Here is a 72,089-nt window from a genome sequence, read left to right on the forward strand (position 1 = left end):
CAGACATTAAATGGTGCCATTAAAATTTTATATTTCAATACAGGGCTTATACTGTTAAGTACTCTGAAAGAAGGACTCTAATAGGGAACTGAAGATGAATGCAATTAGCAATGTGAGCAGTGCATTTGTGACGTTACTTGGCAGCTGACCAAGGATACCAGCAATGCTTGACTTCTCTGCTCACAGCTACTCCTCTTTCAGGCTATCCCCAGGGAGAAATACACACAGGAAACAACGGCCCAGGGTGAGTAGGACACTATCCTCTCAGCAGTGCACAGACCCAGCACAAATGAGGCTCTTCCTCCAAGTCTCTCAAATCCTTACTTACCACAGTGGACACAAAGGTGGCCAGATTGCCTGACAACAGTCGTGACTGGAAAGGAGACGAGATAACTAGTCCATCTAAGGTTACAGGTCCTGACTCAGTCTAAAAGTTGACAAGTTTGGAGGACTCCAGAACAGCAGAGAGAGGGAAGCTGTGCCTACCTATGTGAATTATTTGTTACGTGCTATCTCAAAAGACATTTGTGACCCAATTATAGCTATGGAAGGTTCCATTCAGATTAATACAAAGGAGAGGATATAGCCATTTGTTTTTATTACATGCATGATAATGAGGTTGAGAAGGAATCCAGCATTTAATGATGGGAGAGATGTATTACCAAGATGACAATGGAGAAGCAGGGGGTTGGGTTTTGAATATATAAATGACCTTCACATATTACATGGATTTTCCCTAATAAGCTCGCTCTAAGTTGAAAATACGGTAAGCCAAAGATGCATTTATTACATCAAGCTTCCTGAATAGCATATCTTAACAACAGTGGGATGCAAAGTGTTGTGCATTTACTCTCAATGATGGCATGCATATCTAGAAATTGCAATTGGCCCCCATTATCTAAATTCCTAAGACAGTATCATATTACATATAGCTAGTCCAGAAAAAGATCAGAACTTAAAATCTAAAGTATGTTCTTTTTTTTTTTTTTTTAAATTTTTATGTTTTGCCTTTGCGCCATTTTAAAGTGGAGAAACTTCAGGTCAAACTCAGTAACATGATGTGCAGGAACTATTAGTATAAAGTTTAAAGGGCTGTTGGACATGGACTGAGTGGGATGCCATACACATGGCTGGATTTATATAGATGAGGAATGAGGGATGGAGGTATAGGATGTGTATGTCAATTTAATAGTGATGCCAAGAAAGAGCAGAGGGCTAGTCAACTGAATCTGCAAGAGAATCCATTGAGTCATTGTTAGCAAGATAATTCAAGAAGGGACTATATGGAAATAGGAATTGGGGGGTGGGGTGTATGAGAGGAAGGGACAATAATTTTAAGAAAATCCCAATTATTCAGAAACCACATTAGATAGGTCATGAGGGTGATTGACTCCTATGGGACTTTAAGAATGACTTTTGAGAGAGCAATTTCGGGACTGAGAAGGAATGTTGATTAAAAACAAACAAACAAACAAAAAACCAAAAAAACAAAGGATCACTTATGAAGTACATCTATCTCAAATTAGGCAGAGAAGTGGATACTTTACAGATTGTATTATTTGAATGGTAGGGGAATCAAAATGATGGAGAGATAATGAATTCAGTACCACATAGTAATGGTGAGTTCTTTCTCATTTGTTTGCTAATTGCTTGAGAAATTTATCATTGGTCACTTCCAACCAGAAAGTAAGGTTCAGTGGAAAGGGGCCCATGCTCAAAAGGAAATACTTCTAGAATGTGGCTTTCATGAGACCTTGTGTCTGGTTTCTGGATATATCAATGGTCAAAACAGTGCCTCCACACTACAAGTGATCAATTGATATATCTGAAATAAATGAATTAATGGATATATAATGGGTCTTAGTAAGTAATGGGTGTTCGGTCACATTCTTTTTCTAATTAAATGGTGATTATTTTGGTTATATCAGACCACTAAATTCAAAAAGGGTCAAGTAAATATAAAGATTGAGAGATAGTGGTGACACATACATGAAGAGTATTCTTTATGAATAATTAGTGTATTAAAGTAACTAATAATGATAAAATAAATATAATAATATTATTATTAATGCAGTGGCATTTGGAGTTTTGTTATATTCCTAGTGCAGTTCTGAGAAGTCCTTACATTTTAACTTATTTAATATTTGCAATGGCTGTGAAATCTGTCCCATTGCATTCTGATTTCAGAAGGAAAAGACTGAGGTACATCAAAGGTGCTAGTACAGAAAAAGTGGTTCAGATGAATCAGAACTGGGGATTAATTGTAATTCTTGTGATGACACAGTGTTGTGGTAGTTTCAATGTAATTGGCTCCTGTAAACTCATAGGGATTAACACTATTAGGAGGTGTGGCCTTGTTGAAGTATCTGTGGACTTGTTGGAAAATGTATGTCACTATGGGGGCTGGTTTTGAGGTTTCCCAAGCTCAAGCTACACCTAGTTCAGTTCACTACCTGTTGCCTGTGGATCAAGATGTAGGACTCTCAGCTCCTTCTCCAGGACCATGTCTGCCTGCACACCACCATGTCCTGACATGATAATATACTGAACTTCTGAACTGTAAGCCAGCCCCAATTAAATGTTTTCCTTTATAAGAGTTGCTGTGGTGGTCATGGTGTCTCTTCACAGCATTAGAAACCCCAACTAAGACAAGTGTCAATTGCTAGTATTATTTTGGGGACTCAGGGGGTTGCTAACCAATAACTTATAGGTAGCTCACTCCAGATCTGCTATTTTCTATAGCATAAAGAAAAATCATTGGCCAAGATGACATGTCTATAACCTTAGCACTTTGGAGACCGAGGCAAGGACATTACTTTGAGTTTGAGCCCAGCCTGAGCAACATAGAGAGTTTCAGGCCAGTTGGAACTAAAGAGTGAGACATTATCAAGAAAGAAAGAAAGAAAGAAAGAAAGAAGAGAGAAAGAAAGAAAGGAAGGAAGGAAGGAAGGAAGGAAGGAAGGAAGGAAGGAAGGAAGGAAGAGGGAAAGAAAGAAAGAGGGAAAAACATTTAGAGAACAATATGACCTTGGACAAAATAACCATCCTGTGTGGATATGTGCTTATTGGCAATGTAGACCAGTAAGTCTCCAAGAAAGAGGCATACAGAGGCAAGAGGTGGGGGAAGTTTGCTTTCTTTCAGGTACCTGCTATTGACTGCTTCTGTGTGTGAGATATGGATTTCTTCTAGATGACATTCCTGCATTATTATGACATTATATAATAGCCCTCTAAACAGAATGCTAATAAAACACCAATGCATCGCATGATCTTTGTTTCAGAGATTTTTATTGTATATCCTGCTAAGAGTGAACTTTGTTTGAACTGCAGTAAGGAAAGTATTTGGACATTTTCCTTTCTGGGTATATATATTTTTTCCTGTTGTTTCAGGTTTTTTTTTTTTTTGTTTTTTTATACAGCACATAAGAGTAAATTTTTCTCACTGCAACTTGGAGTACCACATAAACCTAAGGAGAAATAGTCTCATGGCTGGGGATGATGTGAAAACTCGGGTGCCTTCCATGGGTGATGAGCACACAGGCTTGGCTGACCTGAGAAATACTAAACACCCTCAGTTTTTAGAGGGTAAATATCTGTTTGTTATTTCTGTTAAAGTGAACATTTACAGTTGGTTTTTTCCTTATCTAACAAATTTGCAAACAAATAACAAACATATGTTCTAAATCAAGATGCTGATGGTTTTGTGCCTTAGTCTATATTAAGAAAGAAAATTTACTTAGTAAACACTAAAAGCCAGAAATAGTACTTTTTATATTTACTTTGCTTTTTCTTTCTAATGAGGTATAACTTAAGAAAATAGAAATGAGTATTAGAGAGTAAAAAGCTTGTACAATAAATCAAATTAATGTCACCTTTGTCAAAAGTACCTTATAAAATCTCATTATTCATTCTTTATTTTGATGCAGTGAATGCAAACAGTGTGGGTTGTGTACAGTGTCTTTGAACATTGTGTGACAACTTTGCACTTCCTGGTGACTTACATATACATATGTGTGTGTGTGTGTGTGTGTGTGTGTGTGTGTGTGTGCGCGCGCGCGCGCGCATGTGCATGGTCATTCTTTCCTTCAAATACTACAAAATGCAGTATTTTTCCCCATTAGATAATATGGATAAATTTAAATACCACCTGGGCTACAGTAAGGCATATTTTCCATGTTATTTCTTATTAAATGAATATGTGGTTCTCTTATCCATAAATCTTTCATATAAGTTTGCTTATGTATGTCAAATAACTTAAAGGTATATACAAATAGTATTTCTTGCTCTTTGCAATTTTTTAGGATGTCAGATTCTGTGAGAGTCCTGGTGTAATAATGTCCCTGACTTTTCCAGTATTTATCACAAATGTAAATGAACAGTCTGTGGTCTAACCTGTTTTCAAGGTTGATATGATGATCATGTTGCTATGGTAATGGTGGAGCATACAGGTTCATGAGATGGTATTAGGAAGACGGCAGCTTGAAACTTAATCAGCACGCCGTGACTTCTTCCCCATATTTCAATATCACTTTGGCAAATTGAATTCCAGGCAGTTGTCAGTCCAATGTATTCCCCGTGGTTTCTCCTTTGCAAAATTGCCTCTTTATTCTATGCACTGATGATCATGGGGTAATTGAAATGTGAAGCTGTTTGTCATGCTATTTATACAACCCTGTCTGGTAGCCAGCAATCTTTGTGTGGTGTGCACTGCAGGTAACAATTAGATCTAGAAACCTTTTCTTGGTTGAACAAGTGAATGATTGTTTTCCCAAAATACTCATGATTTTGCGGGTACTTTATGTGATACCTTGTTTGTGGGGGAAGTTCAGCCAAGGTTTAATCACAGTCGGTTTTGCTGGCGCAATGGGGTTTGCATTCTCTGCTCACAAGGCCTGTGAGACAGCCCGAGTGCGGAGTGTGGAAAGGGCTTCACTCCTCAGGGAAGGTGCCCCTGGCTCTCCAGCAATGTGCTCTCCAGCTGAGCCAGAAACTGGACTCTCTGGCTTCTGGTGGCCCCAAACATTTGCAACAATAGATGTGAAAACACAGTTCTGTGTGGAACAGAAAGCAGTGATTGGGGCATGGGGCAAGGCCTGGGTGAGGAATAATGCTTTCCCTGTAGGTTGCTTTGTATGTAGAGGATTTAAGCCCCTTTTCTGTCTCCAAGTGAACTGATCAATTATGAAGCCTCCCTGTATCCCTTTTTGGGTTGTTTTGAGGGTCACTACATGTTTTTTTTTCCTCCTGAAAGTCAACTGTAAGGGAACATAAACCGAGCTTTATTTGAAGCCCAGCAGGTAGAAATGTCCCCCTCCCTCCACCTCCCTGCAAACATTCACTGAAATGAAAGGGAGCACTGCCCACCCCACTCCTATTGAATGGAATGATTGCACTCAGTGTGTTTCTCCCACTGAACTAGCTGAACTAGTGGCATGAGATTCGGATGGAGGATCTCCTGTTTTTATAAGGTACAATTATGAAATCACTGGAGAAGCGCTGATCTTCAGAGCTCCAGGAGGGATGCAGTCTGCTCCTCCACCCTGGACCCTTCAGTACTTGTTTCTGCTGCATTCTGCCCCTTTCCTAGCAGCCACTGCAATGACCTGCTCTCCATTAAGTCCTCCCCATGGTGGGCTTTCTTTCCCTCTGCCTTCCACACTCTCTCCTGGGTCTTCCTGTTGTGATATTCAGACATTGCCATTGTCTAGGGGTACTTTATACAGTGCCTGGAGGTCAATCTGTGGCAAATCTTTTTGATGGCATCATGGGATACCAGCTACTTTATGGCTGCTGGAGAGACTGTAATGGAATAAATGGCGCAACAAGACTTGTGTCTCTACCACATTGCATAGTTGATGCAAATGTGAAAGAGACTTTGTATCATAGTGTGAGGTGTCAGGGTTCAGTTTCAACTGACAGAGAAAGGTGTAAAGCTAGCTGTGGCTTTCTGGGCAGCATGGGTGCAGTGTGATCTTGACCTGTCTATCACAGATGGCTGTATATGTTCACAGAAGAGCTAATGACACAGCTGAAATTAAATGGACGTTAGTGGACTGGCAATAGCTGATGATACCACGAGTAGCTCTTTAGCTTGACTAAGATTTATTATTTATTTCCTGCAGGGCTTCATTAGCATGTCCCTGCTCCATCCCTTTCAGGGATACTTTAGTTGAAATGCCCGTGAAGCATATTCCAAGGGCAGAGCTATAACTAGTGCAGAGAGTATGGGAATTTAGAGGCTACCCAAATTCAAAATAATGTTTTAAGAAGATTGCTACATTTACATGTTTACAGCAGATGCACTCCTTCAGCTTCCAGGAACAACTGATCTTAATACCTACTTAGCAAGAATGATTGGTTAAAACAGGAGGCTACCAGATGGCTCAGCATGGTTAATAACGCCCATCTGAGAGCTGCATTGTGAATTACAAAGTTGAGGGCAAAATTTAAGGCTCCAGGTGGCAAAATTAAAACAAAAGATGGTGTAATTTTTTATTTAAGAAGAAAAAGAATGAATGCCAAATTGCAAGGTGGAACTACTCTTTTGTTATATGTGGAGAGTTTCTAAGTTGAACAGAATTTGCTGTAACTTAATATACTGTTAATACGCTTGACTTGTTTAAAAAAAATATGGCCTGAGCTGGGCTGTGGTGGTGCACACTTTTAATCACAACACTCAGGAGGCAGAGGTAGCCAGATCTCTGTGAGTTCGAGTCCAGCCTGGTCTGCAGCCAAGGCTACAAGCAAAAACCCTGTCTCAAAAAACCAAACCAACCAATCAACCAACCAACCAACCAACCAACCAACCAGTGGCCTGGGTCATAGGCGAGCTTTTCTTTTTCCTTTTTGGTGGAGGATGAGCTGTTAGGACCTAAACTATAAACTGGAGCACTAGAAAGGCTGTAAGGTTATCTTGGGCATGGGAGGGGCTCCATTTTTGATGATCCCAGGTAATTTTAGATATCAGAAAAAGACAATGTTTAATGTAAATGTGAGGATTCCCCAGTTCAGGAATTTTCTAGGTTGCAGTCTGAGGAGAGTTCAGGATTTCCTTCTTTGTTAATCCTCAAGACACCTGGGAGCCTGCAAAGGCCACTTATTAGAATTCTTAGAGTTCACTCTGGCATTCTTCCTCTTTCAGAGCTGACTAGACACGGAGCCAGCTGATCAACTGACCCTCTTCTCCACCTGCACCCTTGACTTTCTGACTTGAACCAGGCCTATCTGCTGTGGATGATTGATTGATAAATAAAAGGCTGATTGGACCAGTAGCCAGGCAAGAAGTATAGGCAGGACAAAAGAGAGAGGAGAATGCTGGAAACAGGAAGGCTGAGTCAGGAGACGCTGCCAGCCACCACCATGAGAAGCAGATGTTAAGATACCAGTAAGCCATGAGCCACATGACAACTTATATATTAATAGAAATGGGTTAATTTAAGATATAAAAACAGTTAGCAAGAAGCCTGCCACGGCCATACAGTTTATAAGTAATATAAGCTTCTGAGTGATTATTTTATAAGTGGGCTGCGGGACTGAGGGGACTTGGCAGAAACTGGAGAGAAACTCTCCAGCTACACCTATCACCATATTTCTCAGAGTTGTTCTCAGGTTGCCTGTGGGGTTTTAGGAAAATGTTGCCAGGCTGCAGCAGCCTGTGGCTTTTAATTTATTTTTACATGGGCCCACATCACCTTTTTTTTCCTGAGTTCTTGCTCATGCAACCTCCAAGGAACTTGGCTTTCTAAAGTTTAGAAGGCCTTTTCGGGAGTCCCCAAACAGCTGTGCACAAATAAATCCAACACAATCTGTGTGCAGGATACAGGACTTTTGAGTTTCCATTGTAGTCACTACTAAGAACACTCACATCTTCAAGGGTTCTGGTCATGGGTGGTTCCAGAGCTCTAGTCACCAGAATGTCAGTGGTGAGAACACTCTGTTCTTTCCAGCTCTATGATGCATTTGATCATTAAGCCCAAATTGAGACATTAACTACAACTTTTGAGCAACTGTAAAGGTTTTTGTGACTGTTCCATTGGGCAGGGCTTCTTAGTCTCCATCCAGGTTCTCATGAAATTTAACTCTTGGTCATGGACCTCACATTACAGGTCTCAGGTCTTCAGTGTCCCATCTGTCTCCTGAAACAGATTGATGTCTCTTGGTGTAATGTGCCTTGTTCCTCAAACAATTGTACTTTGTTTTCAAAAATTCTCTTCTTTGCCAACTTAGTATTTTCTTTTTTTGTTTATGTTTTATGCAATTAAAAGCATTGCAGGACCAGTTTTCCTTTTTTTTTTTTTTTAAATTAAAGTTCTTTTTGGTTTTAAGTTTTGAATTCTATCTTCCTTATTAGAGACACAGACATTTTACAGCAACATTTAAGTCATAGCTTGATCTCTTGGCTCTGGGCTTTCTCATCTGTGAATGATGTCTGAAAGAATAGTGAGATCTCTGTCCCCACATGTAGGAAGAGCTGAGTATTCACTCCCTCTGATGTTTGATGCTTGGCTTTCCAATCCTCTGTACCTAGGATATGAGTGACATATGCATTACCTGGGTCTAAAGCTCTCATACTCCTTTGTGTCTCTTTGAACCCCAAGAAGGAAGAAATGACTGTTGCTGTGGCTGGTTTTAAGACAGGCTAAGCCCTTGTTATGTATGTACATGTGTTAATTTCCTAGGCTGTCAAGTACTGCTAACTTGATGGTATATTGCAACCGAGACATATTATCTTTATAGTCCTGGGAAACTACAAGTCTAAAATTAAAGCATTAGCAGGAAGGCACTCCCTCTTAGACTCTGCTCGGAACTCTTTGTTGTCTTTTTCCAGTTTCTGGTGATGGTCAGTAGCATTCCTCCTGTCTTGCTTTCTGAGACCACATAGCCTTCTTCCTGCTTTACCTGGGTCTTATCAAGGTTCTTGTCATTAGTGAATTCAGGCCTGTGTTACCAAATATGTATAATTTTAACTAATTACATTTGCTGTAAGCTATTTCCTTTCTCTCTTTCGTCCTTTATTGTTTTATTTTTTATTTTGAGACAGGGTTTCTCTGTGTAGCTCTGGCAGTCCTGGAACTCAATCCGTAGACCAAGCTGGCCTGGAACTCAGAGATCTGCCTGCCTCTGCCTCCCGAGTGCTGGGATTAAAGGTGTGCACCACCACTGCCCAGTGTAAGCTATTTTCAAACAATTTCATATTCTAAAGTCCCGAGGCTCAGAACTTCAGTATAGGTTATCGGGGCCATAACACAACGTAACAGTGAGTGAGTGAGAGGGCCAGGAGGGCTCAAGAAAGCATGACCCCCAGAAGAGGACTGGGGCACCAATGGCTGTGCTGTTCTTGGCAGGATTTGGCTAGCATTGTTGTTAGGCCAGGGGGACAGAGGTATTGTATAAGTTGTTAATGAAGTCACAGAAGCTTCTACCTTAAAGGCCCGGGTTGCACTGAGTGGAAATAAATAAGAGAACTTTAAAGGACTTCCTTCACAACCTATACAGTGTTTATTTCTGTCACGTCCTCAAGTGCACCCTCCTCTTCTGAGTGTCTAGCATCCCTGCAGAGTGAAAAGCAGAGGATAGCATCCACAGAGAATTAGGCAAAGGGCAGGGAGTGTTATGTAACACGTGGGGGTGGGGGTAGCTAGGGAATGAGGTGAGCAGAATTCAGCTCAGCTCTCTGCTTCTGGCAATGGGAGGGAGCCTTGGAGGGACTGAGAGCAGGGGTGAGCCAGGAAGCAAATTGCTTTTCTACTAACATTTTCTTCTCCACAAGCTCATCTCAGTGAAGATGTGTCTCTTGCATTTATAAATCATAAGGACTCTGAGCTTGCAGATCTATTCTGTGAATGCTGGGTTTGTCTTTTTCTCATGGTGAACTTTGGGACAGACCCCAAAGGTATTCTATAGTTAACATGAAGAAATAAGGGGTCTGGTTTTTGCTCCTCATTGATTTGTTAGAGACATCATTTTATGTAAAAGATTCCAGAATTAAAGTTGGAGTAATAGTACATGTTTATGCTACATTGTTATTTTTAGATAAATCTTTGAAGTGTTAAAAATGCACATAGAAAAAATGAAAGCATATATATATATATATATATATATATATATATATAGTGTGTGTGTGTGTGTGTGTGTGTGTGTGTATGTATGTATGTGTGCTTGAATATAACAATCTTTCATTCACCCTGGCTGCACATGTTCATTCTTATTTTGTCTCAATTGGTAATTCAGGAAGCTTCTTGTGAGTTTAAGTCTTGCCTTTACTCATGAAGTTGCCATACCCCAGTACTGGTCAGTGTGATTGGGGTGATGCTGTCCTTCAGGAATAAAATGATAACAATTTGACAATCCAGATCAAGAGCATAAAGAAGTGATCAGGTTTAGGAGCAGAAGCTGAGCTATGTGGAGGAACCACGGGCTTGGATCTGATCACCAGGCAGGCTGCATGTTTCTCAACACTTTGGATAAAAGATGCCAGTGTTGAAACTGGAATGGGAGAATCATCTGGGATATGAAGTTTATTTTCTTATCAGAAAGAAGGGAAGAATTGTCCTGAAAGGTTATCCTTGTTGATGGGAACATATATAGTCCAGGATACAGATAGTCCTTAAAATGTCACCCATGTGCCTCAGTCCTCCCAAGAACACTAACGCTGGAGGAGGGTCAGATCTGCTTCAGAAATCCTGAACCACACAATTATCCCTCTCAGCTCTATAATCCAGTTTTTTAAATTGTAAAACTTCCTGAGGGTTTTTGCTCTTGTAGTGTGAACTCCAATGCAAAGGTGTTCTGGAAGGTTATTGCAGCCTGGTCTGTGAGAAGCCATCAGGTGAGGGGGGAGAGAATACAAGTAGATGTTATAAAATATGCTGTGTGCTGCTAATGATCAACTTCTGCTTTCAGTGTTCCTGAATGTTCAAGGGAAGAAAGAACGCTCACAGGAAAGGAATTTATTGTAAAATAATAATTGCCCAGTCTATGACACAGCACAGTGGGGTTATAATGAGCATGTGAAAGTGCGCTATCTAACCAACCCTGAGAGTTACTGTAACAGTTTGATCCAGCTTTCACAGAAGAAATGCTGAACAGCCAGATCATTTTGCCCAAAGGATTGGGCTGCAATTGTTTGGAAAGTTTCTTGGGAGAAATGCAATTAGTGACAAGATTTAATAAAGCTAAAACAACCGAATGCAATCAGACGAGCCTCTGTTCTTTTCTGCGCTTTCTGTATAATGTAAGAAAATAGCAAGGAAACGATTACATTACTAAATGAATTAAACAAAGCTCCAAAACATAAATTAGAATTTAACTACACCATTAAAAGCTAATTTAATTTGCAAGCCATCATTACTAGATAATAAAGACCCATTGCAAAATGTACAATACCTCGTGATCATAGAAAAAAAAAACAAGCAATAAATCTCATTGAGCAGATGAGTTTCCGTTACATTAGCAGATGAAAGTGCTGAATGAGTGTTTAGCATGGAGTGGAAACTAGCTGGTAATATAACAATTGGTTTGCTTTATTTTTGTTGTTGTTGTTGCCATAAATGGTTTTATAGTTAGAGGAAGGCGCCAGAGGAAGCCAGTGGGGCATGTAAGGCTTCTCATTGCAGTACAACCTGCTTCTAAGCCAGGGCAAAGAAAGGCATGGAAATATTTTTTGTCAAAAGCCAGCTCTCCATTTAAGTGTAAACAATGTTTTGTTTTATGCAATTGTGAATCTGATGGCAAATCCAGCCTTTTCCCTGTTGTGTTTCTTATTCAATTGTGCTGGAAATAACAAGGCATGCGTTAAAAAAAAAAAAATCCAAGATGTGAATGAAAACTTTTAGTTCCGGGGTATCTTAAAGTTTAATAAGAAAATATTATTAACCATTTCAATATCTTATTAGAATAAGATGTGAATGAGTTTCAGAAAATTTACGGTATTAGGAATGAGCTTTAAATGTATGATTCCCAACAAAATAGCTAATAATAAGCGTTTTCCCTTTTCCTGACCAATCACTGTTGGATGAGCAAAGAGTGAGCGTGGGCTGCCAGCAGATGGCAGTATAATCCCGCTTTTTTTCTTCTGGCCCAGTGAACACAGGCGTCTGAAACTGCAGGCTTCCTCCCCACCTCCCCCCAGTATTAATGTAAGGCAGAGCTGAAAACTAATATATCTCCCTGGTTATGCCGTTCTTCTCATGACAGGCAGCAGCTCCACAAAGTGATGGGGCTTCAGCTTATCAGCACCGTCATTCTCCCATACAGATGTCTGCTAACAGCAGAGGAATTCTTACAAGAGTGCTTTTTTATTAAGTCGCTTGCTGATGTGACACAGTTGAACACGCTCATTTCTGTTTTACACTTTGTCATGAAATTTTAATGTCTGAAAGAGTTAACACTGTTTAAAGTGTCCTTTCATCTGTGCACTGTTCCCGAATTCCCACTGGAATTTGTGTGCACACGTGTTTGTGTTTGTGTACATGCAGACGCCAGAGGACAACCTTGGGTGGTGTTCCTCAGGCTGCCTTAGCCATTTTTGAGACAGGATCTCTCACTGGCCTGGAATTTACTAAGTACATTAGGCTAGTTGGCCAGCAAGCCCCCTGATCTTGTTTATGCCCCACCAGTGCTGGGTTTACAAGCGGCTACCACAGCATGGGTCTAGAAATCAAATTCAGGCAAGCCCTTTATTGGCTGAACCATCTCCTAAGCCTCCTGGTAGATCTGTTCTCTTAAGAGCCAGATAATAATACCTTCCACTTTACCTTGAGATTTTCTGTTTATACATTTGGTGTCTCAGTAGACTGCTAGCTCTGTAAAGGATGCATTGCATTTTATCAGGTTACCTGATAATAGATCCAGGCTACCTTTGCAGCTCCTCTTTTGTAGCTTTTAGATTTATTTATTTTTAGATGTGTGTGTGTGTGTGTGTGTGTGTGTGTGTGTGTGTGTGTGTACTGTGTAAATTTATGTGTACCAAAAGCATGCAGGTGCCTGTGGGGAACTGATGCCCCAGTATTGAAGGTATTTGTGAGCCACCTGGTGTGGGTGCTGGGAACCAAACCTCATTCGGTCCTCTGAAATAGCAGTGAGCACCTGTAACTGCTGAGCCACCTCTCAAGCCCCCACAGCCACTCTTAAGGTTTTGCTGAACTAACTTATCTCAAGGTTTGTGGAAGAATACTTTAGCATATGGCTCCATTTTACAGAGCAGCCAAGTGGTACATTTGAAAAGAATCTTGGAATTATTACCTTAGAAAATAAAGTCAAGAATTTTTAGCTTTAATTTTGCTGAGCATGTAAATCATAAACTTCACTGACTTGTAATTAATAGAGAATAATCTGCTGAGAGTTGCATTGCTCCCATTGGGGCCACTTTCTAACATAGCAACTTTCGTACAGTTCATTACCGAGAATGAAAAATTTCAAATCTAATGAAATAGCAGGAAAGACAGTATGTCAATGTGAAGGTGAAATGAACCTTTAAATGCAGAATTATCAATAAATGTATTATTGATTTCAGGAGAGTAGTCATAGATACAGTCATTTATTTGTGAAGCTACCTACTTTGTGTCAATGATTGATTACAGAAGTGAGCAAAGACTATATTTCTCTTTAGAATTTTGCATGGAAAGAGAGGAAATAAGTATCCAAATGACCTTCTGTGGACTAGGTTTCTGTACTTATATTACTTTTAACATCATGGCATTTTTACAGCATTATGTACTAAATGACACCTCAAAGTTTCCATTTATATTATTATATTATTTATATTATTATAATTATATATTATATATTATTTATATATTATAAATAATTTTATAATATATAAATAATTATATTATTATATATTATAATTTTATATAATTTTAATATTATATTATTATATAATATATATATAATATTAACATTATAATATTATATATTATTTATAAACTCTTTTTGATGTGAAAGCCTTCACTCAGCCGGGGACTTTGAGTTGAACAACATCTGTCCACATCTCAAGTTTACTTGTCTTTATTTCTGAATTTACTGATTCATATTGGTTCTAAGCTTCTCCTGTGCCAGCATCCACCTAGCGTAGTGGTCCTCAACCAGCGGGCACAGCCCTCTGGGAGTAGAATGATCCTTTCACAGGGTCGCCTAAGACAATGGGGAAACAGATATTTACATTACAATTCATAACAGTAGCAAAATTACAGTTACAAAGTTGCAGCAAAAATAATTTTATGCCTGGGGTGGGGGGTCACCACAACATGAAAAACTGTGTTAGAGGGCTACATCGTTAGGAAGGTTGAGAGGCACTGACCTAGCACCAATTCCGGGACTCTCATGTCTTCAGAGGAGATAGATTCTTCCTGGCAGTCAGTGCTTGGGACCGTGGTATGGATTATAAGGCCCTGGGTGCCTTTGTGATTGCTTGTCCCTGAGGCTGTGTGTTCATTCACCACACATGGGTTGCCAGTCATAGTCTTGGTTAATGTCTTCCTTTGGCTTTTAGTATAATTCCTGAAAGGAGAGAGGCCATTGAAGATGAAGTAGGTGCAGATGGAGCTCCTGAAACTGAAAGCACTGTACAAATCATTCCTAGTGACTTCTATTAATGCAAACCTGTGACTAGTTCACATTTTTCCAAAAACCAGTTTTCCGGAGAAGACAAAGAAAGTACTGGAAGGAGTTTTACGTTATGGGTGAAACAGATGCTCTAGAAATGAAGATACTCATCTATGTCTGTCAAATGAGAAATGGAAATTAAAAATGATTTATATATGAATGTAGGTGTCAGAGCATAAATCTTATTATAACCAATTAGGAGTTCAGGCTTTTGGAAAAAAGTAAATAAACTCTATCCCCCATTGCTGATGAGAGTGAAAACTGGTACAGTCATTATGGAAATCAATATGGTGGTTTCTCAGAAAATTGGGAATTGATCTATCTCAAGACCCAGCTATACCACTCTTGGGCATATACTCAAAGAACCTTCCACTCTACCATAAGGGCACTTGCTCAACTATGTTCATTATGGCTTCATTCATAATAGCCAGATCCTGGAAACAGCTCAAATGTCTCCCAAGTGAAGAATGGATAAAGAAAATGTGGTGATTTACACAATGGAGTATTACTCAGCTATTAAAAGTGACATCATGAAATTTGCAGGCAAATGGATCAAACTAGAAAAACATCATCCTGTTGAGGTAACCCAGACCCAGAAAGACAAACACCGTAGGCATTCACTTATAAGTGGACATTAGCTGTTGAGTAAATGATTATCAAGCTACAATCCACTGACTCGGAGAGGTTAGGTAAAGAGGAGGGCTGTAGGTGGGGACAGGTGGACCTCACTGGGCAGACTGTGAGCAGGTGTGGATGGGAGCAGCGGCACGGGTAGGGTGGGGATAACATGAGTGGGGAGAGGGATGGGGAGAGACTGGGAGAGATGGCTGGAACTGGGGAGTATTCAGGGGTGTGGGTGTGGAAACCTAGTTCAGAAGAAACTCCTTGGAATGCATGAAGGTGATCCTAGTGAGGACTCCTAGTAATAGGAGACAGAGTCTGAATGGGCCATCTCCTGTAGTTAAGCAAAGTTTCCAGTGCTGGGACTGGGTTGCATTTGGTTGAGGTGTTGGTCAAGGGTGTTCTATGGGAATCCCCAAGTAACCCAGGCTGATGATAAGACAGAAGGTTGCCATCTGAATATTGACGGGGGTGAGGGAGCACTGTTGAGAACATTCATATAGCCCACTGAATATAGAGAGGTGGAGCCTTCACCCCTACATCCTAGTTTCTTTGCTGTGGGAAGGTACTCTGCAGGCTGCTGCTGAAATAGAAACCTGGATACCAACCCAGCTGCAAAATCTTTGACTTGTCTGCAGTCTGTCCTGCCTGCAAGATGTGTTAGGGCAATGATAGTGTAGAACTTGGGAGAGTGGCCAACCAATGTCCGATATGACGTGAGACCCACTCCACAATAGGGAGCCCCTGGATGGCCAGGAACTACAGACTGGTTAACCCAGAGACCTAGGGTAGAACCAAACAGGAGTGGTCAAAAATAAAAGATACTCTGTTATACTTACAGACCATTGCCTTGTCCATTCGTCATCAGAGAGGCTTTCTCTGACAGCAGATGGGAGCAGATGCAGAAACCTACAGCCAGACATTATGGACAGGGAGAGAGGGAGAGAGGAGGAGAGGGGAAGAGGGGGAGAGGGGGAGAGGGGGAGAGGGAGAGAGAGGGGGGGGTCCTCCATTGGGTCCCTCCCCTTGCAGCTCAGAAAATCCCATGGTAGAGGGGGAGGAAAGATTGTAGAAGTCAGAGGGGATGGAGGACACCATGAGAACATGACCCATTGAATCAACTAAGCAGGGCTCATGTGAGCTCACAGAGACTGAAGCAGCAAGCACAGGGCCTGCGTGGGTCTGCACCAGGTCCTCTGTGTATATGTTATGGCTGTTGGCTTGGTGCTTTTGTGGGACTCCTAACAGCGGGTGCAGGTGTGTCTGGCTCAGTTGCCTGATCTTGAGACCTTTCCTCCCATTAGTGTCTAGTTTTGATGCAAGGGCTTTTGCCTTGTCTGTTGTGTTTTGTTGTATCTGGTTGTTGTCTCTTAGAGGCCTGCTATCTCCTGAAGGGAGATGGAGGTGGAGGTGGATCTAGGGAAAAGGGGAAATGGGATAAAGTGGGGGGGGGGGAGTGGAGGAGGGAAAATTGTGGTCAATATAGGTATATATTATATGAGAGAAGAATTTATTTTCAAAAAAAGATTTCAGGAACTGTGAATCTGATAGAGAATCACAGGTCATGTCACATGGCAGCATTTGAACAATATTTCCTGAGGCTTCAGCCTTTTATAGAAAACCAAACAGGTTATACCTCAATAAAACCTATGTGATGGAACTGTCTTCATGGATCCTTTTGTGTGATTGCCTATCAGAAGATGGCGGGTTGCTTGTGGGAGGTTGGGTACACTTGGTGGGACATATCCTAATTTTTTTGTTTTGGTCTTCACGGTGGCAAAGATCATCATTAGCAGGGCATGCTTGTTAATCCACAGGTTCCTGCTTACTCTCTTCTCTAGCACTAGCTCACAATGGAGAGTCTGCATTGCCATCCATTTATTCCTAGCAGGCATTCTGCATCCAGGCAGTGGTATTCAGCAGAAGCCCTACTCTTTCTCCATCCTGGTGGTACACTGCTATTGCGCTCCACAGAGTTCAGCTGTAGTAGGGAAACACAGAAAGAAAGCTCGAAGATGCTGTCTTGTGTGGAACATAATACACGCTTACAACAAACTGAGCTTGATAAAATACCAGCAGTGGGGAGCACAGTTAGTTATTGCTTCAAGGGAAAATCAAGTAAAATAGCTACAAATTGTTTAAAGTACATTCCTCCCATCTCTCTTAGAGTTTCAGTCATTTTTTTCTTTGAAATAGAAAAGACCTTAGTTATTTCCTAAGTCAAGATTAGCCTTCCTTGGTGTGCAGTGGCTGCTCTGGCTTCATGTGAAGGAATGAACTTAACTCAAACCCTGAGAGCAATTACCTTTAGAACCACCATAGAATACAAGTAGAAAGCCCAGAATGTGCCTCCTGGTGCCTGCACCCTAGGGGGCCGAGGCTTGAGAATGGTCCCTTATAACACTCTCACATAGCTTTTGCTGTTGTGCCTCAGGCATCTAGGAGCCATGGTGCTGGGTACCTTCCTTTCATCTCATGAATTATATTAAAGAGTTGTGCAAGTTGAGTATCAAGAGAAGAAACTGTTGCAAGCACTGAGCCAAGAAGAGAAAGTACATGTCCTTGAACTTTGAACCACCACTTCTGATCCAACACTGCAGCATTATCCCATCACGGAAAGGCTTTTATATAGGAGCAACCACTTGGCAGAGAGGATGAATCCTATGGATCTTCCAAAAATACTCAGTGTCTCACAGATCTGGCAGGCTTCAAAGACTTCTAAGACCATAGGAAGCATGGTCCCTGTAAGGCTGAAGGTTTGGCATGTTGTACATTGCAAATTCCTGTGATTGGCTTGGGCAGGACACAGCCATAGCCTATCCTTGAAACAACATGTACTGAGTTCTACAACCTTCACTCAGTTTTCTTAAAAGAATTGGGGGTCAGTTAGAGCATTGCTATCAAAAGTAGAAAATAGAGGTAAACCTAATCAAATGCTTAAGCATGGCAATGTTTGAAGATTAATAAAATATTTGAACACAAAATCTATGTATCTACAAGCTGCTGTGATAATATCAGCAAACAAAGTATGCTGCAGATTTTACACATTCCCAATTAGCCCTCAAATAAATGTAAGAAGTAGAAAATTGTAGCTAGAGTTTTCCAGTCCTGCCTGGCCCACGGTCAGGACAAATCTCTCTCACCTGCCAGTCCCACAGCCGCTCAGACCCAACCAAGTAAACACACAGAGACTTATATTGTTTATAAACTGTATGGCCACAGAAGGCTTCTTGTTACCTAGTTCTTATATCTTAAATTAACATATTTCTATTAATCTATAAGTTGCCACATGGTTGGTGGCTTACTGGTATTTTACATGTTGCTTGTCATGGCTGCGGCTTGCAGTGTTTCTTTGCTTTAGCCTTCCACTCCCAGAATTCTCCTCTCCTTGTCCCTCCCATACTTCCTGCCTGGCTACTGGCCAATCAGTATTTTATTTATTAACCAATCAGAACAGCACATTTAACATACAGAACATCCCACAGCAGAAAAAAAAAAAAAAAAAAAAAAAAAAGAACAGACAGGAAAAGGACTTCCCTAAGTCTGATTTTGAGATCAGTTGCCATAAAACATATAGGACTGGAAACCCTAGAAATAGAGTGTGGACCAATTTCGAGAGGCTGGTACTGCTTCTTAACAAGATCACTGATGCAAAATACTGGTTTAAATTTTAAATGGAAACAGGAAAAAACATTTGGTAGAAGTGAATAAGAATGTCTTGATAATCTTTACCAAAACACTGAGGGTAATGACCTAAAATAACCTAGTTGGTCAAAGGCTGAGGTTAAGGCCAAGGTGCTCAAATAAAATCCAGTTTTGATGATTCTGAACAAATTGTCTCACATGAACAAACTGGGTATCTTGCCATTTGGGTACCTCTTTGGAGGTTTTATATCCCACAATTCCAGATTATTAATGCATGTTTGGCTAGCAAAGGCTAGAATTTAGCCACAGATTATTTGATTAATTCTATAAATAAGGGTTGAACATGTACTTAATACTGTTGAGATTATTAAAGTGGTTAGGGGTTGGTCCTTGATCTTAAAGAGCTCATAGGCTAGCAAAGGAAAGCTTGTACCTAACTATTCAAAATGGTGTTAGCTCAGTGTAGAGACAGTCTCTACACTGGGTAGTTTTGCTTAAAACTACAAAGTCATATGCTTATGGCTTGATCCTGGCAGGCCACTTCACTTTTCTCAGATAAAATTTCATAGTTTGGCATATCTTCTATAATAGTCTTATGCATGTAAAAATCTATCAGATATTAAAAGTGCTTCATCATATACTTTGATAAATTCTGGACTACAATTAGGATTCAGGTGAAGGTGGAGTTACATTGGTAGAGAAACCAAGGCAAGAGGGATATTTAATCAGAAGTCCTGAGTGGAAAGGAGCTGGGGAGATGGCCCAGTGGGCAAAACGGTTGTCATATATGCACGAGGACCTGAGTTTAGGTTCCTAGTACTCATGTAAAAGCAGAGGCAATGCATGCCTGTAGCCTTTCTGTGGGGGAATGGAGACAGGTGAGCCCAGAAGCTGGATGGCTACCCAGTCCAGCCAAAACCCCTATCTTGGGGTTCACTGAGAGACTGTCTCAAAAAATAATCTTGAGAATCATGAAAGACTCTTGATGTTGACTCTGCATGTGTGTGTGTGTGTGTGCACATCTGTATATCTATGTCTCATACACACACACACACACACACACACACACACACACACACACGTCTAGAGTAGAAACTTGAATTGTCAAAGCTGGAGATGAAATGAGGACATTCAGTTTAAAGGAGCAAAGATACACAAAGGAACAGATGTGAATTCTTTGTGTTTACTACTATTATAGTTAACAGCTTTCCACTTTTATTAACACACATTAATGGTATGAAATTATGAGGTTCATTTGGTGTTTTTACTCATGTATATAAGATACTCTAATTATCCTATATCTACACTTGTCCCCTGCCTCTCTTACCACCCAAGCCATGGAATCAGTTGAAAGACTGTTGAACCATTTAAAAGTGCAAAGTTCAGTTGTATTAAGGGCACTAACACTGTTATACAACTGCCACTACCACAAATCTCTAGCTATATTTTTAATGTTGTAAATTGATATTATGTTCTTAAACAACATCCACACAGTTCCCTTAACCTCCACTCTGGAAACCACCCTTCCACTTTTTATTTCTATGAAGTTGATTTCTAGATACCTCATATAAATGAAATCATACAATATTTTTCCTTTTGCGATCAGCTTCTCTCACTTAGCAGTGTCTTGAAGTTTTATCTATGCTTGAGCATACATCAGAGTTTCCTTCCCTTTAGGTTTTGAATAGTATTATTTTATATGTCTGTGATGCAGTTTGTGTATTTGTTCTCTGCCCACACTCCTGGTGTGCTTCTGACTTTTGGCTCCCTTGACTTATGTTGATATCAATATGGTTGTGCAATTATTTGCTTAGGTTCCTGTTTACAATCTCTGGGAAATAGAGCCAGAAGTATATTTACTGGGTCACATGATAATTACATTTTAAATTTAGAGGCATCTACAGTTTTTGTAATGGCTGTCCCATCTGTTATCAATGTTCCAAATACCCTTCATCCTTTCCAGTACTTCTTACTTCCCTTCTCACCCCCCCCCCACTCTCATCATCCTCATGCATATCTCACTGTGATTTGCATCTCCCTGGTGATTCACGATACTGAGTGTTTTTAATGTTATTATTGGATATTTTTACATCTTTGGAGAAATGTCTATTCAAGTCATTTAGCTTCTATTAGTTGGTTTATTTTGTTGTTGAATGTAGCAGCTCATTTATAATCTGGATATTACTATCTTATCAGATAGGATTTATAAATGTTTCCCCTCATTCCGTAGACTGCTTTTTCATTGTGTTTAGAGTTTTTTGATGAACAAATATTTTAGATTTTGATATGGTTCAATTTATCTGTTTTTTCTTTTGTTGTTTGTGTTTTTGGTACTATATCTAATAAGCATTGCTAAATCCTATATCATGATGCTTTTTGTCTGCATTTTACAGTTGTATCTCCTATATGTAGATCTCTGATAAACTTTGAATTAACACTTGGTATGACTTAGCATAAAGACAACTTGGTTGATTTCCAGTTTTCCCAAGACTGTGGAGACAACTATCCTTTTCTCTGACAAATGAGAAAGGTTTTGGAGACTGGAACGTGTACAGAGTAGTCTGTTCATTTTGGTCATTTCTGAAGCTGCATGCTGAGCTCTGAGTTCGGGCTTAATTTAGCTGAAAAAAGGTATTATTAGCAGAAAGGGGAAAGTGCAGCTGTGTCTTCCTTCGTTAACAACTACCATACCAGGCAGAGCAACTCAGAGTCTTTTTGACTAAGAGATACTTTCACATTTTATGATCAATAAAACACTGGCAATGAATGTTACACTTTGAATTATTTTCTCATAAAATGTGGTTGCTCATAATTTAGAACTTGAAAGACAAGAGTGGTATAAAAAATCAATACACCCCCCCCCCGAAAATTACTATTTATCTCATAATCTTGATGTTACTGCTACTAATACTGGCTGCTTCTAAGCCCCATTTTATAAACATGCATATATTTCATAAGTAAAAATAATGTTGAATTGTGAGGTTTTCTGCCTTGGTATTTCTTATGTTTCACTTGGGATGATATTGTGAATCCATTTCCTTGCCATTTTAATGAGGCTTTAAGGATGCTTGAGGGTAAGGCAAAGGCAGGTGGGAGACAATAGTACAGACTTGTATGACCTTTACTGACAGCCAATCACAGGACCACTTTCACTGCCTGAAGACTTGAATGATACCAGTTACCCAGGCAATGTGGTCCTGATGAAGAGCACTGAGGTGCCCTCTACACATCCCTTCTTCCCCCTTTAGAAAGGGTGCTGTGTATGTGAGGATTAGGTATTGTATTGGACCCTTGTTATAAGCCAGAAGTAGATGAGGTTAGCATGGCTTTCTTTGCCTTTCCACCATTCATTCCTGCATCCTATATCAGAGGGCTTATTGACTTGCTTTCTACACAAGGTCTTGCCCACAAGCCACAGCAGCATTGTGTCTTCTCAACTGCAGAGTTTATAGCACAGAAGACCATTGTTCTAGATGACCTGATTAGTGAGTTATGAACATAAACAGCATGATGACCAGGCAGTAACATCTCGACTGCAGCATCTATTCCTCTAGCTACATTTGTCATTGTTCTTTAAGTCCGATGTGGCTGCTGTTGCTTTTGGTACAGGGTTGCTAATGTGCAAGTCAGTGTGGCTATGTGACCCGCTGTACTTCACAGCCCCCAACCACAGTGTGCCGCTCCATAGAGTCTTGGCATCTGTTCACCATCTGCCTTTGGCCACGTAAAGCAATGGACGAGATGTTTGTTTCAGCCTTCCTTTTGATTATAGAGTTGCCGCGTTATCTATTCTAGTGGCCTAGTACACCATGTCTGTAGCAACATAGTTCAGAGTATATTTATGGAGTAATTTCTTTGGGAGAAGTTGTTTGCATTACTCAGTTTGAGATGCCAGGTTTTCTTTGGTATTTTTATTTTCTTCACTGCTGTTGTGGTTTGGAGATGAGATATCTTCCCAAGAGGCTCATACATTGAAGGCTTGGGCTTCAGAGCCTGGTGCTCTTGAGGGCTCTGCCTTCATGCATAGACTAAGCCCCTGAGGAGTCATGTGATAGGTTTATTGAAGAGCGGTAGACGAGAGGAGCAGCAGGGAGTAAGTCTGGGCCTGCCCTGTAGCATCTCCCATGATTCCTGTCTTTACTTTTGCTTTTCCAGGCTGTCATAAGGTTGGCAGGTCCTCCACATCTTTCCATTTAAATGTTCTGTCTCATCGTGCCCTAGAAACAATGGCCCAGCAGGATGGTGGACAGAAACCTCCTTAACCATAGAAGAATTAAATTGTACGCTCTTTAACTCGTTCATCTCAGGTATCTGTTGCAGCAACTCAAAGCCCAAAGACAACTGTAAACGTCCCACCACAGGAATCAGTGTATTGCTGCTTTCTTTCTTCAAGGAGTAACAGAATAATTTCTCTGCAAATCTTTATCTGACTTAGAAGGCAGGAGACTTTCTTCTAACAACCTCTACCTCTAGTGGAGTGTGCAGTGTCTTTTTAGAATTAAGAAATTGTTTTCATTGTGTCTGTACACTGGCACTATGTAAATATTTTCATAGAAATATGCAGTGTACTTCAAGCACACCTCAGTAACCCCATTATCACCCCCACTTCACTCTTCTTCCTCCCATAAATCCACCTTGTTTCCTTGGACAGTTTCACGTTTTATTGTGTATGTGTCTATAAAATCTGAAAATTACAATGAAAGAAAACATATGACATGTGTCTTTCTGAGACCGGCTTAATTTGTTTAATAGGATTATCTCCAGTTACATCAATTTTCCCATAAACACCGTTGCTTCTTTCTTTTATGGCTAAAAATCTTCCATTTTGCATATACATCACTTTTTCTTATCCATTCCCCTATTGTTGGATATACAATTTGGCTTCATACCTTACCTGCTGTGGATAGTGCTGTGTCTATTTTCAGTGTCCTTACATATTTTTGTCATATTTTAAACAGCCTGGAGTGCAGGGATTACATGAGTTTCGTCAAAACATGAGAGCATACAGTCTTTGAAGTACCTAAGCTGTGCCCCTCTGGCCCAAATCTAGATGCTGAAGCGGAACTGCCAACTTCACCTGGTTTTCTACCCACCTGCAGAGGGAGAAGTTAGCAGATGACTCCATCCGGGGACGAAGCCGTCAGATGCCAGAGTTTGGTCAAGAAACGGTGTGTGTTAGTTTCATACTTCATCTTCTTGAGCATCTGCGATGCTGTCTGCAGATTCTTGCCTGTCCAGTTTCTGTGTGCGCAGCCTCTGAAACTGCACCCTGGGTGGTCAGCAAGGGTTTGAGGTCTTACACCGTTCTCCAGATCAAACAGTGAATTGTTTGCTTCTGCCACAAAGGCCTGTAAAAGTCCCACTCCTGGGGCCTGAGCCTGGAGCACCTAGAGAAATCTGCCCAAATATCAAGAATCTTTGCAAGAGAATTTCTGAGTAGATGCCTTTGCTTTTTATTTTTACTGTATTTCATCTGTGCATTTTGAAAGTGCCTTCCCTGCCTGGTTTTATTAATCCCTCACCTCTCCTGTGAGGACAGGAGTGAGCTGTTTATCTCCATTTTACAGATGTGCAGACTGAGTGACAGGTGGTGCCCAGGGCAGCTTTTAGGTGTCTGGCTGGCAGCATCTAATCATGAGCATGGCTCCTCTCCTGCCCTTCTGCACGATGTTATTTTCAATTTGCTTTCTCATCTGGAGAGGGCATTTTCATCTTTTATGATAGTTTCGAGTTTCATTTACACCATCAGACCTCTAAATTCTTTTTGTTCTGTTGAAAGCCTGGTCAGGATGACATCCATCTCCTCTTCAGGGTGGGGGCTTAATTTAATAGATAGAAATTGCTGGTTCCAAAAGGAATGATTTTCTTTGCTTTTAACCCTCCTTAGTTCAGCCTAGACTTAGAATTAGATTACAATGACTGATAATATCTTTGATAGCACCATTTAAAATTATAATATCACACCCAACTCATTTTATCTGCTAGTGCTGCTTTCTAACACATAAGCATAGATTAACCTGTGCTAGAAGCTTGGTTGGAGATTAGGAGCTTGTCCACTGCACTTTCTGTTGCTGCTGTTGACCTGTGCTCAGGGAAACTAAAAGTGAGTCTCTCTTCCCCATGTACCAAGTTACAGGTCCCCAGTTTGACGAACTTGACCTTCTTGCCTTTTGTGTTGCCTAATGCTTTAATTTTTGTTGACACTAATGTCTCTTGTTAAAAAAACTGAGCCTACTTGCAGCTTAGCAGATGCTATGTGTTGTGTGTATGACACACTCAGCAGAGAGGACTCTGTAGTCTCTTCTATGCCGTGTCCACACGTGTGTGCCGAACATACAAAGGAGAGAATGGGCACTTTGTATGGTTTGGATAAAGAAAGCCCGTGACAACAAACTGGGCATTGCAGAGCAATTCCTGTGATATTGTTCACGGATCAAAAGGGAGAGCCGCTGAGACTTTCCCAACTGATAGTCATGGGGGAAAAGCTCTCAGTTTGAATGTGATGTTGTAGAGTACTTTCCTAAGAAGAAATAATCATCTAGATACATAAGCAAAGGAATCAGGCCAGCCAGGACAGGTACAACTCTCACTGGTTCCTTTAATTCATGAACAAATACAGAGTCATAATTTTGCCAGCACAGTGCTAGGAGTTGGGGATCCAAATCCTGCTCCATCTCAGCATCTATCCTTAAACTCATTTCAAACAGGGATACAGATGTGAACTCACATGGTACCAGGATCTGCCAATAGCATCTCTGTTTTCCAGCTCCTCTGTTACAGTTTTTGTTCTTTAAATCCGTAGGTGGCTGTTGCTGCTGCTATTCACTGTTTCAACTGTGCAAATAAGTGTTGGTTTAATACAAACATCTGGAAGATTTTCAAAACACACAGAGAAGATGGCCAGGGGTAGTGGTGCACACCTTTGAACCCAGCACTCTGGAGGCAGAGGCAGGTGGATCTCTATCAGTTCCAGGCCAACCTGTTCTACATAGTGGGTTGCAGGTCAGAGCTACATAGTGAGACCCTGCCTAAAAAAACCCAACAATATAATAGAAGTAGTAGTAGTAGTAGTAGTAGTAGTAGTAGTAGTAGTAGTAATAATAATAAATAACAACACACAGAAAAGGAGTGATCAATTTTGTAACTCAGAGTTCAAGCTGATTTTACAGAGAAAGCAAAGTATTTTCTACTTTAGTTCTGTTTTAATTAGTTAATTAATTTTTCAAATTTGAGACAATATTTTGGCCAGCCTTGAATTCTGGTCTTCCCACCTCTACTTCCCAAGAACAGACTGCAGACAGGTATGTGCCACCATGGCAGGCTTGTGCTTTTCATTCTCCATTGGCAAGCACCAATCATGAAACACCCTGGTAGCTTCCCTGTGTGTGTCTTGTTATCTCTGTCATAAACCAGACAACTGAGGCCCCAGGGGGCCAAATAACATTGCCAAGACTGCCCAACCAATGAGTGCATCATCCTTGGTTCTGTGCAGCTCCAAAGGTCCTACTCTGACCCTGTTTCACAAGGAGCTCTCAGGGGGTCAGGAGTTCATCACGCGGATGAGGAGCAGAAGGAGGGGATCCCAGGTACTGGTAACAGCACCTGGCCATGAAAGAGGCATTCTAGGGTGTGGAATGTTGGGGAGACAATGAGAGACTTTTCCTTAGAAGACAGGCCACGGGAGGTGGTGGTGGGGCTCTATTGTGAGCATGGCTGAGAGTCTTTGTCATTAATAAAGGGAATTCAGTGTTCCTTCCAACCTTGAAGTTTTATAATGGCTAGGGAATTATCACTGGCCTGAGGGATCCTACATCTTTTATTCATTTGCCAAATATTATCACACACCTGCTCTTAGCCAAGTGTTATACCAGTGATGAGGTCAGCAACATGGAAGAACCGCCCGCACTATGAAGCTTCCTCATAGAGGAAATTAAATGCCAAACAAAGAGTACTGAGTAGTGATGATGGTCCTTACTACCATGAGGCAAAGTCAGACTTAGAAGACTGAAAAGGATGGCGTGGCTTACATGGGAGGCCAGGAAAGACCTTGGAAAGAAATTGATATCTGAGCAATAGTGTGTGGTAGAAGGACTCAGACTTGTATGCAAGAAGCCACAGAATGGGGCAGTACATGGCAGACACTGTGAGAGGAACACAGAACTGCTCATATGATGGACAGTACTCAAAATATTGCTCACATGTCAATTTTATGGATGAGGAAAAACCGAGAAGAGGTTGGCTTTTCTAATGACTCAAATTTATCTTTACATGAATCCACACCTGTGCTCTGCCTGCCCTAAATGTGCAGACCACATTCTTCTGAAATGTGGAAGAAGTTTGGGTAAGATTTTGAATTGCAGCAATTAGAAGATTGAATGGGAATCAAAGCCAGAACAACAAAAGACGACCGAGAATGTGCAAAGTTTGCCTGAGAGGAAGAGACTTAAGTCTGGGCTGGGAGTGCACTTGTACCTTCTGACAGAAGTGAAGAGAAACATTTGGGCCCCTCCCTTTGGCTATCAGACTGTTTGGCAATGATCTCCAAGACACTGGAATTTTCACAGGTGTCTCTCCCAGGGTAAAAGCTAAAGTCTGGTGCCAGCCAGAGGAGGAAGAGATTTCACACAGTCTGAAACTCATCAGATGATCTTTCACTCAGAGAACACTGGCTCAGCTACAGGCAGGACACTTTCACCAGGACTGCTTACACAAGCACCCTCACCCTGTGCCTAAACCCAAATCACATCAGGAGCTCCTAGGTCGACTGGTGGCTTATGGGATTTTTATTAGTTCTTACCAATGTGGCCATTTGAATAAACCTCCTTTTCCTGCTTTTCATTATTACTTACCTCTTTTGTTGACCTGTTGAGGACAGATGGGAACAGGGGGATTAGCTTGTTAGGGTTGCCAGGGCCCAGGATCCAACCATAACTACTGTGGTAATACACCCAAAAGAAGAGGTACAACCAGGAATGGGAACATTCTGTCCAAGATCTGAAAAATTCTGCAGAGCAGCCCGTTGGCAGTGAATAGGGACTCTCTGCAGGTGTTTTATGGGAGGGAGCAGCTTATCCAAAGGCTAGAAAACTTGTAGGGCGTTCAGAGTTCTTGAGTCTCTGGTGGCTTTGTTAGATTCAACAGACTGTGATGTTTTCACTCAGCCTTATCCACACTCACTCACTTTGAGTGGGTCTAGCTTTGACCTGAGTCGCAGCCATGTCAGAGAAAGGGACTTGGGTATTGCTTTGCATGCAAGCTTGGCTGTGTCAAGTCTCAGCTGATTCCTTGAGAAACGGTGTTGTCTCCGATGTCACAGTTCAGGATGGATGTCGTGTGTTTTGGATGAATTCCATCTGGTGGAATCAACCCCCAACAAATTGATAAGATGCTGACTGGATGAGGGCCTGGAGGCTAGAAAGGTTGGCATTATAGCAAGCGGCCAGGGGGATGCTATTCACAAGAGAAGAAAGAGCACAACTAAATTCACCTTTGCTCTCAGTCGGAGAGCAGATTACATTCTTCACAGCAAAGTGATGGCAAAAGCCACCTGCAGTGGAGAGAAAATAGTCCAGGAAGGCTCTTTAAGGAACAGCTCAATGGTGTCATGAGAAACCTATACATTCTACCATGAAGCTACGGAGGGTCAGCCTCCTAGAGTGCCTTCAGGTATTCTTCTCGTGGCCTTTTGTATAATCTGCCCTTTCTGTGCTTTCTATCTGTATTTTCCCTCCTGTGCATTATAGATCCTAGTCCCTATGTATCAAGTTGCTATATGCCAAAGGCTACTGTCAAAATATGTTTGAAACTCATCTTTCAGTTCTTTTTTTTCCCCCTGCTCAGCGACATTGTTTTACAATAAATTCCAGTGTTGGAGTTCAATCTATGAATGGGCATTGGAAAGAAATCTACCAGTTTTAGAAATTGAAAACTTTTGTGTTAATGTGCATTTTCAGGGAAGCGGTCAAGGAATTCTAAATGTGTTTAGTGTCCAGGGGAGATTAAACGTGCCTTATTTCTTTTGGAATCCATCTTCCTTCCCCCTTCTTTCCTTTCCCTTCTTTTATTTTCCCTTCTTCCCCTTTCCTACTGCCTCCTTTCCAATCTCCTCTCATTCTTCTTACCAGTCCAGTAAGATCAGGAAGATAACGATCTCTAAGTACTGGTTTAGGGATCTGGAAAGGTTGAAGAGCCCGTGTCAGCTCTGTCTAGCAAGGGGAGTAAAACGGTCCTCCATTATTCTTCCTCTGTTGTTGGCTACTTTTATGTGGTAATTTTTTTCTCATCAATCTACTGACACTTGGTTTTCCTTTGCTAGACCACCAAACATACTTTAAAACAAGTGTTAGATAATGGGTTCTATGAACTCTCCTTTCTCAGACTTAAGGGACCATCATCTACTAAGCAGTCTCACCAAGAGGAAATGTGAGGGAGATGAGCTCAGACTTTATCACATTTGTATTTGTGAGCAAAGGCTGAAATAGTCCCAAATGATGTCAGGCTTAAGGAGGCCTAAAAGTCCACTCCTTTGAAGCTCTCTCTTCAGAAGTGGCTCATCGTTCCTGTGGTAGACATCTGTGACTACATATACTTCTAGCTCCCAATGGAGAAATTAAAACATCTTTTCAAAAAAATTACATTTTTGTTCAAAACATATTTTTCTGTTTAATAGATGGTCCATTAAGTTAACTTTGGATCCACGGAAGCAGCATTGTCCTCCTCAGAGAGTCCCTCTTCTGGGTCACCTGGTTCACAATACACAATCCTTTACAGATTTTTTAGTTCCCTCATGAGTAGACAAATGTGGTATTAAGTGAAGTAATCCAGGCTCAGAAGGGTAATTACCATATGTTCTCTCTCATTTGTATATCCTGGCTGTGTGAGTATAGAACCTGAAACCAGAAAGAGGCCAACAAGGGAGGTCAAATAGATCCTGAGGAAGGGGATGCCGAGGGCAGTGGAACACAGAGGATTTGAGAGCAGAAAGTGTATACAGTGGTTGAGAAGGGTACAAGCAGAGAGGGTGTCATGGGGATGGGGAGAAGGGCTGGACCTACCATAACTAAGTGTGTACAAAATGCTGCTGGGAAACCTATTCCTTTGTGTGTCAGTTTCCAAAGGACAAATGCAGAGCACCCCACAATTCCCTATCTCGGCTGTTCCTTGTGTAAAGTTATAGCCAGTGTTGTGAGTATTGTGTTCCTAAGTATTCAGAGACACGGTTTCACACTGAACTTCCAGGGAAGCTACTTGGGACCCACAGCTTCTCAAAGGTTTTCTTTTGTGATCTTATACTCATTGTAGACTAATTTATTCAGACTTTTCCAGAACTGAAAGGTGAAAATCTCCATCTGTTTGTGAGTCTGCTCTACCCATCGTTACTAGTGTTCACGTTATTTTCCTGTCTTATTGGCCAGATTTCTTCATCTTATAGTGTAAACACGTTCTATCACCTTACTGTATTTTCCTTTGAGGTCAGCAAGGCAGCCACAATCAATACTAATGCCGTGCCATCGACACACTACAAGTCACTTCCTTCCATGTCCTGCAGCTGTCACTCACTGGTAGCCGAAGGCTTCACTCGCCTGTCCAGGTCATTATCCACTTCAGCAGCCCATTCCTTGTGGTTCAGAGTGTGCCTTCTCACAGTGTGTTCCTCTCACAGGAGAATACATTCCTATTAAAGAGACTCATGTCTAGAACCAGAGAGCCTTTAAAAACTACATGTAAGTGTCTTCGAAAGAGCAGTGGCCACAGAACAGAATTTTACCTCTCAAGAGGAAAAGAAAAAAAAAAAACAAAACAAAAGAAATAAAAAAAAACCCCTCAAAATGCACAGTACCTTCACTTGTATTTTCAGAGGAGCATGACACTGGACAGATTTAAATCTAGCCTAGCCTCTGATGTGCCTTTGTCCTTGGAGATCCCAGGGAAGCTAGTTAAATGTTTGTTTTCCTTTATCCTGGAATCCCCATGGGTACTAGTGAATTTCCTAGATGGCTGCAATGTGTCAACATAGAAACAATGTGTTTAGAGCTTGTAAAGAGGAGTTTAATGATTGCTGCTAGAGAGTGAGAAAGAAGAGCCCCTTTCCTGACTTAGAAAAGAGGTTTCCCAGGTGTTTATCAACTATTATAAGGCCTGAGATCCTAGGAAAGTCTGGCTGTCTCATTTAGACACAGCAGTCTTAAAATAGCAGTCCTGAAGCCGAGTCAGGAGGTCCATCAGTTCTCTTGTAGGGCATAATTAATGAGGAAACTTTGAAGTTTCTTGTGTTGCTTCTTCCTCCTTCTTTAAATGTTTCTAGAAAGCTAAGGAATAGAAGACTAGAGTTTCCAGGGGTCTGGTGTCACTGATACTATTGTGGATTCTCAAATTAGACGTTGCATTTGTTAGCATCCTGTCATTGTGACAAAAATATCCAAGACACTCCCCTAATAAGGAGTAAAGGTTCAATTTGGTTCACAGCTTCAGAGGATATGCTTCCTGTTTGGTTGGGCTTCCTGTAGCTTTGGAGAGGGTGTCATAGTGGAGAGTGTTGAGAGAAAGCTTCTCACTTCATGGGAACTCTTGCCTTTCTTGACTGCCATAAATAAAGCAAGGGCAGGGTCTCGATGGCCCTTTCAAAAGCCACTCCCCTCCCCATGACCTCTCACTAAGCCCCAACTTTTAAAGTTTCCAGCAATACGAATAGAACCAAAGCCTTTGGGAGAATTGAACATGGAGCCATGAAGGGACTCCATCCTGTGCTTTGGATTTCATGATTCTTAAATTCAGCCCATTACTTGTAATTTTCTTTTCTGAGTGTGGCTTAGAATATATGCAATCTGGCACACTCAATTTGCCATAAAGAATAGTGCCCACTGTGCAAAATTACATCACGTCTATCATCAGTCACTTTATTCTGACTTCATTAAAATCAAGTGGTTGGATGTCTAACTACCTCTGTATTTAGAGAAATCCCAATGAATGATAAAGGATGGCTTAAATAACTTAGCTGTACATAGTTTTGGACAAGGGTATGCAATCTGCAAAGTCAAATTCTTAAGTTAATTCTGATGGGAAAGGGGACATCACATGAATCCCAGAATTGGTGAATTAGAAGTCAAAACTAAGACAAGTAATGGAGGACCAGAGGTGACTGAGGGGCCAGTGGAGAGCCAGGAGGGAGATGGGCAGTATTCCCTTAGGCATGGGCCAGGTTAAGGTCTGCCTGTGGTCCTAATGAGAGCCAAATTACCACACTCTCTGGAGATGTCAGGTGGGGAGACCTTCTAAAGAGTTTTCTACAGTGTTACCTTGCAGTGTGGCAAGGATTTTGAGGAAAGAATTAAAGCCTTCTTCTTAGACAGTAGGAACAGAGTCCGTAAAGCTTTTAGGAGGTGCCTTCCTGGCAACAGATCATCCGAGCTTCAGGTTTGTATTTCATTTTGGGGGCATTGCTGCTTTTGGATGAAAACAAGTTTTGAAAGATTGAGTGCAAGTCCCCTGTCTTCCTATTGGTCAAAAATTTAAGACAAAACCAACAGAAATACTCAGCTGCAATGATGTTCCCCTCACCTTACAAATTAAGCAAGAGCTGAAGGAAAATTTATTGTTATATAAAACATATAAACCATTGCCTGGATGCTCTTGATGTGTAAGTGATAAATTCTGCATGTGTAACCAACCAGGAAAGGTGCAACTGTTTTTTTTTTTTTTTTTTTTTTTTTTTTTTTTTTTTTTTTTTCAAATAAATCCTATAACATAAACAGGGAAACAGATATGAGCAGGTACTTATAGAACAACATAAAAAAAAAGCTGTGAGAAGGGAATTAGCTGTACAGAACCATGTGAGCAAGGAAGAAGAGCCACCACTCTATTCAGATTTAGGGTTGTAGAAAGCTTCTTGCAGGAAGTGATACAGATACCTGCAATATGAAAATAACTTGCAGAATTCTCTAGCAATGAACATGTTCAAAGCTTGGGAATTTGTGGAACAGAAATGCTGTATGACTCAGTAGGACTGGATGACAGTTGGGGTTACAGTGTTGATGGCTGAGAAAGGGGCAGTTACAGTGGAGGACAGTACCCACACATCTGTGTCTGGTCATTGTTAGAGAAGGCTGGAGCATCTTAACTGACAGGGGTCATGGTGCATGTGTAGACTTACATAGAGAGTAAATAGAAACAGATTTGTACCTTCATTATTTTATATGATAGAGCTTCTGGCTAAAAACAATAGAAGATATTTTATTGGATATCCATAGAAAATGATACCAGGAGAGTAAGAAATTCTCAGAAGCCAAAAACCCATGTGAAAATCAGGGTACTGAGGGCTAAGTGGAACTGCGAGGACAGCGGTCAAGATGAAGGTGTTTAACCAGTCCAGCTGCCTGGACTTTTGTTGCCATTCTCTGTGAGTCATGGAAAGTACAAGGAAACATCAAAGGACTGTCAAACATGGGGTCCTAAAGAGAGACACTGATCCCTGTACTCTTAGGGTGAGCATGACAAAAACTAGAAATAATATTCATTGCCTTGTGATAGCCAAGAAAGTTGCTAATTTCATGTCCATATCAGCTTGTAGTAGTCCTTTTAGAATTTATAGACACAGAGTAGGTTAAAGAAGTATGAGTTTGATGTACTTTTGGAACTGAAATAAGCTGATACAAACCCCTCTCTGAAGGAATCAGTCCTCATCTCTATTCTCAGATAACTTCATGGTTATTCTCAGGAATGAGCGCTCACAGCTCAAACCCCCAAGTACATAAGGGAAGAAAACAAGACGGTAAAACCATCCAATGATAGATGTCAGTGTCAAGTCCAAAAGCTTTCAGCTGGGGTAGTGCTAGAGAGCAGAGAGCAAACGTATGTACTGTGTTGGTGAAAAAGAAAATAGAGGGTGCTGGGCAGATGGCTTTGTGATTAAGAGTTTGTATTGTTCTTACAAACAATCCAGGTTTGACTCCCAGCACCCACAACTGGTGGCCCATAATTGCCTATAACTCCCCTCTCTGAGGAATCTGATGCGGTCTTCTGGCCCCTTGGGCATCTGCACTCACATGCTTTGATCATTCCCCCACATGCATCTAGGTAAAATAGTAAAAATATAAAATAAAACATTTAAAAATGAAATAGAGGTAGGGCAATAAACATGACCAAGCAGACATAAAAGTGATACAATTTCTAAAACATAAAATTTTAAAATAAGAAAGATAAGTGGATAGTTTTAACAGGATGCTGGAAACAGCTTATGAAGAAATTAGAAAGTTGAAAGATATAACTTAATAAATCACCTAGAATGCAATGCCAAGAAATAGATACAGATGGAATAAGCAGACAAGGAGAATTCTGGGAAGTGAAGGCTGGGTCAAGAGACACCAACCCACAGTCCAGGGAGTAGCATGTAACAGCACACAGGTAAAGCCACGGAACACAGGGCAACATATAGATTAACAGCAATGGGCTGAATTTAAGTGTAAGAGCTAGTCAGTGATAGGCCTGAACAGTTTAAATTAATATAAGCCTCTGTGTGTTTACTTGGGTCTGAGTGATTGTGGACCAGGCGGAACACAGAAAAACTTCAGTTACAGATAGAGATGAAAAATATGAAAGGGAATTGAAGAGTGCAGAAGAGTGTGATATGTAGCATGTATCTGCTCAGAATTCTGCAAGTAAAATATATATTTCAAGAAACAGCAACACCAAACCCACAGAAACCTAATGGATCTACCTAAAGGAACTCAGTAACTCACTATCATCAGACTCCAGGGCAAAAGACACAGCAAATATTTTATATTCAGCACAGTAGAGTTTGTTATGATAAAATTTGTCCACCCAATATCATAAACTTTTATTTACAGAGATTTTCAACATTAGCAACTAATTGTGACTAATTTGATCAAATAATATCAGGTACAGCTTTGGATTTACTTCATTCATTCATTTATATTTAAGTATTTTATTTCTTACTGTGTCTTGTTTTCAGATGCTTGGCTCTGTAGAAACAGTGAGAATCTTAGGATGAAATCTCAGAATAGAAAGCTCCCTTGAGGTCATTCAGCCCTGTTCTTACTTTCTTTGCTGTTGAGGTGTGGAAATAGAGACTGTGGAGCTGAGCATCATAGAGTCACTTGGTGGCTACAGACTTTCAGTCTCCTCAGTTCTATGTAAGTCCAGATGATTCATTGGTGATTGTTAAGACTGATGAAACTCACAACACATGAAATGTTCACTGAGGAATCAGTTGGGAAAACTTAAAATTGGAGTAGTTTTTTCTACCTAGGAATTTCAAGGGCACAGAGGAGAATTTTTTTTTTTTTTTAAAGTCACAAAGTGCATTTTGATTAGCAACTAAATGGTAACACCTAATGTAAAGACTGGGATTCCAGGGATGGAGAGATGGCTCAGTGGTTCAGAGGACTCAGCTTGGATTCCCAGCACCCATATCTGTAATTTCAGTTCCAGGGACTACAATGTCCTCTTCTGACCTCTGCAGCACCAAGGACATGTGTAATGTATAGGCCTACATGCAGACAAAACACTCACATATAAAATAATAAAAAATAAGACTGGTATTATAATTTCAACCCATGATTTTTGAGGTAAGAAAAAAAATGTGTTTTTTTCTTACATCTCTTCCAAAGGGAAAGATGTTTTCTGCAGATACAGCTGTGGTCTGCAGTTACAGCACTCTGGAAGGTGAGGTGGGAGGTTCAACGCTAACCTCCGTCTACATAATGTTCGAGTTCTAGGGCAGCCAGTGCTGCTAAGTGAAATCCTGTTCCCCAAACAAATGAGAAAAAAATCAAGAGCAACACCTTATATCTCTATTCAGAATTAAGCAATCGTATGCCCAGTCCAGCCAGCCATGCCTGTGCTGTGGAAAATTCTTCCTTCTATATCTGTCTTCATTAATAGTGGAAATGTTAATACAATATTAATACTTTCACTTTCTCATCCTCCCACCCACTCTGTATTATCTCAGAAGACTAAAACTGCCCGATATTTATATTGTATGTGTTTTTTATATATTCAGTATTTACTGTACCTAAAATGTATAATAGATGTACTTATTTTCAGAAATGTCTAGAGTGTTTTAATTTAATATATTAAGCATCTCCATGGTCTCACTTAAGAAAAGAAGTGCTTCTATGCTGTGTGATAAGACATGATGCATAGGCGAGACATCATAAAGCTCAGAAGGAACCAGGGACTGCGGCTCTTGTCCAGGTAGTTAAAGAGAACTCTGTGTGAACTTGAATCAAAGAAAAACCACTTTACACAATTAGCCCAGGCCTGACACATTCCTGTTAGCGGCTGGGGGAAGCAGAGGATTACGTTTCCTGAACTTTCACACCTGCATGTCCCTATCAAGTTGGTCCTGCCAGAATAAAGAGTAGTAAAGTGACTTATGCACCAAGTGGGTGAGAACCGCAGGCAAGGCTGGGTCAGGATTAAATCTCTGCCTGCATGACGTCAGGATGGAGTTTGGCTGTTCCCGCAGAAGACTCTAGATGGCACTGCTGCTCTTCCAGACCACGGCTCTCTGCTGCTTTCCTTTTCCTTTTAAATCTCACACTCTCCTGGATAGTTCTCAGCTCTGCTGTGTGAGGATTTAAACAACGCTTTGATGCTGTAGGATGTTGGTGTTCACAAGTCAGGTCTATCCTTTTCTTTTTTTTCTAAAAAGATAATATAGTGCTTTTTTCAAAGTCAATTAACACCCAGGGCAAATGAAATGGGGAGAGCAAAGGTCACTCTCTAAAGGGTCGCCTTGAACCCCGTTAGTATTATTCAGGTGTCATCCAGGAATTGCAAATCACTGGGCAAAGAAAGGAAATAATAATTAGTTCATTTTGTTTCCTGATAACTCCCAGTAAGATGGCTTAATATGGCTTTTCTGTTGTATTTCCTAGTGATGTCTGTGGCATGCTGTGCTCAGAGCTGGCTGCTAATTCTGTTTCTTGAAGTCTTGTAGGCAATAGGGATGCTTTGGGGACAAATTATGCATCAGGAAAAGGTTAATATAAAGGATCAGTAAAATACCTGGATTTCAAAGTTGCTGGATACATTTTTTTATATAAAAAAGAGGGAATTATTGAGAGGGGTGGCATAAGACAAAGGAAGTGATGGACCGAAGGATAAAAAGTCGCTTTTATAATACTGTCAGCATTGGTTCCATCCACCAGACAATGCTAAGTGAGCCAAAGCCGGGGGGGCTGGGAACAGAAAGATTCCCGTGTTGGCCCTCCCCCTCAGCCTGGCCTCTGAAGCTCTTTGAAGCCACTGCTCGGGAGTTAAGGTGACAGACGAATGCCTTAGAACATAACAGTAAGAGGTTTTAATAACTTCCTTGAATTCCATTTAGAAAACAAGCCCGGACACCAAAAAACAATAAGCAGATATTAAAAAAATAAGCAAACACGTTGCAAACGAGATTATGAACAAATTGACTTTTAGATCTATTTCTGGCAATATGCGGGATTGGACAGGCCATGTAAGAGCTGCAAATAGTTCACACCCCACACATACCTCCTGCCTTGCAGTTCGGGCGGCAGTCACAGCTCTATCTTTTTATTTTAATGCAGAAAGACCTTCACTTGGTTTAATAACCTTTTTCCTTCTTGAATAAAGAGTTTCTGTTTGCAATCACACTAGTAGAAAAAGACTTGCTCCAGAAACTCTGGGAGATTATTGCATGCCTAGCTACAAAAATAAGGTTTTGAAAGAGCAGAAGGGATGGAATAAATACATAATGAGAAAATTTCTTGTGAGGTGAATTATTATTCCAGATTTCTGAACTGGTCTTTTAAGAAAGCAAATAATAATAATTACATTCCTGCAAAGACGCTTTGCCTGATGGGAGACAACAGCAGTTTGGCTAGAAATATGCTGGGGTGTCTGCACTTTGCTCTGCTCCCACAATGTAAGCAGAAACATGGTGAGACCAGGAAAGGCTCCATAGGCTCTCAATGAGCAAATGCCTCCTTGCTCAGGTGTTAAATATATTTCTAACCATGAGTGATGGATGTGGTCACGTGTCCCCTTTCACCTCTGCAGGTCAGAGTGAAGTGTGAGGCTGCAGGTAGATTAGGGGCTGACAGAAGGGTTGATTCGAGCTCTGGTGCCTCATCATTAGGGGTGTTTCTGGTGAATGTGGGTGTCATCCAAACCTCCGCAGGTCACAGCTGGCAATGGAGTAATTGAAATTAATGAAGAAGCGAAGGAGAGGCGAGTTCAAGCCCGTATTCACAGGTCAGCGTCTGGCACTCAGTCCAGCTATTCCCATCAGGATCTTTGACTTCACAAAGCCTTGGCCTTTAGCCTTCTCCACTGCTTCTTTCGCTATCTAATAGGACCGGCTTTAGTCCTGGCTCTAAACCATTAATGATGACAAACTTCTCCGTGTGTATTCAGTTGAAGAATTCAGCTCTATTCTGACAGACAGGGTAAGGATCCAAGCTGGCAAGAGCCCTTAGGAAGTTATAGTGGGACGGGAGACAGAAGGGCAAGTGTACTTCTACCAGACCAGTGGCTCTGGGCCAGGAAGGGATGATTACCTGACACTTGAGGCTGTTGGTGCTCTTAACCCATTCCTGGCCTGTCACCCTGTCTCTGCTGTCCTGAAGAGCACCAGTCTGTCCTCTATTCTGTGCCCACAGCAGCACACTGGCTACATGTGATATAAGATGGTTATCAAAACAAGCCTGGCCCTCCCCTTGTCAAAGGGTCAATCAGCATCTGACCCCCTCTTCCCAAAGGCAAAATCTCTGCAGTGTCACAAGCTAAAAGTGAATATTGTGTGGTAACCCCTGGAGCCTCAGAGGTGGCGCTGCCCATCAGGATTGTGAGAAGCAATGAGGAGTTGGCCTTTGGGGTCCTCGACCACCTCGAGATAACACAAAGGCTTTCAGAGAACAGTCATTTTACTTCACATGAAAAAAAAGTTTTTTTTTTTTTTTTTTTTTTTTTTTTTGTTGTTCTTTTTTCCTGGCTTCTTTACCCAGTGTTCATCATTTAAAAACAATGCACCATCTTTATTAAGGAGTCAACTTCGAAAGCCTCCCTCATGCCTGCGTTCTCCTGAAGGAGCCAACACACCTCAGCAAGCTTTCAGACAACAGTCACCTAGCAACTGTTTTCTCGTACATTAAATGATTCCAGACTCTCACATCTCTCTTCACGAGAGCTGTATAGCTTACTGTTTCTCTCCCTCACATAGTATAAAGAAAGAGCAATCAAGAAAGACATTGCATTCAGTTTAATAATAAAATATCAATTTTAAGCCCTGACTTTTAACATCCAAATGTTTTCTGGAATGGTTTTCTAGTCACTTTGTGACTCCTTTGAGTGTTCTGGTATTATTTAGGATTAGATTCTACCATAAGTGATAGAAACAACCAGATCTAGTGCGTTAAAGCAGGAATGAAGGGGAAATACTGACAGTCATGGCCGGGCTGGGATCATTGGAGGTCCAGGATCATCTGCCCTCCTTCATTGGCCAACCTCAGCATGTAGTATTTATTTCTTTGCAGCTGTTGGAGGTCCAGATTCAGTATCTTTAATTCAGGCATCAGAAAGAAGAAAAGAGATGTGAAAAGACATGCATACTTCCTTGAAGATGGCCTTCCAGGTTTCTCACTGGTTGCTTCCATCTATTTCCTGTGAGCCAGAACTTAGTCACAGAACTGCTCTTAGCTCTAATGCAGAATTTATTTTATGTGTTTATGTAATACATTCATCTACAGGGTTTTTATTACTGGGAAAGGAGAGGGGTATGGTTGTTTGAGAATATTCAATAGAGGCTCCTGATGGCCATACATTAAAATTTATGTAAGCTACACAATTTATATTTCATCTTTTTTTTTCTTCCCAGGAGAAGAAATATTTTCTTTTGAAACAGCTGACTTAACAGAGTTGAAAATGCAAATATGATTCACATTGCAGTTGTTGGGAGGTCTTAAGATTACATGGAGTCTTAAGGCATATTAGCAATGTTTGGACGTAACTGTGGTGTTTGTCACCCTAAGGAAATTGGAGTAAGGCCCATCTTGGTGCCAATCCAAGAGCATTGTCATTAGATGTTGCATTACAAGAATGTCTTGAAAGGTTCTTGGTGCAAGGTTGTATCGTATCAACCACTGAGACAAAAGGTACCTAAATTGTGGAATATGTTTTGAAAACAGTCTAGGCTTCATGCAAATGTAGATGACTTTAGTAGTTACACGTGTTCAAGATAATGCCAATGTAAAGCTAGCCTATAGAATGTGACTTCCAAGGCCTTCCTCCTCTGCTTGCTTCCTCGATCAATGGCTGATTAAAATTTATGTAGTAAATGGATGCATCTTCCTCATCCATAGATGATTGATTGATTATCTAGGGTGTGTCTAGACATTTTCCCCAGAGGATTTCAGCTCTCTGTTAGTCTCCAACTCAGACTCAGTAAGAGTCCATATCCTGTCTCTAGGGGAGCACTGTGAAATTGATATTAATGTGTGGGTGGCTTCCTATCATCTGAAGGTGGCTCCTTCCACACATTCACTGTAATCTCGTGTTTGTCTTTGAAGACCACAGTATACACAAAGACTTGGAGTCATATAGATGTGTGTACAAAATTCTGTTCTACCAGTTACTAAGAGTGTGATCATTACTTAATCTTTATATAATTTTATGTAATTTTCTTTCCTCACTTGAAACACAGAATAAAATAATAGTTACCTTTAGGTTTGATGTGGTGACTAAATGAATGGTGATGTAATGATCATGTATGAAATAATCCAAAGACACAAAATATTTTTTCATAATTATATTTTTATAGCACATTTTTAAGATTGATGGGGCAGTTATGATTGGTATTCTTTAAAGAATTAAATAGTTATGGATAGTTAACGACTTTACTTTAGGTGCTTTGATTAATTAAATATGTTGAGTCTTTCCTCTGTGGAAGCCTAGCCACTGTGCCTACCAAATAAGACATGAGATATGTATGTAAAATCCAAGGTGGTTCAGATTCAGTTGTGTGGAAGGAAGGAATAAGAAGATTCATATGGCAACATTTTTAACAAAAACTGAATAATGTCCATCAAATCTATTTCTCCACATCATATTCTAGAGCAGAAAAGGACAGTTCTGCAGTCACTCTGCTCAGGTCACAGCCACTGGAAGGTAAGAAGAAATGACACCTTGTACTTCCAGGCTTGAATTTATGTTGTAGCATAAACTTCTCCATCCTCACTGAATGGAGCCTGTGTGTGTCAGAATCCTAGCTATGACTTTTTGAAAATCAAGTCCTAAGGAATGGAGGAGCCACGGAATGGAAGATTCTATTCCTGAATGAGGATTCTGAAGTGTGCTGCCTGGAGGTTGGAAGAGATTCATGAACCCTGTCTTCTAAGTTGCCAAGTGGTTGTGTTTCTCTGATGGCAACTTGTGGGCATCATCCTAATGGGTACTATGTGCTGAGCCCTAGGTTGGCAGCATATTTGACATACAGTGGGTCTACAGGTCAGGGGTGTCAAAGCAAGCAGAGGAGATCTTGTGGCTTTGTTGGAAGTGTAAAATCTTAGGTCCCATCCAAGACTTAGTGGTTTAGAACTTGAGGTGGAGTTCTGTTGTCATATTTGAAGATGCTCTCCAGGTTATTCCAAAAGAGATGCATGTTTGAGAATCACATCTTACTATATGAAATGGAGTGAGTAGGATAGTTTAAGAGAATGGACACTGAAAATAAAAGACCTAAGTTGGACTCCCAGCTCTGCCTCTTATATAATGGGTAAAATTGAGTAAATTGACTTCTTGGTTTTTCATTTTATCTGTAAGGTAGAGATAATTATAAAATATACCATAGGATTAAATGAGCTAATAGGCATGCTTTTTTAATGAGTGGCTGGTATAGAATGTGCTATGTATAAACACTATGTAAACAATGAAGTTATATTAACAGCCAGGTATACAAGTAGGCCTTACAACTTGTTTGTTATGACAATGTTAATAATGTTTATTAAGCTCCCCATGCCTGTGTACTGAGTACTAACTCCATGCAAGACACAGTAAGCGTCTGGGATAAATCAAAGAAGACAATGTACATCAGCTTCAAGGGGCTCTAAACATGGAATTTTTGACTGCTAACTCCACCTTAGACACCACTGTCTTGAACTGATCTAATATCCATAATTTTAGGCAATTTTCAGTCAATTTCACAATGTGGTTCTCAATTATTCCCGTATACATCAGAAGACACGCCAGGGGACCAGAGTTCCAAAGCACAAAGGCATTTAACTGCTTGTCTATCTGATTTTAATGTTCTTTAAAAGCTATTTTTTTTATCAAAAAAAACCTGGGCTTTTACATCAAGTGATGATTTGACATTAATGCATATTCCTCTCTAGAAGTAATCAAAGAACTGAGGTTTTCTATCAAAGCACCTGATTGCACTTTAAACTTTATTTTTCTATGGCATTGCATGAGCTGAGAATTCATCTTATGATTTAGGAGCAGTTATGTGCTTTTCTGTGCCTCCCTGCTCTATGGATTGCTAGTGGTAAGCTTGGGCTTAAAGCATGGCAATGTAATCACAGGAGAGATCCATGGGCTGGGCTGGAGCACAGTTCATCATTGCATCTGGGAGTACTGATACTGCAACGGGTCATGTTAGTTTATTTTAGACTAAAGCATTGGCAAATGTACAGAAAAGACCGTAGGATTTCATTTCCTGAACAGAATTTAGTCAAATATTAGAAACTTTGTTCTCATATTGCTTTTAGATGCAGGAGGTACCACATTCCTGTGGGATTCATGCTTTTTTTCTTATTAGCCACTCAACATCTGTTCCTTGGCAGCTGAAAGAAAATGTGGCTAAAGGACTGAAAAAAGAAGAAAGGATATGCGGATCAACTTCAGCTCATATCTCAGCAATTAAGAGTGTGGGTCTCTGTGACTTGGCATCGGTAGGTTGAAAAGCAATAAGAATGAAGAAGGGTTTGGGTTGCATACAGAAACATTCAGAAGGACTGTAAACATTAGAGGGGACCCGAGTCTCCTGGACATCTGGCTACACACTTGGAAATAGACTAACCCAACTAGAGAGCAATAACCTAAACCAATGCTGCTGACTAGTCAGAAAACGTACATCATGACCCATGTAAGATTTCTTTACATTGTATAAGTGAATTTCTAAGTTTTATACCTGCTTTGTGATTATATTCCCTCACAGTTACTATCCCTTTCCCTCTGAAACCCTTGATTATTTCACATACCCTCCCAGTGGCTGTACCATTAGGGAAAATGAAACCCTTTTATTAGCAACCATTAAGAGTCATGGCCTCCTCACAAAAGTGTGGGGCCTTGTAGGCACTTCCTCCATGCATGATGAAAACCAGGAAGGATCAATAGCAGCACTTTTTGTAAATATACATATGTCTATGAAAAATCCAAGCATTTACTCCAGCTCTTCTTTATGAGATTAAAAGGATGCATGGAAAGCAGACATTTTTAATCCCTTTCTCTTTCATCCTCTCTAAGCGTACTTGAACCATGGTGAATATCGTAATGGAAGACAACAAAGACAACGTGTTTGTCTTTGTGGAGAAGGAATTTCTTTCAGCTGCATGTATCAGAGCCTTCTAGAAATAAGTCATTGTTATATAGGATGAGAGATTAGTTCTTTGACTTTGTGTGACATGCAGCAGTTAGGTCTGTTTAGCCATAGCTGGTCTATCTTTCTGGCAAATGAAGACAACTGAAACCTTACCTTTAAATTTGTTTTTATTGTTTATTTATTTATTTTAGTTTTTTTTCCAAATGAAAGAGAAAAATTCAGGTGAGATTCACTAACATTTGGTAGGAAGCCCAGTCATTTCCAGGTGATTTGTAGCTTTGAGGACTAACCATGCAACAAGCTCTTTGGCTAATGCAGCCTCTGATTTTCACTAATTGAGGATTTAAGGCACAGTGTAGTTCCAGTGGTAACAGCCCAATGTTACCAGCCCAAGCTGACATCTCCTCTTGATTCCCTTCTAGTTTGCCAAGTGCAGAGTGTAGGGTAATAGGGTTTAGCTCTCTGTGCATTCTCTGCAAGGCTCAATGGTCTTTACAACAGTGGCCACCTTAACCAGCTCCACCTTCACCACCTTCTGCTTGCTGCTGGTCAGAGCTTGGTGCCCATCAAGAAAGCAGCATTCACCCATGATCCCATGGTCTCTGCTTCTCCAAGTGATTTATAAGGCCTGATAGATATTTGTCTTTTTCTCCCTCTCTTCCTTCTTTTCTTTCCTTGGAGTTTCAGAACAAAGTCTTTCTGTGTAGGCCATGCTATCTCAAACTCACTTGTGTCTCAGCCTCTAGAGTTCCAATACAATAGAAGTATGCCAAAATATGAAGCTCTGCCTATTGAAATTTCTTTTTTTTTTTTTTCGAGACAGGGTTTCTCTGCATAGCTTTGCGCCTTTCCTCAAACTCGTTTTGGAGACCAGGCTGGCCTCGAACTCACAGAGATCCATCTGCCTCTGCCTCCCGAGTGCTGGGATTAAAGGCATGTGCCGCCACCACCGCCCGGCTGAAATTTCATTTTTAAAAATGATTGTTAATGTCAGCTTGACTAAATTTAGAATTAAGTAGGAGAAAAACTTCTGGGTGTATCTGAAAAGCTGTTTCTAGAAAGGTAAACTGAGGAAAGATGGGAATATGCAGCCTCCATTTTGCTAGCACCATACTGTGGTCTGTGATTCTTTTTTTCTCTTTTGTTCTTCTCTCATACATTACATCTCAACTTCAGTTTCCCCTTTCTTAACTCTTCCTAGTCCTCCCCCCCCCCCCCGACTTCCTTCTCCCCCAGATACACTCCTCCTCCGTTTCCCTTCAACAAAAGAGCAGCCCTCCCAGGGATATCAATGGAACACAGAATAAAAAGCTCCAATAAGAATGGGTGCAAGCCCTCATATCAGGGCTGGGTGAGGCAACCGTGGGATTCTTGATTAAATAAAAAAGGAAGAAGGAGAGTGGGGCACTGGTATTCCCTTCTCCCTCTTCTTCCTGACTGTGGAGCAGTGTGACCAGATGCCTCTGGTTCCTATGATCATGCCTTTCCCACCATGATGGACTGTGCTATCAAACTGTGAGCCAAAGAGTTCCTTTCTTTCTTAAGTTGCTTTTGTCAAATGGTTTCTTATAGCAACGAGAGACATTTACACACTTTTCATGGCTTATTGCAAAAGCCATCTTCCCTTGGTAAGTTACCTGTCTCCTGTGATGATCTGTTGTTTTTATCTTCTTGTCTTTATCACCATTGTCCTTTTGCATGCACTTGAGTCTTCCATTTTTCTTCTGTAGATGATACTTGAAGGGGGAATTAGGTGTTAGTCTTATTTCCTGTGGTCTGTGATGCAGTGCTAGCATCCAGTGTGCATTAAACCCATCCTCACATAACCATGAACACAGGCTTTGCTTATGCCTTGGGTAGGCACAATGACAGACTGTAAATCACAACTCTAAAAATGAACTCCTAGCTGTATATTATGACAAGGTAACTATTCTTGGAGGAACAATCAAATGAAAGATAATAAATTCCATATGTATTTGCAGAATAGAAACATTGTTGTGAGTGACAGGTACAGTTTGGGATGCTAATAGTGTTCTTGAAAACTTCCAGGAGAAAGTGCAAGCTGGACCACAAAGGGTAGATAGAGATTCCAATATCCCATTCAGTAATGTCCCTGGAGCTAGATATCTGGCTGGGTAAGCAGGGCTTCGCAGGATAAGCTTAGAAAAGGCCTATTATGTCAGTCAGAAGCCCTTGCCAAATAGCTTGCCAGGAGAAGTTCGCTGGTGTTTGTTTGTAGGATGTGGGGCTGGATGGGAGGAGGTGAGGGAGGCTTGGTGAGGCTGGTCATGTCATTGTGGTCAAGTACTACAGTCTGTCCAACACACACAGGGCAGTTTTCTGTGTTAAGAGTAACAATTGTTGGCATTTACACAATAGGAAGGCTTACAAAGGAGCTATTGTTTTCCAGAATAAATTTTTCTTTAAGGATAGTGCACTTCTAGTGAGCACCAAATCCTTTTCAGCATTTGTCAGACTTGTTCGGAAACATACCTAGAGAGCAATGCATAGAATATCAGCATCCAGTTACATTAGGAAACCAGCAAGCTTCTGGTTTGTTAGGGAGAGTCCTGGACATAAACTTTTGTACTGTTTCATTTGGATTTTGAGGCTTCTTCAGAGCTCCAACCTTCAGTGAGCTCCCAAATGAATATTTTAAGCTTCCTGGAGGTATACAGGGCAGTATCTAAATTTAGAAAGGAACTTACAACTCTTTCTTAAGCAGCAATGACTTCTAAACTTTGTGTAATAGATGAGATTCACAAGGCCCACTCAGCCATCTGTTTTGCTCGATTTCAGGCCATTTCCATCTTTTCCAGGACACAGAGGCATATAGTGTGTGCTTATGTATGCAGGTGTGTGTCTGGGTGAGCAATAAGAGAATGCAACACACACATACACAATTTAGGTCATCTTTCTATCAACACTTGATCTTTTACAGCTAAATATTTAGCAGACATATTTACTTTACAATTATTACTTTTGAAAAGAAAACCTTTTCAAATCTATTTTTTTTAACAGAAAAAAAAGCAGCTTTGGATGGCTAGAGTAGGGTTCCAAAGCCAGCACCTCTATATGCCTGTTCCCATGTGGCACAAAGGTGCTTTTTTGGGAAGGTAATTATATTAGTCTTGTGACCACATAGCTGACAAACACTATTTAAACGAGGGTTTACTTTGTCTTATAGTTTAAGGAGGGATATTGTCTACTCTCAGGAAGGAAAGGCATGCTGGTAGGCATGAGTCAGCTGCCTACACTGGACCTACAGACAGCACAGAGAGGAATGCTGGTGCTCAGCTCAGTTTCTTCTTTTTACCCAATCGAGGACCTCAACCCATGCATTGCTGCTGCCCACACTGCAAACCCCATCACCAACACACCCAGGGACTGGTTTGCTAGCTGATTTCAAATCCAGTTAAGTTGACAATGGTGAGTAGCCACCATAGTTGGTAAAGTAGTTCCTGTTTAGAATGGCAAGGTTTTTGCCCTACTACCTGAGGGCTGTGGTTAGAATTATGTCCTCCACCAGCACCTAAAGTATGACCTAACTTGGAAATAGATTCTTGCATCACTATAGCTATATTTGATTCAATGACTGGTGGCGTCATTAAGAAAGAATAAACAGTCAAGGACACATGGGAAGATGACAATCATGTACAGACATGGGGAAAATGCTTTGGGAAGTCAGAGGCAGAGACAGGAAGATGCTCCTGTAAGCCAGGAAATGCTAAACCAACACTAGCAGCCAATGCTAGCATAGTCCTTGAGAGTGATTGTGGCCTTGCTGACATCTTGATTTTGGATGTCATGCCTCCAGAATTTGGAGAATACAATTTTGTTGTTTTAAACCATCTGTATTTGTGGGGCTTTGTTGATGTTCTCCTAGGAACTTAACACAGAAATTAATGAGGCCCAAGGTTTGAGAGTAGATGAACTCCAAACATCAAAACCAACAATTATTTTATCAATAACAATTGTGAAGAGTACAGATAACTTTTTCTGACTAGAGAACATGCGCAATGCTGACTGATTTTGCCATGGTCTGGTGTCTAAAAGGGGCCTTACCAAATTTATTGAGTACTTGCTAAGTGCTCTGGATCTTACAATAGGCATATTTGAATGTATTTTGTATTTTTAATGTTTATTCCTCACTATTGTGAGGTAGATACTATCTATATGTCTTTTATAGATGAGGATTTTGAACCACAGAGAAATTGAATAACTGTCTAAGGTTACAGAGCTGAGGGCTGTGGCTTTGTCTCAGTTTTACAAAGCCCTATATTCCCACCAGTTTTCGTTTTGTGTTTACACCTTCTAGAATTCTATTCGTCATGCTTTCCTATGATCTAAAAATAGAAAGAAGTTATTGAGTGATGTTGAAACCTCTCATGATGAGGGTATAGTGTGCATATATCCTATATCTTATTACTTAATCCCCACAAAAGCTCTCCAAGACAGATTGTGTAACTTATGAGCAGTGAAAGCAGAGTCAAAGGAAGGAGTCTGACCTCTGTAAGCAGGTTTGTAATGGTTATCAAGGTTCAAATTTGGACTAATCCTTACCATTATTCCAGCACCTGTTACATGCTGGTTGCACATTCTCTTTGTTCTGAACAGTGCTCTTTTGGGGAAGGTGTCTTTTGCAGACAAGAATGAGGTGACAGAAAGGAAAATAGAATCTTGAGGAACTGCTGCACCAATGCAAGACAGGCTGGCGAGGAAAGAGAAGCAGCCCACAGGGTGAACAGCATATAGACACAGACATTACACTGAAATGGCTTTGGTTCAGCCAGAGGGTGAGAACTGAGAAGAGGACTTGGTATGGGATCATGTTGTCTGCTTACAAATGTGGGATACTGGCTAAAGGCAGGAGGAAGACATCACTGGAAAGGAAGCATCACATACAAGGCTGAGAAATCACTTGGCTATAAAGATGTTTCCATGAATGCATCTGAATGTTTGATCTTAAAACCACTGGCTTTCATTTAATTTTCTTTCATGCAGACAGTGCATTCTTTGAGCAGGTTTTACAATGGTCATAGAGTTCCCCAGTATTTAGATTTGGATTGATTTAAATGACTCTGAGATCTTCACATGTGCTCCTATTGAAGAGATACTGATGAAAGCTTATCTCTTATTTTCCAAGAGTTCTGAAGCTTGGAGATGCTCAGGATCTTGTGTTGAGTTAAATAGAAAATACACACTAGAGCTCAGGTTTGAGGTCAGATGAACTGGTGTTTAAAACACACATTATAAAACACACAATGTATACAGCAAGACATTGTCTTGCATGTAGAACATGCTTGAGCAATCTTGACTTTGGTAGTTTCTTCTGTTATTCAAACGTTATGGGGCTCTGTCTTAGAATGCTTGTGGTATAAAGGGTTAAACATTGACAACTACAGTTGACAACTACTTTTGATAACCTTAGCATGTCACTTAATGTTCAAAATCAGGTTCCCTTTTCCACTCCCATACCACTGGTCCTTAAACTGTTGGAGTTTTACTAAATGTTATTCAGGTCTCAATTTTTTTTTTTCTGTGCAGAAAAATTTTGGTGAAAAAAATTGTTAAAATATGTACCAGTTTCTAAACCCTGTGGCAGTTCATCAGTGTCAGGGGCAATTGTGTATATATAGCCTGTGTCTGTGGCTGGGGCTGCTTCCAACACCCCAGTGTTCATAGGTCACTCTCAGCAGATAACCCTTAATATGAACACTGAGCAGATAAAGTGTGTGTAAAGACGTAACTTTTAAGATTATAAATGGTTGCACACATACAATAATTTCACTACCATCTCTTGCCTCACCACCCCCTGCCCCTGCCAAACTCTCATCCTTAAAGGACATGCATGAAAATCAAAAGTCCACATCCCAACAGGAAATCCATGCCTAGGCCTGAGGAGCAGCTTGTCAGCTGAAGCCACTGTCCCTTTCCAAGCTGTGTCCTAATGTGCCGGACTCCCAAAAAAGGCTACCAAGCACTGATTCAAGAATGAGGATCCAACCCATTGAGCTGACATCTGAGATGCCTTTAATTACATCCTTCTGCGAATCTGATATCCAAGGCACAGACATTTTCAGGATCCTGGTGCCTTTCTCTTATTGTTTCTTCAGATCAATGTATCTTAAGCCCATCCCATACCCATTACAACCATTATGACTCCATCCTTCATGTATCACTTCAAATATACTTCCTCTACACACACGCACTCTAAACTACCTATTTTCCTCTCAGTTTCCTTTGTCATTTTTTTCTTGATGCTTCCTGAGCACCAATTTTATTCTATTTGAAAGGACTCAATGACACAGCACACTGTACTCATTTATGCTTACCAGAATCCAACTGCAGATCTTCCAAATGTGGAGAAAGGGGAAGAGAGATGTTGTTCCCACAGCTGGATTGGGTCCCCTGGAGTTTCTTGTGGCATTGGTCCTCATGAGGCTTTTAAAGTACAGTCTGACGCTACTCAATTTTCACATTACTTGCTGACTTTCGAATCCATTCTCCCAGCAAGACACTAGTCTTGGTTAATTAGCTGTTTGCATGTGGCTATGTGACCTGCATTTGACTACTTGCACACAAAATGCCTTTTGAGCATCCTATTCCCTCATTTCTTCTTGGTTATTTGAGAAAGGAAATAGCTGCTAAGAGTAATTTGTGTTTAAGGGTCTTGGAGCCAAAGCCAGTTTGCTGGGGTTTAGATCTTATTGGGTCCCTCCTTGTGTGGCATGAGACAAACTAGAGCCACCCTTCTGAAGCCTACTGTCCTTATCCTCAGGTCATTTTTTTTTTCATTGTCAAAAGTCCCCTTTTAGATCATCATACATATAACTGATGATGTTTGGATGACTTAATCTCTATAATACTGATCGTCAACTTGATCAGTTCTAGGAAAGGACCCCCTGGGCACGCCTGTGAGGAATGATCTAGATTTGGTGAACCGAGAAGGGAAATCTCACACTGAATGTGGCTGGTACAATTTCATAGGGTGAAGTCCCAGATTCCATACAAAGGGTAAACTAGGGGAACTCACTATTTCTCTCTCCGTGTCTGTTTCCTGAGTACAGATGCCATGTGTAGACAGCCGCCCCTGTGTCTGCTGCCATGTCCTGTTCATGGCAGATTGAACACTGGAACTGTGAGCCACAACAGACCCTTCCTTTCCGACTAGCAGGAGTACTCCTCCCAGGAAATTTGTCCCAGCAACATGAGAAGTATCTAACAAAGCTTTCTTAATCCCCCTGCTTTTTCTAAACTTGTAATATGTGGGAAATATTTACTTGAAAGCTGTTTCTGAAGCACACAGAGTAGAAAAGTAGTACAAAAGTACATGGTACGATTCCAGTAAGGTTACCCAGTAAGGTTTATTCTTCCTTTGTTTGCATATAGTGCCATGTGTCGAGTCATAGTCTAGAGATTGTTTACTCACAGGGAGCACTGCCACTTACTCAAAAACAAGCATCCCTTCCCCATAGAAATTACTTTCAAATCTTAGAATGCTCTGTTACACTCATTTTATTATAGCAACACACCACTGTTAGATGTCAAAAATTGTCATTATTGACACACACACACACACACACACACACACACACACACACGCACGCGCGCACACACATGGAGGGGGGGTTATATCTCAATCTATAGATTGATAGACACATAGAAACACATGTTTATAAGGGTTTTAAAGTGAATGTTCCTTGTTCCTATGCAAGAGCCCTCATGTCCTATAAAACACATGCAAACAGATGCAACATTCAAGTCATTTTAAATATAGGGATAAGAAAATAGCATCTTTCATGGTTTTGTAAAGCTCAACTTTCATAGGAGTTCAAACAATAGGATCGGGGTGACAGCTCAGCCACACGTCTGTCCTGAAAGCATGAGGGGCTGCATTAGATCTCCAGAATTCATGTAAAAAAGCCAGGTCTGGGGTGTGTGCTTGTCATCCAGCGTTGGCAAGTTGCAGACAAGCAGCTCCCTGGGGCAAATGAGAAACAAGCTGAATGGTAGATATCATGAGTGACATGTGAAGTTGATCTCTGGCTTCCACACATGTGCACATATGGAAAATGCACACTCATACACATGTATCTCACACACAAGTGCATGTGCACACACACACACACACACACACACACACACAAAGCAAAGAATAAAAGACATCAAAATTTAAAATTCCTTATACTACATGAAATGCTAACTAGTAGGATTGGGGTTGGAAAGTACAACTTTTGAATAACCAATAGTTGATACAAGAGATTAATTAATTAGGCAACAAGTATAATAACATGAGGTTTCATCTGAAATGTATAGATTTTTAAATTTCTCATTAGTCCTGGTGGAGTTTAAGTTTCTCATTAGTGATGGAGAGTCTTAGCTGCAGGAAACAGTTAGTGACCCAGATCAAGGCAAACACTCCTTGCTTTACCCTTATTTGCATCCCTTCCAAGCGGAGGTCAAAGCCATTGAAAATGCAGTCCCATTTCTGAGCCTCTGAGAAACATGGCATTACTCTTCCCACCTTGAGAGAGGACTCTGTCAATCAACAAGCTTATTTTGCAGGTCCTGGAGGGAAAGAATAACACATTAAATTTTCCTCTCTCTTATTCTTGGTAATACTTTATCTCAAGTGCCCATTAGCCAACCCACTCAGTAACTCAGTCTGAATAACGATGAAGGCATGCTCCCAGAAGTCCATGGCATCTGTATCAACCAGACACTGCAGTCTGTTGACAAGAATGTGGCTCTGATCACTGCCTAACATAAATGAGTCACTGTCAAGACTGCTGCTTACAACCCACAAAAAGCACACAGGCCTTTATTGGAGCTCTTGATTCCTTTTGGGGTGTTGTTTGGGAAGGTTGTGAAGCTACTAGATAGTGAAACCTTGATGGAGGAAGTGAGTCATTGGGGGCTGCACCCACTTCCTGTTAGCCCTCTGCTTTATGAATGGTTGTGCAGTATAACTGGTAGAGCCCTGAGTAGATTCCTGAGGCAGTATTTTATCCACCGCCATGGACTGCAACCCTTTGGATTTCGGCTCCAGAGAAACCCTTCCTCTTTCTGAGTTGCTTCTTGTCAGGTGCTTTGTCACAGTGACGAGAAGAATGGGACACCTATCCCAAGGACGGTCAGAGGAAATGCCCTCATCTTCTGGGTCTTGCCACATCATCTACACCACCTCAGGCCAGCCAGATGTGACGCGTTGCTTTTCTCTGTAGTGATGCATGTGACATTCATCCAGGGATTCAGATCTTAATTTTTCAGTTCCTTTTTCATGTCATGCTAAAAATTTCTGGGGAATGTATAGTGTCAGCCTCTTTTCAGATTCATCATTTCAATATTTTCATCTGCTACCACTGTTTAATTAGGAGCGGTTCCTTTGGTAGGCTTCTTTTGTACAACTTTAATGAAACTGAAGAGCATGAAATGTGGTTTCCCTGCTTTTAAATGAAGCTCCTTTTATAGAAATAAGATGAGAAATGGAGAAATTGTTGAAGTCACAGTGCATGAAATTAAGGCAGCCCAGACTGTATTGGCAATAGTAGGTTTTTTTCTTCTTTTTTTCCTGAACTTGATGTTTTCTAGGACCCAGGTTTTGCTGCCAATGAACTGGGTTGATGCCATTTTCTTTTTTATTTATTTATTTAAGTTCATAGAATTCTGACAGACATGCCCTTAAGGATTCAATTTCTTGTTGTTTAGGAAAATTGTGGGAAGCAAACGACATGTGGCAGAGAACTATTTTCAAACACAAGGGCAAATTAATGATGGCACCTGGCTATGAGGCAAAGTCTGAAATTGTGCGTGTATATGTGAGATTCAATGTGTAGAACTGAAATGAAACAATTACAGAAGAATTGAAGCACCTTATTCTGTAATCATAAGCCAGGTACCGATGGTCCCTCTAAGCCAATAAGGCATACTTAGCTGGGCGTTCTGCTCACCATCAAACTTTCTCTCATAGTATTCTGTTTACACAAATATGAAAAGGAGGGTGGATATTGCATTTGTTTTTCTTATATTTAATCCATACATTAACAACTTTGGAAATTTAAGTAACAAATTCATTAATTTAAGCAATCAAATTTATTACATCAATTTACAGTTCTGACTAATGCTAATGGGCAAAAATTTGTGGAGGTGGCTTTTGGGACTGGTTTTAATTGGTAGTTGTATAAAATAATGAAAATAATATGTGAGATTTTCTGCTGGCTTAGAAAAGGTGATTAGTATTCTCAGCCTGAAAGAAAGCAGCTGTAAGTTCCCCATATTAAAAAAAAAACCATACAGTTTTGAATTTATTTCTTCTTTATGTGTGTGGGAGGGCATGCTCTTTCCTTCCACCATGTGGGTCCTAGGCAATGAACTCAGGCCATCAGTTAAGTGCTTTTACCTGCTGTGCCGTCTTGGTGCGTAAGTACTGCATATCTAAAGATAGAATTTTTAAGATCCAGCAGTGTTGCTGCCAGAGAACTGGGTCAGATCAGGGGGCATTAGGACATGAACTCCAGTCACACCAGCTCCTTCACGCCCTAGGCTGGACTCCAGGAAAGAAGAATAAGGGAGAAAAGAAAGAATAATCTCTTGGGCTTGTATTTCTGTCCTCTGGCTGCCTCCTTCTCCTTCTGGATAGTTGAGCATTGCCAGCTTCTACCTCATCTATGTGGTACAAGGGGAATCAGGAGTTGAAGCTGAGAGGTGTGAAGCCAAACCGGCCTTAGTTTAGAGGACTGAGACATGGAAAGACTCCGTAGGGAAACCTTGCAAGCACTCAGAAACACCTCTGAGAAGTCTATATGGACACGGGCTTCAAAGGATCATTCATGATTAGCTACAATGAGCCACCACCCCAACAGTTATTTGAGAATTTGGCCTCTCTTTTCTGTCATGCTTGGGCTCCATTCCATCCCCCAAACAGCCATGCCTTGAGAAACACTCGTATGCATTAGTGTCCCCATCCCTCCACTCACAGATGCTGAGTTAGTGGTGGGAGAGGTGACTTGGCCTCTGTCTGTTAGTCAAGTTCATGCAGCCACAGGGCCCTGGCTTTAAGTGTATGCTGCTGATGCAGATATGGGACTTAACTCAACATAAGAGCAATCTTAACTGGAAGCCATTTGAATGAATTTGTGTGAGATAAAAGGCAAGAGACCCGTTAATTTTTTTTAAAAAAATGGAATTGAAAGTATAGTGATTGAGGGAAAAAATAAATCTATATCCAAAAAAAAAATAATCAGTGAAATCCATCTCTGTTTCATTCCTCCAATCGCGTTTGATCTCTAGTTGTAATTTTCTTCTGAATTTAGGGTAAGTCCATTGAAAACACCCCTCTTAAAACCAAGCATATAAAACAAAGGCTGACACTCCCCCCGCCACAACTGGAAAGCGACTGGCGTTTCTTACATTAATAATGCAATATAAATATTCCCAGGGCTCTGTGGCAGAGCATGTGTGGGGTTGTGGTTTAATCCTCAGCACTGCAAGAAAACCAAAAAGAAAAAAAAGAAATGAAGAAACAGACTCTGGAATAGGGGAATATGGCAGCAACAGAGAGTGGGGTTCGTATTACAAAACTTACCCTTCATTGTTTTTTAGGTTTTTTTAATAAGTGATTTTCAGAAGTAGAAGATAAAAGTTGTGTTCAGTTATCCTTCTAGCATGACTGAGTTTTGCTGTAGTCTGGTTTGTTGAATTTTCTGTTTCTACATTTCTTAATGTTCGTATAGTGTTTGTTGAGAACATTCCCCTCACATCTCTTGCCTTCTCATTTCCTACCCCTTCCTCTTTGTCTCCAAGATATCCTCACTTCTTCCATGTCATACATGCGAACAAATGATTTTGTGAATCTATATAAAATCTAGGAATGAAAAATGAGAGAAAACATGGACTGTATGCCTAAGACGGGCTTAATTCACTTCATATGATTATCTTCAGTTGTGTTCACTTATCTGCAAATGGCACGACATTCTTTCACACAGATGAAAACAAGTTCATTGTGTGAGTATCCTTCATATGCCTTCGCCCATCTTAGCTGCTCAAGAGACAGATGTATAAGTAGGGACAGTGCTAAGGGCCCGGCAAAAGCTCTCTGGGTACCTGGGAGGAAGTGACGGAGGCCATACTGGGTGAAGGGAGATTCACATGACAGGCAATGCCAGCAGTTGGGAGTGGTCCTGCACGGCAGCCAGGCCAGCTCTGAAAACAGCTGAAAAATACTGAAAACGAGCAAAAAACAAAACCCACATCCACAGGGCTTCCTGGCATCTATGTTTAAATGCTCCTATCTAGGCTGGCTTCAAACTACTCCACTGAACAGTCATAAAGACACTCATATCATGAGCTCTTGTGAAGGGTAGGTCCATGTTGGCTTAGTAATTAATAGTAATTAATATAAATGGAACTTATCAGACTCTCTTTCATATAAAGAAATCCTTTTAAAACTATATGTATTCAGCTACATTGGATAGCCCATAATAAATAGTTTCAAGTTTCAACTCAGTGAAAGTAAATCACCCAGAGAGAGAAAGTCATTTACATTCCACAATATCCCAACACCCTCCTCTGATTTGGCAGTCTCCGCTCTGAACCAACAACAACATCTGCTGGCAATTTATTCTCTATTATCTCCTACCTACGACTTAACCTACTGGATCAAACAATTCGATATTCACAGCTCCCTATCCACCTGTAAGTCAGAGTGCTCACTTGTCAAAATTTAAATGTAGCTTTAGAAATTTTTTTCATTGAAATGTCTTTATAAAAGTTTCAAATAGATAATAGTATCATTTATTCTAAAGCACCCCTGCCTTCAGTCAATTTATAATTTATTTCACTATGATTTGGCTTGATTGACTTGCTGAAGCTTAGGGAGGGCAGACAGAAGAAAAGGAGAGTGGCAATAAAAAAGGAGGAATGCTGAGTGATGGTGTATGCTGATGGCGTTTTAATTTTCCAGGAACTCCTGGAGATTGCCGACCTCGGAGCACCCCTTTCCTCTTCTCTGTGTGCCAGGATTATACCATTTTTCAGTCTGGGACTGTCTCTTCACTTGTTCATGAAGAAACTGGGGGTAACGGTATAGCCTCTCCTGTTTCTGTCTTTAGGCTGGGAATAAACTGTGTGCTTGGAATATGGGAGATGTCCTGTGAACACACACTGTTTATTAAGTGGGATTGTACAATGGTGACAATTAAAAAGTCAGGACAGGACTGGGACACCAGGGAGATGAGAGTGACATGGGCATTCACGCTCTTTGGAGGGAAAGTTTTCACTCCCCTTCAGTGAGGTGCAGGTCAGCCCTCAGTCTGATTTTTCACCTGTTGGCTGCCTTAGTTTGTCACCTGCAAATTGGTTCCTTTATTTCAGAGAATGCCACCCTGGGACTGTCCTACATTGGATAAGTGAATCTCAAACTCCCTAAGAACAGGGGGGAGAAAGAGAATGTATGTTAATTATGGCAAAGGCTAGGCTGTTATAGCAGAGAGGAGCAGGAATAAAATGGTTCGAGATAACATGTTCTTCAGCCCCTGCATGCCAGGGAGTCAGGGAGGTGTTTTTGTCAACAGTGATGATGACCAATGGAACCCACATTGGGACCTGGGATTCTAACAGGGTCACGCTTCACTATACGGGAGGGAACATTCAGTTCAAAGTATTTCTTTATAACAGAGTGACTATGGCATTTTAAAATGCAAAAATTACTTCTAACTCCTCCATGCTGGGGCTTTTTCTGGTTTGAACTTGTAGTAGACATGTGTGCTGCACCATCACAGCCTCTGTGAATTGCTATGTCAGCCTTATTGTGTCTGGAAGGTACTGTGCCCTAGCAAAAAAGACGTTTGCAATTGATACCTGATGAAAAAGGGAAAATCAGTTTTCTCCAGTGGGATGACACTGGGTACATCAACCACACTCAAGGGCAGGTCACCACAAATTAACTAACTCCATGATTTTTCTGTGGGCTTTTTATTTTGTTTTATTTTGGTATTTATCTCTTATTATTTTTGTTTGTTTGACTTTTGCTTTATGTTTTGTGGGTTTTTTTTGTGAGAGAGATACATAGAGATAACAAAGTTGCGGGGTAGGTAAGTAGGAAGGATCTGGGAAAGGTCGAGGACAGGGAAAGAATATGAACAATATTTATATATAAAATTTCTAAAATAAAAATGAAAACCAATTACTTCTAACTCGATTTCCACTGTAATCTGGAACATATCATTTCATGAGTAACCATGAAATTTGAGAGGGCAGATGTTGGAGACAACTGTCTATCAGACACACTGTCTGCCTAACTATTCATATACCTTTTACCTCCTCCTTTGTGTATTTCAAGGAAGACAACTCAGAGTCCCTATGCCTTACTCCATAAGCTTCATCCATGAGGAGTTCAGACAGTGGTTCTCTATGGCATGTCTACACCAACTTAGAATCTGGTGACTAGAACATAGTAGGTAAATTATTGGCATGCTTATAGACAACGGCAAGAAACAAGTAAACACTCCAAACAACAACCGCATGAACAGCCACCACCCTCCCTATAATATAGAACTTCCCATTCAGAAGAGAGGGAAAGTGGACACATGGCAGTTGGCAGTTGTTACCAAGAGTATTGCAGTAGGAAATAGTGTACATTTAGTCCAGTGGGATCTTTTGTAAAAGTTTCAATTGTTGGGTTTTCTCTATCAGAATCAGGTCATGGAAAGTATAGGTTTTGCAGTCTACTTCTGAGTCTACATCTAGCTGAAGCAGGCCTGGGAACTACTTTGAAATTTGCTATATTTCTGATTTCACAGGTAATTCAGTCTACCTTTCTGTTTAGAAAGAGATTAGATACCAATAAGAAGACTGCTATTAAAATATTGTAAGAAAGGCATACATTGAATATGCATAATCCACTGAACATGCAAAGTTAGTGATGTGGTACCTTGAGGGTTTTACCTTACGATGCTGTGGGTGATGGAGCTATGCCCCCTGACTCTGTTCAACATCAAGAGAGAGAATTATGCTACACTTCACTAGTTGGGAATAGATCTACATTCAAAGTCCACTGCACTGAAGTTCAGTTTCTACAGAATGTGGATTATTTGTGCACCTTGTACAACTGAAAAATTGTATGTCAAAACCATCATAAGTCAGAGACTTTTGCATTTGTTTTCAGTTGTTTCTATTGACATTACATATTTTTTAGACTGATGCTTATGCCTCCTGATCTCTTGAGTGGAATATAATTCTCTTTAACTGATTGCTGTCTGCATACATGTTGTACCAGGAAATCTTTATGAGAGGTATTTGAGTGAGGCTTCAGGTAACAGACTTGTGTTCTGCTATTTTGGGGTGTAGAATCAGTTGTTTATCCAATTGTGTGAGGCCTCAGATTTCTGGAGTCTCAGGTGATTTAGGTTTCTGACTACAGGCAAGCAGTGTCCCATTCATTGCCTTGTAGCTCCAAGTCTGCTTTCAGACTGGCAGTTCCTGCCTGAGTTCCTTTCTTACAGTAAGGAGCAATATCCCCCAAATGTATCTTTCCCACCATTTTCTCCAGAGCACAATTCCTTGATGAGAGTTTCATCAGATGCTCAACCATGGCATAGCGAGGAGAGCTGAGGTTTAGCAGACATTCTCTATTAATTTCCTGAGCATCACCACCTGGTTTCTGAAATCAGTTTGAAACATATTTTAGGTTTAGTTGCCTTATCTCACTTCCAGGCATTAATTTCTGTATTACCACTATGCTTTGATATTATTGTTGGAATTATTCCATTCCAAGTCATGGTTAATTTCTTAGCCAAGCCAAGGTTAAGGTCATACTACTATAACAAATATATTTCAAAATGAAACAATCTATGTGAAGAATGTGAGGCATATTTGATTGGAAAATAAAAGCCCCAAGTAGAGTTCTGCACAGTAAGGTTATTGATAGATTTAGATTTCTTCAGTATGTGCTTCTAACCCTCATAAATGCCTCTTTCTAATGGAAGAGAGGGAGACTATTTCAGGGAAATAATAGTGGTCTATCACAGCTCCCTAGCAAGTATGTCTGAATGTTTCAAGTATGTTCATTTGACATCTTATAAATCCCTGTACTATGCCATTAATCTCACTGTTGCCCAGTTTTACAAACACTAAAAATCTTAAACAAGGGCTGGAGCAATGACTTTATTTTAAGAGAACTTTCTGGTCCTGCAGAGGACCTGTGTTTGGTTTCCAACACCCACATGGCAGCTTACAAATCTAACTTCACTTCCAGGGGATCCAATACCCTTTTCTGGCCTTCCCAGGCACTAGGCATATATGTGGTATACATACATACATGTAGGATTTTATACATACAAATAAAATAAAAATATGTGAATACATTTTAAAAGAAAGAATCTTAAGCCATTCTCCACAAATGCTTTCATATGGGAGTCATAAAATCACCTGTTGTTTCTCAATGAAAGGTGATTTAGCCTCCTTGTGGGGAACTGGACATGAGTGGGAATGTTTCTCAGTAGCAGGTGGCTTAGATTCCTTGCAAGGTATTGGCCACATTCAAGAATGTTTCTCAATGGAAGGTAGATGGGTTTCCTGGGGGATAACTGGCCACATGATAAAATGTGCTGAGCATTTGAAATGTCTAATACTGTTCTCTGAACATTTGTGTCTCCCACAGATATAAGTTGAAGCATTACCACCAATGTACATATTTAGGAGCGTCTAATAAAGGAACTAAAGTCAGGAAAGAGACCAGAGTCTGACCTCAATGGATGAAACTATGTTTTATTGAGCACATGGCAGGGGTCAGCCTCTCTCTTGCAGGGAATGGAAGGTCTGTGAAGGGGAAGGAGCTTGGTCAGGGCTCTTAGAGGGGTGGGCAGGGGTCTTAGGTATGGTTAACTGACACAGTAGCAGATAGTGACAGCTGTCTCCTAGGACTGCTTGTCCTGATAGGGTAATGTAATTTTAGAAACTTCTAGCCCCAGCTGGTGTCATGTGATTGACTGACAGCAGTTGAGCAATGACAGCAAGACAGTCTCAGCAGCTGAACTCCTGGTTTTCTGTGGCTGGGGCTGTGATTGGTTATAAGGGCAGATCATCAATTAATGGGGTGTACTCAGAGAAGCACCAGAGTGCTGCCTGTCTCTCTTCCATATGAGGACTGAGCATGTGTCCACTCTGCCTCAGTAAGCAGTATGTCACCAGATGTCAAATCTACCAGCACTTTGACTTTGGACCTCTCAGTCTTTAGAACTGAGCAATAAAGTTCTGCTATGCATAAGCTACCCAATATACAAATTTTGTATCATGAATACACTTGTATATCTGGGGACTTCTACTAGCATCAGTACTCAAGAGGCAGAGTCTGTGGCTTCACAATTAAGTGCTGTCTCACCCAGATATGTGAAAAATTAGATTTCCTAATCAAAGATCCTTCTTTTCAGATTGTGGGTGCCTGATATGAAACTAGACTACATGTTTTCTGGCCACACATTAAGCACAATTTTAAACAGGTAGTCTTTTTTAAATTTAATTTTCTTTATTAAGAAAATTTCTACTCACTCCTCATGCTATCCACAGACCTCCCCTCCTCCGTCCTCCCACCCTGTAGCCCTCTTTCCCAAGCGACCTCACATCCCCCCAAATCGAGGTCTCCCATGGGGAGTCAGCAGAGCATATCTCACTGAGCCTAGGCAGGTCCAAGCCCCTTCCCACTGCACCAAGGCAAACAGGGAGTCTTAATGGGAATTATACTCTTAACAAAGCTGTGCTTTTCGTCTCCACCTGTTTTATAGCAGTAGCTATTCACTTGTATAATTCTGTCTTTTCCTATCATATTTGAAGGGTGAAAATGGGTAAAAATAGTTGTAGGGGAACAGAAAAAAAGCCACATGAGAGCTCTCTCTCTGCATATGTAAAAGGAATATAAACAGATAAATATAGATCATGGTTATAAAGCAGTAAAGACTATTTTGGAATGAGGTTGCAGAATCAGCCTCGGTTCTTTGAATCTGTGTTTGTGTAAATGTGGGTGGGTTGCAGGCACCGGGTGGAAGAGAGTGAACTTGGGCGCCAATGGCCAGAGGCCTTTATGCTGAGTGTCAGAAAGGAGACTTGTTGTCTGGGGTCTGGGACTGAGACACTGAAGGAGAAGAGAGCAAGAGACCTCAAATGAACAAGCCTACAGGAACCAGGGCAGAGTCAAGGGAACTGCAGGTGATTACCAGGTCAGGTGGGCAGGGATCTAGGGCTGAGAGGCCTGTGTACTCAGTAACCCCATGTGGCCAGTGGAACTTAGATGTGTTTTCTGCAAATCAAGAACTAGTGACAGCGAGACAAAGAAGAAGTGGACACGGCAGTAATTAGTGAATCCCCCAACAGATTGCCAGGGAGCATGATCATGGCACCAGGAAGGGAGTGCTTCCCAGGGAAATGGCGGGACGTCACCGAGACAGGAGGCCCAGGAGACAGATGTAAGGGCAAAGTCTGACATTTGCTTGAGCCTGTAAAATGCGCTCAAGGACTTCCGGTGACAGGTCCCACAATGCTGCTAAGGAGGGACAGTTAACCATAGGGCTTAGCATTTTTGTGTCTTTCCCTTCGGTGTATGGCTTATACCGTGAAAATAAATCTTTTAAAAACTGAGATGACAGTTTTGGGAGAAGAAAATATAAGGCTAAATATATTATGCATATGTGCTCAAATAGAAGTAAAGGCAAAGATATGGAAGAAGACACAACACGGGGAGAGTCTGCAGTGGGGGTGGGCGCAGAGGGGCACTCTTTGTAGGTGCCTGACCTGTTTATTTTTACATAGGAATTGCATGGAAGACGGAAATGTGGGAGCTTAGTTAACAGGATAGTTTTCTTGCTCTTCTTAGTCTACAGCTGTCAGGCTCTGGAGTTCCTCCAAGTTTCCCTAAGTGTTCTGATTTTAAACAGTTGAGAGAAACATGTAACTTACGTGTATCCTTAAAAGCCCATTCCGATTGTTACTGTATAGTTGTCACATATGGCTTTTATAGTCTGGTAAATTAGCCTGGAAGAACATCTGTGCTGGTGTGGCCCACCCCGTTTCTCAGAACCGAGCACAGTTAGACCCTTCCCAACTTCTATCTTTCCTTTGCCCATTGTCCCCTCTCATCCCAGACACACACAGTTATAATTGTCTCTCTTTTTATTACCATACCTTCAGTTTAGCAACTTAGCGTGTGTGCTTGAAAGACGAGCTGCCTAGCTATTCACCAGCTACTCATCAAACTTTGGTTTGTATTGTGTAGTCTGGAGTTCAAGACCTCGAGGAAGTAGGATATAGAACATGGTTGTTGAAAGAGGACTTTGTGTCTTTCACTTCCCAGTTTTTAAATCTCTTGTCCCAATGGGTAGCAGAAATCCTGTGAGTGCAGAGCAGACACAGTGGCAGTGGTGTCACTGAAACTGCAATCACACCCATTCTTGCATCCTTTGTACAAATCTGCTTGCCTCAGACACAGAAGTTTGTCTCCCTTCAGCTGGGTTGCAGCAGTTCACTGTGACAAGTGATGTGTACAGCTGCAGAGAGACAAACAAGAAGGAGGCTCCTGGGAAGTTAAAACTTCCCAGGCCTTAGAGAGGATCTCCTTTTGTAGACTGTGAAGTGGAATCTTCTGGAGTTTGTGCTGGAGAAGCCAGTGAGGATAGCTGTCGTCCTGGGACCCATGTCTCCTGGCTCTTCCCAGCAGGACCCACATACCTGCATGCTATGAGTAGCAGACTGCACAGGCTATCCAAGTACTTGCTCTATGAATAGACACATCTAAGGGTGTTTTGATTCCTTAGGTTCTCAACAATGCTGTCACTGCTTGCAGCAATTTTTGCCACCACACAATTCTAACCAAAAAGGAGCAACCCTGATTTCCCCTCCTCTTTTCTTTGCCTTTCCTTTCTTTTCTTCTTTCCTTTCAAGTTTTGTGACTTTTCTCCAAGGAAGACCTGAATAGAGTCTTACATGTGGGGTGAGTCATCTGAACCTCCCCTTTTTCTGCCCTGCATAATTTTTGTGTTCAGAAAAAAATGTATCCATGTTCCAATTTCTTGAGATGATGATTGAATGCTCATCCACATGGGAATGCCCCTCTCTTCCATTTCCTTCATGTTCGTATTATTTTAGGGTTAACCTTACAAAATGTTACTTGACTTCCTTGGATAATATCTCCATTAACTGCACATTGCTGCCACTGGAGTCATAGAAATCACTCCTCATAGATGGCCTTCTTTACATGATAGTGTCTCAGCTGAAGTGCTTCCGGGTATGCATCTCCAGATGGGGGCTTGAACTTTTGACTGTCCTATGGTGTCAAGAATAACATCTGCATTGGCATTTTCTGGAAAATTAGCACCTGAAAGTTATTTGTTAAAGATTGGTGGGAAACACGGATGTCTGGTGTGAATGGTGTCTACCATAGTCTGGGCATTTGAATGTTGGTCCCTGGTTGGTCATGCTGTTTGGGTAGGTTTAGGAGGTGTGACCTTGCTGGAGGAAGTATGTCACTGGAGCAGCCTTAATGTTTCAAAAGTCACATACCATTACTAGTCTGTTTTCTTCCCTTCCTGCTTATGTATCAGAAGTAAGCCTTCAGTGTCCGCCTTCAGTGGTCATGCTTGCTGGCTACCATGTGGTGATAGTTTGTTTGTGTTTTAACAAATAACTCTTGCCTAAAGATCAGAGTGAGGAGCTGGCCATTAGAGGCCAGGCAGTGGTGGCACACACCTTTAATCCCAGCACTTGGGAGGAGGAAACAGGAAGTGATAAGGCTGGGTGGAGACAGGAGCTGGGCCCTTTCAGTCTGAGGATTCCATAGAGTTAAAAAGTCTCTCTAGTGGCTGGCTCCTTGGATGATCTTTCAGCAGTTACCCCAATATCTGGCTCCAGGTTTTTATTATTAAGACCAATTAGGATTCATGCTATACTACCATGCTCCTCCATTATTATGGTGATGAAACTATAAACTTAAATAAGCTTTATAATGTATAAGTTGCCTTGGTCATGATGTTTTATTACTTGGTCATTAAGTTTTATAACTTGCAATGGAAAAGTAACTAACTGTTTATTTTGGCTTACAATTCTAGGGATATAGAGTCTATGATGGCAGGGCAGTCTTAGAATAGGTCGGGGAAATATGGCATGGTGGCAGGATCAGGAAACTGACTAATTACATTTTTATTCACACATAGAAGCAGAAGAAAAGACAGGAAGTAAAGTGAGGCTATGGAACCTCAAAGCCTGCCTCCTACCCCCTCCCCCACAGTGATGCACTTCCTTCAGCAAGGATCCATCTCCTAAAATGTTCCACAACCTCTCCAAACAGCACTATTAACTAGAGACCAAGGGTTCAAATGCAGGAGTCTATGGGGATTCTTTATTAAACCAGCACACCTGTAAACTTTTAATTTGTAATTTTATGCATGTGCTTTTCTGTTTCATTATACAGATATTTGCTAAGTTCCTATTATGTGTTAGGAGTTAGGACTACTGCCTGCTTTAAATGAGACACCATTCCATAGTCTAGTTGGGAAGTGGATACAAATGTAAATTGTTATGACCTGGTGCAGTAATCACTTTGAAAATTTAAGGAATCATAGTGGGTGCAAGAGAGCATTTTGCTTGATCAGTGTAGGCAGAGTAGTCCTTGCTGGTAAGTGGAAAGCATTTAAAAATAAGTCATCATTGACCAGGAAGTCAGGATGGAAAGAAACCACAAGCAGAGGAGAGAGTACCCTTGATGTCTTGGGAGAGAGGAAATGTGTTTTCACTGGAAATTGCAGTATGTGGGCATGGCTGAGGGGTCTAGGCTAAAGATAAGACTGGGTACATGGTGGAGGTCCAAGTCACAGGCAGTTTTCTGAGCCTTAATTGGGCTGTGTACTTTGTTGTGACATCAGTGGAAAACAGCTGAAGTGTGCTAACACCAGATTTATGGATTGAAAAGTGATATGGACTGAGGGGAGATTGGGGAATGATGGTTAGGACTCAGTTGCAGTAGTTCCAACAGAAATGTAGGTGGGTTGCTGTACTTCGTGCTTGACAGAGGGTTTCAGAGGTGGTGTAGCACTTGGTAACTGGCTAAATGTGGGGAACGAGACAAGACAGAGTAGCCCCCAGAAACTGAACTGGCAGCATTTCCTATGCTAGAAAGAAAAGGGGAAGAGTGTTGTATATGGATGAGTCTGGAGTTGGAAGGACTCTGAAAAGCCCATGGTGTGTGTGTGTGTGTGTGTGTGTGTGTGTGTGTGTGTGCGTGCGCGCGCGCGCGTGCGTGCATGTGTGCATGCATGTGCGTGTGCAGGTGAAGGAGTCAGTGGAGTTTTCTTAGTTTCAGTTGTTCATGTGGGTATAGTACAGACATCAAGAAAACTAGTAATGAGTCAGGTTTCTAACATAAATCTTGCCTCTGCCCCCTTTGGGCTGGACAAGTTCCTCACCTTTCCAAGCCCTGGATTCCTCAGCTAAGCAACAGAAATATTTATGGTAACTTACCTCACAGAACACATAAAGTATTGTCAAGTACCTAGCCCATTCTAAAACCCAATCAGTATTTATTCCATTTTTTAAAGCACTGTTAAATTAAGAGTCTCAGGAGGGAGTTGGAAAGGGGATAACATCTTTTAGAGAGAAGCAGAGTGAGAGGTAGGAGGGTAAGGAAAAAACTATGAACAAATGACCACTTAGAACATTTCAGTAGTGAGTGTTCTAGTACCATTCAGTACCAACACATGCATGTGAACCCTTCAGTTTCAAGTGGTTCAGGACCATTCAGTACTAACACACTCTTGAGAAGACATCAGTAGTGAATGTCCTAGGACAATCCAGTACTAACACAGTCTTGAGAACACTTCAGTAGCAAGTGGCCCAGGACCATCCAGTACTAATACACTCTGGAGAACACATCAATAGTGAGTAGTCCAGGACCATCTAGTACTAACATACACTCAAGACTGTTAAACAGATGATCTGTTCAAGAGCAAACACAACAGAGTATGGAAACAGAAGATAGACTTTCGTGGTTTTAAAAGTAAATGGAAGATGAAATGATAGAGAAGTGGACTGGATGATATTGTTTTTGTAAGTTTGGATATGAAGAATATCAGCATCTAGAGGAGATCTCAAGGAGAGAGGGAGGACTTTGGTAAAGATAAAAAGTGAGCATATTCATAAACAGAAGGAATCATAAAATTTGCAAGATTCTGAAACCTGGGTTACATCTTAGTGCTGATCTCTTCTCTGTTAGGTAAAATATGTTTATTCCTGAGTTCCAAGGTCACAAGAATAAAGAGGAAGAGAATCTCCTTAAGCTAATTGCCAGGTGTTGTGCAAAACCACCCCCCATTCAATCATTTATTGAGTCTTCATGGAGACCTGGCAAGAAACTAGTCCGTTAATAATTTATATTTCCTATGCGAAGAAAGCAAGACTTAGAGAGAACAGGTAATTCACACAAGGTCAAAAATAAAAGTTGGGTTCTGACCAATTTATATTGCTTCCAAAGCTTGTGTTATATCTCCTGAACTACTCAGTGCTTTATTCACATGCTGGAGTTTGGAGGTGAGTGTAGTTGTTATGACTATTGGAGCATTGGAGGGTATCAGCACTCTGCCTACATTCTTTGCATTTCTTCTCTGTATTCCTGCAAATTGAATCTCACAGTATTCTTTCTATACAACCAGAACCTCCCATCCTTGTTGGAAGTCTCAGGCTGGAGGAGACTTTCCTATGCAATGAGAGGGGGGAATACCTGGAAAACTAAGTTGTCTTCTTCTTCTCTGTATTTGTAGCAATGCCTGATGGATGCTATGGGCAATACCAGCCTCCCAGACTTTGATGCAAACCTCTAAGATGTGGCATACATTATCATCAGATTTCCTCTAGCACCCAAGGCTTGCTGGCCCTGACAATATCAACTTGCTAGCACATTTCAGGACTTTGCATTAGTTTCTTTTGGTGATGAAACAAATCATCCCAAGTTTACTAATTCAAAACACTGAAAACTATGATTACTTTATAGCCTTGAGGAGCGGTGGTTCAGAATGGACTAGAAGGTATTAGCAGGTTTGTGCTCATTTAGGATACTTAAGGGTAGGGACCTTTTCCTGGCTCACTGGAATGCTGGGAGAATTTAGTACCATGTGATTTATGTCCTCTTTCCCATGCTTGGCTACTATCTTGGTCTTTGCCTTGGCTTCTAGAAGCCTCACTCCTGACCTTACACATGGGGTTCACTAAAACAGTGGGTATCAGAGCTTCTCATGCTGGTGCCTCCAACCTTTTCCTCTACTCATGCTTTTTTACATGTAAGGGCTCTTGTAACAAGCATGAGCCCATTTACACTGCATTTTCATATATTTACTGTGTGTATATGTGTGCATGTATATATGTGTGTAATGAATACAACATGTGTGGAGGTCAGATGACAACTTGTGGCCGAGTCCGTTTTCTTCTTCTGTGTGGGTCTGGGATTGGTCATGCCATTAGTTTTGATGGCATTACTAGCTGAGCTGTCTTGTTGGCCCGGAAGCATATGCAAAGCCGTCAATCTCTGTATCATCTATTACACTGACCAGTGATTATAATTCCATCTGTGATTTTAAATTTCCGCTGTAATTGTAGGGTCTGGATAGGAGGAGGCAGCTAGCTGGTGAGGGGGGACTTACTCTGCCATTCACAGCCTCTTGCTGTGGCTTTTACTCTTCTACTCTGTGCTGAGTTTTCACAATAAATCACTTCCACAAGGATCTTTGTTTCGGTGTCTGTTTTCAGGACAATGATGAATACTGAGTTAAGGATTCCTGTTGGCTCCTGTGTTGGGAAGGGCTGGCAGAGCGCACAGGCCAGAACAGTCAGTCTAGGCTAACAGCGGCCTCCACTGAGTGCGTGCACATCCTTGCTGAGCTCATTGCTCCTATGGCAGACAAACAGGAAGAATGGAGAGACCTCACTAATGAGATTCTCCCTGCTCACCTGAAATCCTCCCTGGTAGCCTTGCCTACCAGCATGTCTCTGTGTACAGCATTTATAAACACAAACGCACGAGGCTCTGAAACTGTCAAAGGGGGCTGCTTGTTACTTAGTACGGATGTGATTCAAGGCTGTTGATCCCGTGGTGCTGTGTGATGAGGCAGAGGAAACCGACATGCTACCTTCAGGGTCAATATGCAAAACAGGAAGGGGAGAATGGAAGCTTGACAGACTGTCAGGATGATTATTAGCTGTCTCCTGGAGTCTGGAGGTGCAGCCTTCATGCACATCCTTAACCAGCTCTTGTTCATGTTCCTGTTGCTGCAAGCGTCTTTGGGTTCTGTCTCACCTTGTGCCATTCTCCTTGTTCTCTGTGGGTGCTGATGTTCCAGTGATTGCCACTGTGGCAGGCTTCCTGGTGATGGAGGTCCATACACTTAAACCTAGGATATTTTCTGATGTGTGAGCCAGGTGGATCCCAGGCTCTGCCCGGTGATAAGGGGGGAGGGGCTCAAGCACAGCATGCTTTAGTCCTTGAAAGTCCCACTTCAGAAGCTATTAGTCGGAGGGCTGTGACTGAAGGAGGCCTCGGGTGAATGGCTGTGATATATGCCGCACACTTACTTCTCCTCTGCCTCCACTCCCTTTCTTCGGCCCTAAAGCTCCAATTTATACTTACACTTCCCTTTACAACATAATCCTCACCCCCTGAAATGCACACCTACATCCCGACTCTGCATGGCAGTAGCATTCACAATGCCTCTTATGAAAAGCCTTTTATGATCTTGAATTTTATACTTCTCAACAGTTTTTACCAGTACTTTCAAAATATACATTCCTAATATCCCAACAAAGGGGAGGGTGCATTAAAAGAGAAATACTATAAAATAATTTGGTGAAGAACTAATAAAAGATGCAATCAGTCAAGTGAGTGACAGAAGAAGTTTCTTTCAACATCAAATCTAATGGTTTCTTTTTGTAGTACAAAAGTGCTCCATTAACAGTGTGAGTCTTTTATTTAGGTAATTCACACGAGTGGTTGCCAGATGTAGTTTATTTTCAGAAGGGCACACTTACAGAAGCTGCACACTGAGCCAGAGACAGAGTTATCTCTATCGCACTCTCTGATGACCTTTCAGAGGGAAAATAGCACTGAAATTCTGAATCCGAAACCCTCAAAATCAGATCCAAGTAGCACTTCATGTTTGAAATGATGGTTGGATGTCAGTGCCAAGCTGCAGAGAATGGCAGAGTGATTTCCTGCCTCTAGTCTCCCAAGATATAAGCCTTTCTTGGCCCAGCCCCCCCCCCCCAAGCATGACTGTGGCTGGTTGCTATCCACCAGGACTGTGTTAGAATTCATGTTGATGCTAATTCCCACCCTGCAATCAGAGCTCATCTGTTCAAAGCCCTCATTCTCGTGCTTTCCCAGGAGGAGGTGAACCAATTAGTTCACATTCATTCATATTGTCTCTGTGTTTACAGAGCGATACATTCCTACTCTAAGAGTTCATTGAATAGCCAGTGGTGGGCCAGGGAGTGTAGCTCAGTGGTGGAGTGCTTTCCATGAATGCCGGAGGCTCTCAGTTTAGTACTTATCACTGTGAAAAAAAAAAGTTATATCACTTTGAAGATGATGCTTTTAATCAAGAAAGCAGCTAAAACGATACCAAGTATACCAGGATATCAATGCGCTTCTTTTCAAAGAGACTTGGTTAAAACCAAATTTGCTATGCCTTAACATGTGCCTTTGGATCTGTTGTCTGTCTCTCAGGATATGTTAGTCCTATTTGGATGAAAGTAGGACTACAGTGTGAAATTATATTCCTCCCCCACAACTATGTCTCACAATCCTACTTTGTATTGCAATATATACTACAAAGAAGACTCCTCCCCAAGAAAAAAGGTATTTAGAAACGAAATGGAAACTTCTCAGAAGACAGTTTGGAGTATGCTTATGGTTGTTCTCCTTCAATCTGTGTTGTAATAGAGACGAAAATGGGGATGGCTTGGGCTGACATAAATCTAAGTTGCTTCAGAAGATCTAGAGGACATTAAGAACTGATCCAGAGTGAAGTGCAATAGAGATTCCTGTCCTGGGAAGAGTCTAGCTAATGTTGAAATGATAAAGCAGTATCGTTTTTTTTTTTTTTTTTCCTCTCATACATTATCTCTGGACTGCAGTTTCCCCTTCTTCCATTCCTCCCATCTCCTATGTATCCTCTCTCCTAAATCTGTTTCCCTTCAGAGAATCAGAGAAGCGCAGGCCTCCCAGGGATATCAACTGAACAAGGCATAACAAGTTACATTAAGATTAGGCACAAACCCTCACAACAAGGCTAGACAAGGCAACCCAGCAGGAGGGAAAGGGTCCTAGGAGCACTGTGGTTACAAGTGCACCTCACCATGCCTGGCTTTTATTATGTGGGTTCTGGGAACTGAATTCAGCTCCTTATGCTTGCATAGCAAGTATTTTACAATTGGAGTGATTTTTACAGCCCCAAAGATGGCTTCTTAACAATGACTAGGAAGTGCCTTCTTAGATAAGTAACATAAGGAATACAAACTTTATACATGGAAACTTCAATTGTATATTCTAAGAAAAATATTTTCAGCCTCCATGCCTTACACTCCATATTTATAAAGTGTGAGATACATCAGGATCTCTATAAGATTCTTCGAAGGTTGGAAATTATTGCAAACCATGTTCTCATAACACCCCATTAAAGGAGTCATCATGGTGCAGGCTACATGTGAGCCAAGGCTTGATAAAACTCTTGCAACCACTCTATTTCCTTTAACACTTCACTTGCTGACTTTTCTCCCTTGATTTCTCTCTCACCATATTAAATCTCTTGCATTGCACAGGCCAGGCCTTGGGCAGAATTTACTTAATAGAGCTCTTGTAAGAGAATGCCCCTAAAACGATCAAGTACACTACTTTGTTAATAAAATGGAAAGTAGAGTAATCCAGACAAGTGGAAATCATGCCTTACAAGAATGGATATAGAAAGGCTTCTAAGCCAACTGATAATTTTTGATAGGGACAAAATATCATGGAATGAAGCTAAAGGTAAGAAATAATGTCAGAGTAAAGCCATATGGATTTTCCAATAGACCTGAAGAAGAAGAAAGCTCACACTGACTGTTCACCATCAACATCACATTTTGTCAAATGCCTTGTAAAACTTGAAGAATATATACTTAGCCACTTGACAATATGAAGAGACTGAGGACTAGAAAATGTAATTATTACTCAATTACTTCACTAGGCAGGTCTGTCCTACAAAGCATGACAGTAAGACATGAACATGGGAGTATTTGCAGGGAGGGGAGTGTTGACAAGGGTGAGATGGGAGTTAGAATAATTAGAATGCATAAAATTATCAAAGAACAAATATATATATATATATATATTTTAGAAAGTACTGCACTTCCAGGTCTTGAAAATATGGCTCTGGGCAGAAATGAAGTAAGTCCTACATGGTGGTCTCCATCAGGCAGGTACCAAGAAAGTCAAAAGGAAGGCGAATTGAATTAGATAAGGAGGGACATTTCATTCTATTATTTTGTTTATTATGTATATGTATATGTATACATGTACATGTACGTGTGTGTGTGTGTGTGTGTGTATGTGTATATGTGTGTGTATGTGTATGTGCAGGTC

This window comes from Peromyscus leucopus, chromosome 6 (genome assembly GCF_004664715.2).
Source record: "Peromyscus leucopus breed LL Stock chromosome 6, UCI_PerLeu_2.1, whole genome shotgun sequence".
NCBI lineage: Eukaryota > Metazoa > Chordata > Mammalia > Rodentia > Cricetidae > Peromyscus > Peromyscus leucopus.